Here is a 72,089-nt window from a genome sequence, read left to right as displayed (position 1 = left end):
GTGTTTGTGAGTTTGGCGGACCGACCCAACTTCCTGCAGTCGATTTGTTTCTCTTTTTGCGGTTGTTGCTCGGGAACTTTATGACTGGTCAGTCTCTAAGCATGAAAGCCATTTTTCAGATCATGTCTTGCGCGCTTCACAGCAGGCTACACAAAGCAAATGAGGGGGGATTTGTACTCAACTCATTAAAAAGAGTTGAATCTGGGCGCCCGGGTAGCGTAGCAGTCTATTCCGTTGCCTACCAACACAGGGATCTGCAGTTCGAATCCCCGTGTTCCCTCCGGCTCAGTCGGGCGTCCCTACAGACGCAGTTGGCCGTGTCTGTGGGTGGGAAGCCGGATGTGGGTGTGTGTCCTGGTCGCTGCACTAGCGCCTCCTCTGGTCGGTCAGGGCGCCTGTTCAGGAGGGAGGGGGAAATCGGGAGGGAATAGCGTGATCCTCCCACGCCTTACGTCCCCCTGGTGAAACTCCTCCCTGTCAGGTGAAAAGAAGCGGCTGGCGACTCCACATGTATCGGAGGAGGCATGTGGTAGTCTGCAGCCCTCCGCGGATCGGGGGTGGTGCAGCGACCGGGACGGCTCGGAAAAGTGGGGTAATTGGCCGGGTACAATTAGGGAGAAAAATGGGGAAAATGCAATTAATTAGCTAAATAACTAACTAATTAATTAATTACAGTTCTGTAATTCCACTATTTAGGTCAAATAATCTTGCCCACTTGTCCCAGTGTTTATTAAAAGATGAAACAATAATGTGTATGAATATAATAATGATGATAATAATAACAATAATAGTAATAACAATAATACAGGTTATTTGTGGGCGCCTTTCAGAGCACTCAAGGACACCTTACAGAAGACAGTACAAAACAAGCAGCACTGTATCAGACGGCATAAAGTCAAAACACAGCAGGGTAGACAATAAAAAGTTAACACAACAGATAAATACAAAATCATCATCTGCACAAAACTCAATGAAGCGTGGCTCAGACTGAATGTGGCAGTTTGAAAAGACGCGTTTTGAGATGGGATTCGAAGGTTGAAAGAGAGTCAGTGTTGTGAAGGTCTTGTGGGAGGGAGTTCCATAGGCGGGGTGCAGAACGACTGAAGGCTCTAGTCCCCATGGTAGTCAAGCGGGCCGATGGTGTAGTGGGTTGGAGAGCGGAAGAGGATCTGAGAGTGCGGGAGGGCGTGTGGATATGACGGAGTTCAGAAAGATACGAAGGAGCTGGGTTATTAAGGGCCTTAAAGGTGAGGAGCAGGATCTTGAAGTCAGTACGGTATTTAACGGGGAGCCAGTGGAGCTGCTGGAGAACAGGAGTGCTAGGCTCTATGGAAGGAGTTCTGGTAATGACACGGGCAGCTGAATTCTGGACCAGTTGAAGTTTATGAAGACACTTGAGGGGGAAGACCAAAGAGGATAGAATTGCAGTAGTCAATACGGGGTGTAATCAGGGTGTGAGTGAGTATGGCGGTGCTGTTGGGTGTAAGCGACGGCGAAGACAATATTTTGCGGGAGGAAGTAGGCAGACCGAGTAACATTGTTGATGTGAGCTTCAAACGATAATGTGCTGTCCCGGATGACGCCCAGACTCTGAACCTGAGGCGATGGAGGAACTATAGAATATGATAACCAAAACATAACAAATAACAGAGGGTCTAAAACGCGAGGACCAACCGGTCAAATGCCGCATCTGTGCAATTCATGGAGGTCTATATCGGTTCAATTATGCTTTCCCTCTGTTGAAGGAATCCAGGTGCAATCCCCAATGGGGGTGGAAATGAATCTGTTTCTTAATTTATTTATTTAAACTTGGCTTCCCTCCAGTTTGAGCAGATGATTTCATTTGTCTGAGCAGAGTGCCTGGTTTAATAAGATTACAATCTCCTGGCTATCGGGAGATTGTCTGTGCATCTCTGTGTCTAAAGGCTTGAGCAGGTCTTGGTGGCGTACACATTCTGTATCCATACTGGATGGAAAAAACCAAATTAGGGCCTGGTGTCTGTGAGGCTGCTTTGCTTTATTTCCAGCCAGATTGCCACCAGTACCACGGTGATTGCCAGTGTGTAGGATCCGATTAGTCAGGTAATGCAGCAGAAATCTGGTTCTTGTTTAAAAGAACATTAACACTAAGGATCACCGAAAAGGACCGCTAGGTCTCTTCATACAGGAGGAGACTAGTTGAGAAAGTAAATTTAAATTATTTGTTAAAAAAAAAAAAAAAACACCCCTGGGGGCGTCCGGGTAGCGTGGCGGTTTATTCTGTTGCCTACCAACACAGGGATCGCCGGTTCGAATCCCCGTTACCTCCGGTTTGGTCGGGCGTCCCTACAGACACAATTTGCCGTGTCTGCAGGTGGGAAGCCGGATGTGGGCGTGTGTCCTGGTCGCTGCACTAGCGCCTCCTCTGGTCGGTCGGGGTTCCTGTTCAGCGGGGAGGGGGAACCGGGGGGTAACAGCGTGATCCTCCCACGCGCTACGTCCCCCCTGGCGAAACTCCTCACTGTCAGGTGAAAAGAAGCGGCTGGTGACTCCACATGTATCGGAGGACGCATGTGGTAGTCACCAGCCCTCCCTGGATCGGCAGAGGGGGTGGAGCAGCAACTCGGAAGAGTGGGGTAATTGGACGGATACAATTGGGGGGGGGGAAATCCCCACCCCCAAAAAAAGAAAAATATACATACATACATACATACATACATACATACATACATATATACACACACTATAAATACTTTTCTTTTACAAGAAGAGGGGCCCCATGGCTCAGGAGGTGGAGCGGGTCGACTGGTAATCGGAGGGCCACTGGTTCGATCCCCGGCTCCTCCAGAGAGCGTGCCGAAGTGTCCTTGAGCAAGACACTGAACCTTTAACCGCTCCTGTTGAGCAGGTTGGCGCCTTGCGTGGCAGCCTCCGCCATCCGTGTATGGATGTGTGTGTGTGTGAATGGGGGGAGTGTGAGGCGCACACTGTGAAGTGCTTTGAGTGGTCGGTCGACTAGAAAAGTGCTTTGTAAGTGCAGTCCATTTACCATTTCTTAACAACCGTTTCTATATTACCGCCCTCGGTACAAAGGCGACGTGAAATTAAAATCTTGTAAAGGGTTCATTATCGCGGGGGAGTAAGTGCAGGTCCACGTCCCCCCCCCCCCGTGGGCACGTTCAAGTCAAGCGTTCCCGCTCCAGAGACTTTGGGCAGCTTTAGGAGGGTCTTCAAGGTGGGGTCGAGGAAAGACGTGTGTCACACCAGAAGCCACGTCCGCAGGATGGCAACGCCACACTGTGAGGATAACACAACCGCCATGAGAATCCGTTCAAATACGCCCAGTTCCTGTTGCGTACCCAGCATTGTAATAGATTACTTTCATCTGAAGGACAAATACGACGATGTGATCGCGAGCCGATGGCTGTGTCATCGCGGCCTTTGTCGCCGTTAGCAGGGATATATGAAAGCTATACACACCGCTCTGATTTGTCGATGGTTTGATGGAAAAAGCTTGCAGTTGTCCCCCAAATTGCCCGTCACATATTGTCCTATACTGCGTGTGGCGAGACACCAGGTCGTTGAGATTCCTCATGAAGGAAAACCTGCCCGTTCATCCATGCCGCAGGAAATCCCGCTCGAACCTGCGTTGCTCATCCGGCCCGGTTTCTTTTTCAGAATTGCACAAATGTTGGCCGCGTTTTACCCCTTTTGCCTCCGCGCGCCCCCCAAACGACGCAGGCTTATTAGCGTGACGGCGTGTATTTCTTAAGCGGAGCCGTAGGTGAGAGCGTATCCGGAGGGATCTCGCGTGCACCTTTTGTGTTCAAACTAAGCGCCGCTGTCATCTATACAAGCGGCTCGTTGCACGGGGCCTCGCGCGTGAACGACTGCGCCGGGTATCAAAGCAGGCAGGAATTAGCATTTTACCCCTTAAGCTAACTGCGCTGCACCGAGCGGAGATGCTGAAGCGGAGCGGCGAGGGTAAAAATATCTGGCAAGGCGGGGGAGGGGCGACACGATAGACGCGCCGAGAAGCGAAGCGAGGCGCGGATAGAAGGAAACGGCTGGCGAGCGCGCCTCTTTAAATAGACCGAGGAGCTGCTTTGCTTCCCGCGCAGCTCTGTGACCCCCCCCCCCCCCCCGCGCGCGGGAAGTCGCGCGTCGCTTCACCCCGGCCGACGGCGGTCCCCGGAATGACGTGGCGAATCCGTCCGGCGGCAACCGGCTGCAGGACGCGGGGGGGAAGCGACGGCTCGTCCTTTGACTTTAGGCCCGACCACCTACCGCCACGCGAGCTGGGTGCGGCCGCCCGGCCCGGTCTCGTGTTTCTAAAAGCCCGCTGAGGGCTCCCCCGAGCGCCACTTCATCTAGCGGGGTGTCAAACATAATGCTGACAGTTAATGTGGTCATTTAGTGCATGGCTGGCAGTGATGGCTTTTCAATTAATACAGCCCAAATGGCAAATATGCTCAATTAGCTTTAATGTATTCTACTCTCTGATGAATACCGGGCAAGTGGACGAGCGAGAGAGCGAGAGGGGAGCGAAAAAAAAGTAATTTCTTAGCTGCTTTATTCTACCTATAATAAAAATAGCTGTAAAAATTTGTGCAATATTGTGACTTACAACTGTTTTTTTTTTCTTTCTTCTTTTCTTTGTGCTAAGCTTTTCTCGTTTTGTGTAAATGTGAGCCATGGACACGCGATACAAGATACGGTAGACGGTTATCCGGGAGGCTTTCTGTTACCCCCCCCTCCCCGTCCCCCAGCCCCGGGGGAATGGGCTTTTGAAGGCCCGACAAAAGTACATGCCGGCAAAGCTAAAGCAAATGAAAAGTGGATCACGAGCCGCCGCCAAAAAAAAAGAAGTTCTAATATCCACACAGACAAGAGGAGCAGATGTGAATATACGGGTAAATATCAAACACCGACAGCCTCCAGCAGCCTTGTGAGACTCGGGGGGGGGGGTCCCCCCCGAGTGTTGACTACAATTGGATGATAGGAGCTGCTTGAGCTCGCTCGCCGTTATTTTCTCTCGTATATTTCCATGATATCGGTCCTTCGTATAAGCCCGGGGTGACTGCAAATGGATTTTGATTCGTATATTGTACCGGGCTGAGCTTTACTTTTCTGTTGCGCCGCACAAATAAAGATTTCATATTTGGTCTGCGGACGTCGGCTCCCCAGCGTCCCCCCAGTCCGAACGCGGCGAGGAGTGAAGCGAAGTGGGCTGCTGGGAAAAACGCCGTCGCTGTCTAATCTTAACGTGGCCTCCGAGAGCCATCTTGGGAGTCTGCCACTCCGAGTCGAATTAGACAGTGCTAACAGGATTGCCTCGGAAGCACAATATTAATCTCGGGGCCTCAAAAACAGGACGGCTACACTTCATGTGCTGCCGCCGCCGCTGCTCGGGGGTGATGTACTGCAGATGTCGAGCCGACTCGCCCCTCTGGAGTGTCTCCTTGATAGACTTCTTCCGGGAAGGGAGATAATTCAATGAAACCGCAAAGACTCCCCTGCATTTTTGTGACTCGTATGTTTAAATTCGAGCCGGTGGCGTGCGTGTGTGTGTGTGTGTGTGTGTGTGTGTGTGTTGGCCTGAGTAAAAGCCCAAAAGAAACGTTGAAATTATGTCCTACTCTTATTGCGAGATAAACCGGGGCGGCGCCAATTACGCCTCGCCAGATACCGAAGCTGCATTTCAGTGTTCCTATTTTAAAAGTAGCACTCTTATTTGGCGGCGCGGTGGTTAGTGCGGTCGCCCTCCTGGGTTCGAGCCCCGGGGTAGTCCAACCTTGGGAGTCGTCCCGGGTCGTCCTCTGTGTGGAGTTTGCGTGTTCTCCCCGTGTCTGGGTGGGTTTCCTCCGGGGGCTCCGGTTTCCTCCCACAGTCCAAACACATGTAGGTCAGGTGAATCGGCCGTACTAAATTGCCCCTAGGTATGAATGTGTGTGTATGACGGCCCTGTGTGATGGCCTGGCGGCCTGTCCAGGGTGTCTCCCCGCCTGCCGCCCAATGACTGCTGGGATAGGCTCCAGCATCCCCACGACCCTGAGAGCAGGATAAGCGGTTCGGATAATGGATGGATGGATGGATGGCACTCTTATGTGGAATTGGTGAATGAAACCTACCAGGCTGTCTTGTAAAGGTGCAATATTTGGCCTGACAATAGAGGTTTGTTTGCCATGTCGTTGGTTGATCAACCGGTGTGTTTGACACCTTGATTTGTTTGTAAAGAGTTTATACTTTGGGAGCTACAAGGTAGAAACGTCTGTTGTATCGAGTCTGTTATTTCTCTTAACATTTACTACCTGACACAAAACGAAACTACTACTCCTGCTTCTATTCCCAGCTGCTCCCGTTAGGGGTCGCCACGTCGGATCGTCCGTTTCCGTCTCTCCCTGTCCTCTGCGTCCTCCTCTGTCACACCAGCCACCTGCTGCATGTCCTCCCTCACCACATCCATAAACCTCCTCTTCTCCTCTTCCCTGGCAGCTCCATATTCAGCGTCCTTCTCCCAATATACCCAGCACCTCTCCTCCGAACATGTCCAAGCCGTCTCAATCTTGCCTCTCTTGTTTGTAGCCAAACCGCCCAACCTGAGCCGTCCCTCTAATATACTCGTTCCTAATCCTGTCCTCCTTCCTCACCCCCGATGAAAAACCTTAGCGTCTTCAGCTCTGCCACCTCCAAGACACGAAACGAAGCCAGAATGTTAATCAGCGCGGCTCCTTGCGGTCGGCCTTCTCTCTCTCTCTCTCTCTCTCTCTCTCGCTGGGTACGAGCAGTTGGCGCCGGCCTGGGCTCAGGATTACGCTCATTAGTTCGAGCCCATTGAGTTGATGATCTCACCTGGGAAGGACAGGTAATGGGTTCAAACCAACACAATTATGGCCACTCAGACCAACAGCTATTCGTACTTGTCACGTAAGCGCCCGCTTAATTTGCGCGACCTCACTTGGTTAGGTGGGCGGCGGTGGAGACCCGACACAGACCTGAGCTACGCCCGCTGTGGCATCGGGGCCGCCAGACCCACGAGAGAGATAAATCTCTTGCACAGGAGAGATAAATCTCGTGCACCGCTTGCAGCTTTGGGGCATGAAGTACGGCAGGGAGCGTCTCGCGCCCCGGAAGAGTTGGGAGTCTAAAAAGGATTCCAAACGGCGGTAGACGAGTCGGAAATAGCAAAGCAAATATAGGAAAAAAAGATGAGGCGTGTGAGAAATTGTTGGAAATTTATTCCGGTTTGCCGAGTACCCGGTGGGTGGGAAACCCTCCCAGTGCCACCGAGAGAAGCTCTTCTGAGTTTGATTGAACGGCTTTTTTTTCTTCTTCTTCTATTTTTTTTTTGTTGTTTTTTTTGTTTCAAAATGCAATCAGAGAGGCGCCGAAGACGCGCTTTCTGTGACATTTTCAAGAGCAACAGGCGGTCTCTTTTTTTAACTTCATCCGCAAAAAGGTCATGTTCAGTAATTTCAACCTTTTGTCAGTCAACTGGCGTGTGGGAAGTTGTCGTAATGAATAATTAAACGGGAAATGAGCTGTGATTTCTGAGTAGACGCCTCTCTCATTACGGCGGTGATGATATGGTAATTTACAAGGAGACACCCTGATGAGAAGCAAGCGGCAATAAAGGGAAAATGAATACCCGGTCGCCGTCGTGGGGTTTTTAGTATTCGCGTGGAGGGTGTGACTGATTTCGGTCTCCGGCACGTCAATGGAAACCTGTAAATTGATTATATCTCAAAAAGCCCCCCCCCCCCCCCCCAAGTCTAATGTGACACATTTTTTGCAACATTACCCAAATCTTCAGATCCTATCAGGTTCTGGCGGCCTACATTTCGGGCTTTTCAATCGTAACGTTTCAGATTGATTCCCAACTTGATCCGTCTTTGTACCTGCACCCCGACAACTTGGCAGGAACGCAACCGGAGAGAGCTATTGATTTTTTCTTCTTCTTCTTCTTTTTTTTTTTTTTACCCCTGAAATCACTTTGTAAGTGGATACACACTTTTATTCTCACCGTGCTAAAAATATTTCCCACAAAAAAAGAAAAAAAAATGGTCTCTCATATTCTCCATTGCACAAAGCCATTTAATCCAGGGGAACATTGCTGCGGTGGGGGGGGGAAATTGAATGTGGAATGACTGCCTCCAACTCAATGAAAAGCTAACACAGGTTAAACGTTTATTTGGGATATTGTCCAGCCCGCTGGGATCACTGAAACGGTGATGAATAGGCCGTATTATCTATAGGTATCCCATGAATCACGGTAAGGGACTCATAAATAAGGGATGGCTTGGTTCACATACTCTGAATGTCCCACTATTAAACGCTATTTTAGAAGTATGGAAACTCAAATGGGCTCCGTAATGGGGTCCTTTTGTAATAGCAATGGCAATATGATCTATGAATCCACCGGCCGAGCCAATCAATCATAATGGGGGGGGGGGGGGAATACATTCGGCGTGTTCCTGCTTTGCTTACGGTTTGGAATTTCACGTATTTTAGCGTGACACATGGCGGCCTGTCCAGGGTGTCTCCCCGCCTGCCGCCCAACGGCTGCTGGGATAGGATCCAGCATCCCCACGGCCCTGAAGGCAGGATAAGCGGAGTAGATAATGGATGGATGGACGTTGTGATCAAAATATCGGATGGACCCCCCCCTCCCCCCAAAAAAAAAAAAACCAGGTCCTCACATCCGATATCGCCAATAACGTTTTCAGCCCCGCGTCCATATTCTGCAGCCAAACTGGGGCGATGAGGAAATCTGCTGGAGGGTTCACGGATGCATAGCGCTCTATTATTCTGTGATGCTGCACTGAAACCAGCCACAAAAAAAAAAAACCAAAAAAAAAAACCCCCCTCTTACGTGACAGAGAGCCATCCACAGCTTTACTCCTGGTGTCAAAGTCACCTTTCATGTCACTGCTTCATGGAAAGCTGCCCAAAGATGAGCTGCCAGGTATTAAGCATTTTTAATCTCACTTAATCTCCCCCGAGCTTCATCCAACCTTCCATTTTCAAGGAGTTAAAACTTTTATGATTTGTGATTCGCGTTTACGATCGTCATCGTTCCCGCACCTTTTCTTTGCCTTCACTAAAGTTATACGAGGTGACCTGCGCACGCCCGCTTATGGAGTCCCCCCGGCAGCCCGGCCGATACGCAACCAGCCAGCGAGGAAATTCCTTATTATCGACTCTCGCGTGTTGCCCGACACCTCGGGGCCTTGCTGATAGCGTGCGCACAACTGATTAGGGGTAAATGAGATTGACGATAATCCCATTTTCTACAGTAATAATCCCATTTTTGATTTCAATTACCGGACATTTCTTGTGAAGTCTTACAGGCCCCCGAAGAGTTGCAGATGGGAGCTTGATGACTGGGGCGTTTTTTTTTTTTTTATCTAGCGACAAGGACCGGGGCATGCAATCTAGCTTCACGGAAAACCCAGAGTGATGTATTTACTGGGAAGCTGATAAAACTTGCCTAAACTTCCCCGATCCTTTTAGATTTACACACTGCGTGATGCAAGGAGGCGCTGCTTAAATTACAGCGTCATTACATCTATGTGCAGTTTATCCACACTCAAGTGTATACGTACACGCAAATAAATATGTATACATGCATCCGGGTGGCGTGCCCAGATAGCATCCGGATGTGGGCCACTTCAGGCAGTGATGTGGCACTGATGGCCTTCTTCTGGCCCTGACAAAATGGATGTGATCCTGAAGTGGCCCACATGTATAATAGCAAATATGGCCCAGATATGCCAAACCAGATGTGGGCCTTTTTCAGCAAAGATGCGGTGCTCTGGGCAACATGTAATCTGGATGTGAGCCTGAAGTGGCCCGTGTGGTAAATGGTGAATATGGCCCAGATATCACAAAACAAATATGGGCCACCTTTGGCAAATATGTGGCACATTGCTAAGGCTTGGTTCTGGCCCAGATCTGGCAAACAGGAGCGGACCACCCAAGTGCCATCATTCCATGTGGTATGTCGACCAGATGAAAGAAAGATGAAGGTCGGGTGTGGGACGGGTCCGGGCCACAGCAATTTTGCTATCTGGGTGGTGGTCTATTCTGTTGCCTACCAACACGGGGATCTCCGGTTCGAATCCCCGCATTACCTCCGGCTTGGTTGGGCATCCCTACAGACACAATTGGCCGTGTCTGCAGGTGGGAAGCCAGATGTGGGTATGTGTCCTGGTCGATGCACTAGCGCCTCCTCTGGTTGGTCAGGGGTGCCTGTTCGGGGGGGGGGGGACCGGGGGGAATAACGTGATCCTCCCACGTGCTACGTCCCCCTGGTGAAACTCCTCACTGTCAGGTGAAAAGAAGCGGCTGGCGACTCCGCATGTATGGGAGGAGGCCTGTGGTAGTCTGCAGCCCTCCCCGGATCGGCAGAGGGGGGTGGAGCAGCGGCCCGGGACGGCTCGGAAGAGTGGGGTAATTGGCCGGAAACAATTCGGAGAAAAATGGAGGAAAAAAAAATACATGCATCCGGGTGGAAATACATTTATATTTTAGTATATTATCCGCCAAATGTTTATACACACACACATATCTCCGCGCACACAAACGCACACACACACAAACACTACTTCCCCCTCCACACATACAAACAGATACAAATCTGAGGGTTCCCTTACAAATTTAAGACGGTGGCCTGCAAAGCCCATTAATCAAATCATTTGTTCATTTTCATTCCAAATTATATTACCTCGAGGGAATATAATTAAGTAAATGGATTTCGAGCAAAATGAATTTGTTGAACAAACACAGACATGTTAGCTTCAGCAGCAGCAGCTCGCACTGCGGTCAGGGCCGAACGGTTGATTCGCCCTTTTTATTCCACTGTTCTCTGCTCCCCCTCCTTTCCCCCCCCCCCCTCGTCCTCATCATAACCTATTCCTCCGGTAAAACACACCCAGAGAAGGAGGCTATACAATGCCGCGCGGCGTAGCGACTGTGATTTATATACGCTGCACAAAGGTTAACGCTAGTCTTTAATGCTATGGGGAGAGTAGACGCTGACCCTGACTGGGGAAGTAGAGCTTGAAGTCACTTTTTGGCGCGAGTGAAAAAATGTCACGAAAAAGGTTCTGCGGCCTATAAGGGTTTAAATGAATATACAGTGGAACTGTAGCCCGCACAAAATGTCAGTATAGCCAACCACTTCCTGTGTAAAACAAAACAATGCCATGTTTTAACGTGCTGTTGACGGCTGATATAGTAGAAACACAAAATTGTTTGTATTCATCTTTGATCCCAATGTGTTGTGTAGAAGAAAATTGGGAGTGTTTTTCTGCTCCATGGTATGCGTCGCTATTTAAACTCCCCCTGTGTATAATTATGATGGATGTGCATGAGTCTGGGTGGCAGTGAAGGTGATAATTGTGTATGGCCATGTGTGTGTGTGTGTGTGTGTGTGTGTGTGCCGACATACAAGTATATTGTATGTGTGTGATGTGTGTGTGTGTGGGGGGGGGGGTGGTGTAGGGCAGGCTAGTTGCCCACAGAGACACAGCACCGATGAGCTATTACCCAGACTTGACAGACATTTTACACCGTCAGACGGATCTCTGGATCTTACAGGTGTCAGAGAAGCTCGCCTATGGAATATTAGCTTGCCTAATTAATCTTAAATTAATGTTACTTATAAACCTGAAAAAGAAACAGTTGTGACTTCGTTCATTCACGAATTTTGCTAGATACTTTAATTTCATCTGCATCTAAATCCATAAATTTATAAATTTTCTAAAAGCTATATGGCGAGCTAAGACATGAAGTGAGGTAGTTCCCTTTAGTTGGCATATCATATAAAGAGGAGAATAAATGCCAAGACATTGGCATACGGGCAAACAATCTCTAAACCCCAATTGCATTTAAAGCCACCAATTAAATCCATCCTGCCTCAAGGCCCACTGCCTCCAGAGCAAAGTTAATTACCGATCCCGCCAACCTGCACTTATCCCAGGCTCACCAAAATATATGAAACCCATTCTACTTTTTAAAATGATGATGTTTAATAAATGCACAAAAATGTAATCATAGACACATGTTGTCTGCATTGTAAGAAAATCTTAAAATTATGGAAATAGACTATAGAAACAGATTCCGTAGATCCAAGGAAAAATGAGTTAATTCAACACATTAACGTGCAACTAAACCTATATCATTTTAGTGGTTTGCTGATATCTACAGGTTGAAAACCACGTATAAAGGTTAAAAACACAGCAGGCTGGTTTTGGTACTGTGCTTAGCTGCAGCTATGTTTATCCTGCTATGCTAACACCACAGAGTACCAAGACCAGTACTCTGTGCTTAGCTGCAGCTATGTTTATCCTGCTATGCTAACACCACAGAGTACCAAGACCAGTACTCTGTGCTTAGCTGCAGCTATGTTTTTCCTGCTATGCTAACATCACAGAGTGCCAAGACCAGTACTCCGCTTAGCTGCAGCTATGTTTATCCTGCTATGCTAACATCACAGAGTACCAAGACCAGTACTCTGTGCGCTTAGCTGCAGCTATGTTTATCCTGCTATGCTAACACCACAGAGTACCAAGACCAGTACTCTGTGCTTAGCTGCAGCTATGTTTTTCCTGCTATGCTAACATCACAGAGTGCCAAGACCAGTACTCTGCATAGCTGCAGCTATGTTTATCCTGCTATGCTAACATCACAGAGTACCAAGACCAGTACCCTGCTTAGCTGCAGTTATGTTTATCCTGCTATGTTTATCCTGCCATGCTAACATCACAGAGTACCAAGACCAGTACTCTGTGCTTAGCTGCAGCTATGTTTATCCTGCTATGCTAACACCACAGAGTACCAAGACCAGTACTCTGTGCTTAGCTGCAGCTATGTTTTTCCTGCTATGCTAACATCACAGAGTGCCAAGACCAGTACTCTGCTTAGCTGCAGCTATGTTTATCCTGCTATGCTAACATCACAGAGTACCAAGACCAGTACTCTGTGCTTAGCTGCAGCTATGTTTATCCTGCTATGCTAACACCACAGAGTACCAAGACCAGTACTCTGTGCTTAGCTGCAGCTATGTTTTTCCTGCTATGCTAACATCACAGAGTGCCAAGACCAGTACTCTGCATAGCTGCAGCTATGTTTATCCTGCTATGCTAACATCACAGAGTACCAAGACCAGTACTCTGCTTAGCTGCAGCTATGTTTACCCTGCTATGCTAACATCACAGAATACCAAGACCAGTACCCTGCTTAGCTGCGGTTATGTTTATCCTGCTATGTTTATCCTGCCATGCTAACATCACAGAGTACCAAGACCAGCCTGCTGTGTTTTTAACCTTTATACGTGGTTTTTAACCTGTAGATATCAGCAAGCCACTAAAATGATCTAGGGTTTAGTTACCCGGTTTATGACGGCTTCTTTTCACCTGACAGTGAGGCGTTTCGCCAGGGGGACATAGCTTGTGGGAGGAGCACGCTATTCCCCCTCCACCCCGAACAGGCACCCCGACCGCTCAGAGGAGATGCTAGTGCAGCAACCAGGACACATACCCGCATCCGGCTCCCCACCTGCAGCCAATTGTGTCTGTAGGGACACCTGACCAAGCCGGGGGTAACACAGGGATTCAAACCGGTGATCCCTGTGTTGGTAGGCAACAAAATAGACCGCTACACTACCCTCTGACTTCCCTTTTAAACAAACAGCAAGGTTTTTTTTGGGGGGGGGGGGTTGTTTTCCTTCAAACCTTTATATGGGATGGAACAGGCTGTGGCTCTAGAGATGTGGATGTTTCAAGACCCAGTAAAAACTGCATGAGACTGAATACAGGGGGAGAACAGCAAGCCGGATAAAAAACACACCACAGGTTCTTCCTATCCAACCATTAAGTGCTTTTGAGAGAAGGGTGGTATCGATGAGGGGGACATCTTACCTCACACCCTTACAAGGCTTTCCAGTGTGATGTGGAAAAGGTCAATATTCAATTTACGGCCTTGTTACTTTTTCTTTCTTTTAATGCTACCGGAAGATGTCCCCGCATCAGCCACTGGCAAAACACCCGGGTTGTGAGTGCGTGCGCTGCTGCTTGTGCACATCTGTCTGTCATGTGTGTGTATCAGGATGTGTGTTTGTGTGTCCATGTTCTGGGACTTTTGTTGGCTGTTCTTGCTGTAATTCATCATTCAGTGGCCCCGATGCACCAGTCAACAGTCTCCAAGTCCCCCATAATATGGGAGATATTTGTGGCTGCTGAGAGGCAAACAATTTAATAAATCAGTTCATTGCGGTACACACGACGCCCCTGAGTCCTACTGATAAACAACATGCCGCAGCATCCAAAGATTGCAAAGGACAGATGAGAAAACAACTTGTAATAAATACTAGTCTTTTTTTGGGGGGGGGGGCTGATTTCTTGTTCTATTTCTAGCTCACTTCTATCTACAGTACACTGTCTACAATACAGTAGCTTTATTTGGCTAGAATTAACAGCAACTAATAGAGTCAATTCAATCTACGTTTCCACATTTACAATCCATTTCACATGTTCAAGTCATCATAGATTAATTGCTACTTGCTTAAACGAAACGTAATGGCGTTACAGTAGATTAGCCGTAGATTAATTTAGTGGATAAATGTGATGACAATGCGAGAAAAAGAGCCTCACATCTCCAAATGGGAAAAGGAAAAAAATAAGGGTAACACTTTCCATGAAGCTTGCATCTATAATGCCCTATAAGCATCTATAATGCCCTATAAGCATCTATAATGCCCATACTCTCCTATAATGTGTATAACAATGACTAACAGCTATGGCTGAAGACTGTGAAATAGCACTGAAGTGTCATTATGCATCTCTAAAAAACTTAAGCAAAACAAGTTGGCTATGATGCATTATGACATTTGAGAGATAAACAGGCTAATGATGACATACTTATAATGCATAAATCCGTTTTAAATTGACAATGTATCATAAAGGTGGTTATGAGGTGTTGTGAGGGCATATACATGGTTATAATGAATCTTACACTCCTTATAGCTACACTTATAGGGCGTTATAGATGCTTATAGGGTGTTATAGATGCAAACTTCATAGAAAGTGTTTGTTTGCATTTACATAAAACACATTATGTGCAGCCATAACAGGATTTTTTGCATGATTCATGGCATCCTATAAACTAACTGTACATATTTATAAATGTTTATGACAGATTTTATTATGCATTTCTTAGTGCCCCCCCCCAATTGAACAGGGGAAGACTTAGACGTTGGTAAAAGCTACTTGAGAGGATGGCACAATGAACTGAATATGCATTTTTGATCTGTAATATCCAAATTGAACTATATCTTTGAGACAATTTCCTCTCGCGTCCTCCAGGCAGCGCTGGTGCATTTGTGCTGCGACTCCCCCCACCCTGAAGTGTCACAATGGAAGCTTTAAACGCTCTCCCACTCAGATGACCATACACCTCTGCAATGCCTTGTGCACACCAATCCTGGCCCCAGTGCTTCCCGGTTAACTGGGAAGACGCCGATTCCTGGTCGCAATGCACTCCTGACCTGACTCTGAACCCCCACTCATCCCGGCTCCCTTTTTAACATGCTCCGGACTCACTGGTACAGCAGACCTTCATCTGTAAACATAACTTATTGAAATCCTGCACATGTCCTTGTTTATAGATCAGTACATGCACCTGTCATGTTCCTGCATACAGGCAACCCTCATCTGTGATTTACTTAGTAGTCTCCATTGCTCACCCACACCTATGTCTGTGCTTGCTATACCTGCCATCTGTCCTTTTGCACGACGGTTTACTCATCCGATCGCTACGGTGTTGATAGAAATGATGCATAATTGCACATAAGTAGGCGCCATACATTTCTACACCACTGTACATACTTGATAATGTGAATACTTGCGATGCATGATTGTATGTGATTATTTGCATATATTTGCACATTCCCTCTGCCTAAATCTGACAGTGTGAATAGCCACAATGCATATGTATGAAGGAATCTTTACTCACAGTCATAGTCATGTTTGTATTTATACTAATTTTCTTGCACTGGAGAAGCTATATGCTTTTTTTGCACATATTTCCTGCACTATATCGGGGACCAGTGGCGATGCACATTGCCACTTCTGCTCCAACCTGGGATTTTGGGGAAGGTGTGTCTCAATTTGTGCTTGTCAATCTTTATTTTAGCTATAAGGGAGTGTCTTGTGATTTCTTGCATTAGTAGATCTTCGTTTGGTGTGGCCATAAGCTGTATCGTTACATTCAGCGCTCGCTTTCCGCTTTCCTTTCGGTAAATGATCTGTCACGAAGGCCCAATTTCGGGGGGGGGGTGATCGATAAATTATTGAAGACTCGTCTTATTTGACTCCGCGAAGTTACCAAATGTGTTGTGAAATTCATCATGTCCTCTATGAATGCATCATTTACGAAGGTGTGAGGGTTTCAAAGCAAGGCCACGGCCATTAAACAGAATTACCTAAAAACTGTACTGAACGAAGAGACATGAGGGGCCCGCACTCTGCCAAATCTCACTAATGGATTTCCCTTATGCCAGGTGGTTGCTGCTGACCCACGGAGAGAACAGATGAGGAAGACCTTGCCAGTTTCCGAGAGGCTGAGTCCCGGAGCATCGCTCGCTCTCGCTCTCATCAGCAGGAATCTTGCCTAACAACAGGTTTTATTGTTCCATCATATTAGGAGTCACACACCTGTGTGTGTGTGTGTGTGTGTGTGTGTGTGTGTGAGTGAGTGAGTGAGACCACGGGGTCCACATTCACATGTTAGAGGGGTAGATGTTGCATATTTTACATATCATCAAATGAAGAAGGTCAGTTGTTCCCTCTCATTCTTAATCAATTGTACTGCCATGCTGATTTAAAATGATTGCTGAAAATCCTTCCAATACCCTTTCTATCCCCCACCCCCCTCTGATTAGATCCACCATGATAGATTCCTAGCCATGTGGAAAAATAGGGGGGGGGGGGGGGACCCAGGATTTCCGCAAGTCACGAATTGCCTGCTGTCAAGGAAAATGTAAATCAATGTGGCAAGCTTAAACTGATGAAGCATCCCGTGGCTGTGCTTTGTATCTTTGGCTTCAGAGATCGCTGTTGCGCTCCAGCGAGAGCGCACAGGCCTTAAGAGGGGGATAACAAACAAGAACGAAGCGTCGAACAAACAACCCCAGTGCCAAAGCTGTAGCCGCGCAGGTCTGATAAAGCCGCCCGCTTCGTGCTCTCGGTCAGCGTCGAGCGGACGACACAGTTATCGCTCGATCGAGTCCCACGATACTGTAGCTGGGGAGAATTAGAGGCCTGTATCTGTGTTGATTCCAGATGACAGCGCTTGTGTTGGGTTAATTGAGCCCCCGTCCCGGGATGCCTGCTGTGGGGCCGGAACGTTAGCCGTTTCCTGCATACAGCTCATTGGAATGCAAAGGCGGTGCCGGGAGAGTAAACTGCGCCTTGGCAGAGATGCTGAGCGGTGGTGCTGCTGCTGCTGCTGCTGCGGGGACATGACAGCTACAGTCTTCCAGACCATAAATCCCCCCCCTCCCCCCGCCCCACAACTCCGCAGGGCACACAACTCCACCTGTGTATTAAGTTGAGAGACAACTAAATTCAATCTGCCCCGTCTCGATATGACCGTGGGTGAACTTGAACCAGTGTGAGACATTTGTGCTGTTTCATCAACGGCACATTATTTATATGGAGTGTTTTATTTGTTGTCCCCTACCCCCCCCCCCCCCCCACGACTCGTGACTCATGGGAGAAAATAGAGCTTCGGAGGTACACGAGTCTCCACAGAGGATGACGCCAGCTGGTTGCGTCACTCGAAATCGAGGCACTTGGGCTTGAAATAACAAATCTCTCAGTCAAGGTACGACAGTAATGGAAACCTGATCTTGTTTTATTGTTGAGGAGAAGTGTGTATTTAAATAGTGTGCGATAAATTGTTTAATAGCTCCCTCAGTGGCAGTAATGTAACCAGTGGGGGGGGGGCGGGGTCATTCGCAGATGTGTGAACTTTCAGAGTATAATTAATAGATCATATTTCGCTAGATTGTTGCAAAACACCTGCTGCTGCGTGGAGGGGAGGCGGGAGGGGGAGGTTCGCTCAGCGCTGTGCAACTTTTATTTTCCAAGTGATTGACAGCTCTCTCTCTTAACCTCATCTCATACAAACCTTCTCTTAGAGCTCAGTTGATTGCCTAGCAACCATTTCCTTAGCTACTAATAGAAATCTGTGCAGCGTACAGTGCATCACATCCAGTGTGTGTGTGTGTGTATATATATATATATATACATATACACACACACACATAAATATATATACATACATACATAGCAGAACAAGCTTTTTTTGTGCGTCACACACTCATCAGCTGCCAATGTGGTTAAACAACAAAGAAAAAAACATACACAACCAATAAATACTATGTTGCCCCTAGTTACAGTGTGCAGCAACCAATGAGGGGGACAGAAAACATTTGAAAAATTACAACCAGTTGTGTAGATAGTTATGATGCACAGCAACCAATGGGAGGATAGAAAACTTTTGAAAAAAAATTGAAAAATAACCTCAGAAACGTCACAGCCAATGGGGTAGGGCTCGGGGCTTGTTTTGACAAAGCAAGGGCTTAAAAGGCCGGGGCACTGTTGAAAAAGCATACATTTAAAAATATAACAAGGCAACATCCAGTGGGGTACTTTATGTATATCTTATAGTGGAATGGTGCTGGAGCACAGCTGGAAGAGCAGACAGTTAAAATATACAAATATAACATCTAATGAATATCACATGTGTATCATCTAATGAAGGGGGGGTAATAGACACTGATTTACTTGTAATTGCAAAGGAGATATTTTTTTGTGTCTTCAGCTGGTGGCCAATTCATTTCTACTGTGTGTGTGTGTGTATATATATATATACACACACACACACACACACACACACACACACACACACACACACACACACACACACACGTGAAATATATCAGGTATTACCCAGATCCAGATAATAGAAAACCATTTTATAGATAAATGAAAATTTATTACACTTATTCATGAGTCAGTATCCACCAACATAAACATATATTGTTGAATAATGGACAAGTGAACCGCTGTGTAATTTCCAGTTGATAACGCCAAAGAATACCTGCGGTTATCTTTGCTGGTGCAGCGACCACTACTAAGCAGGGTATGTATGCATAATGTGCAGCGGCAGTTCTCCGTTGGCCACGTCAGCCACTTCTGTCTTTTTACATTAGCTGCATTTTATTCTAAACTGGTTTAAACACATTTACCGTTTGGGAAATGGATTGATGTTGACTTTTTATATTGCGCAACGCAAACATTCAACAATAATCCTTAAAGGCAAGCTGTGTGAGGAACATTCATCCCATAATGTCGAGCAAAGAGCGCAGTATGGGTCTAACAAAAGAGCTGTTTGCCATACTCGAGCCGTGTTCTCAACGTTACAGTCGGTATATTGAGGGAAATTCCGAGTGCTTTTAAACACCCCCATGAACGGTGTGTTAAATCGACTTTCCAGACCGTAGCTTGGACCATTGTGGAGCTTGCCTTTGATTTTGAATGAAACATTTGACAAAGACTTTTTAAAACGCCTCTCATGGATTACCATTCACCACCGCTGCAAAGTATTATTACACGGGCTAGCTGCAAATCCAGCGATCTTGGTAGGAACATTTGCCCTGTGAGAGGACAACTTTATCTTATCCCAAATATGTCAAACTCTGGGTTTAATATCGGATTTAGATCAAATCTTCATTCAACGATTCAACGTCCTCGTTTCATGTGTTTATCGTTGCCCCGAGAGATAAAAATGCAGTTTGACCTCTTGCAGGAGTGTTGCACTTTTGCTTTATTGTCGCTTAACAGCAATGGACGAATACTGAATTTGCAGATCAAGTGTATTACTGTCATGTATAATTCCAGCATATTGTGACAAACTGGTAATTCACGTGTTTCTGCAGCTAAGCTAACAGAATCTTTCCGTTAAAGTACTCTGTGTGATAGTGTGAACTGGGCTATTGGTTGATGATTTCTTTAATTTCTATACAAATGGGATATACAGAGGAGTTAATCACCTCACAACGTTTCTGGTTTGTGATAACTTCGAATGGTCGCGACTTCTCATTCACTGGGAGCCTTCAAAAAATAATCCTCCGTATGTCCTTGACCCCGAAACGCTTAAGTTTAGGTTTGCATCACGGATAAGAGAGACGGCCTAGTAAAGAGGGGGGGATTTGAAAATATACTAGCAGCCCGGTGACGTATTGGAGCTTATAAAATGGCAAAGGTAATCTGGGACTGTCGGCGAAGCGGTGCCATAAACTCCCTGGGGAAATCAGGAGCTCTCCCCGGCTGCCCCGCTTGCCTGTTGTCGCAACACAACTCCAAAAATGACCAAGTGAACAGTGACAAAAGCTGGAAGAAACTTGGGGGCCCAGGTTATATCAAAACAGTTGTACCGCAGTATCGGATGCGGATAGGGGGCGGTCATTTGGTACCGGCTAAGTTTTGTGGCGACCTGAAGAGAAGCTGAATTTCAGGTTCTCCCTTGAAGGTTTGGTTGGCCTTTAAGTGTGAATATGTAAATATCTCCACTGATTTTGTGCAACGCCAACTACCAACTACTCTGCGTTCAGGTTAGAGGCATATAAACTAGACGTTCTCGAGAGCGAAACATACCTAGTTGTTTTGGTTTTGTTTTACCGAATTTCATCAAGCTTCATGGGCAGAAAAAGACTTGTATCGCATTTAGATGCATGCAAAACAGATGCAAGAATCGATTCGTAAATTCGAGGAGCCATCATGACTTAGAAGGAGGATAAAAAAAATTCCTTCCAGCCTCAGAAGGATAAAAAAATTTCCTTCCAGCCTCTCTTCCCTTTGTATTTTCCTAGCAGCCTTGTTAAGGAAGAGACCTGGTGGCGAAATCCAGCATCCTACCGAAGAGAAATTATTGGATAAAATCGATGGAACAGAATGAGGGATGGGAGGAGACTTAAGCCCACATGAGTTAAAGGACTGTATCGCCTGGCTTATGCTGACAGCAGCGAGGAGGAAGAAAACAAGTTGAGCCTCGGCTTTCCAAGTGCCAGCACAGTGTCAGGCCGGCCGTGCCACAGACATTCCTTATCCCATCACCTTGATGTTTCTTCATCTGCGAGGATAAGACCCGGTTTCAGTGCAGAAGTAAATAAAAGCCCAGGGAGGAGGCCGGCGCCCGGCGTAGGACGAACTGTCTCAGGTTTTGTCAGGCGGGCAGGTTAGCCGCTCAGCCCGGTGGTTTAACCTTTGTAAACTGCGACCCCCTGAAGCAAGGCGCTTCAGCGCTGGTGATGTATGACACCAATCAATGATTCCCCCTCTTTCCAGGCTATTTCACTTGACTATTCATGAGAGGAGGCCCGGCGGCCATATAATTCCATTACTTCAAATGAAGAACGCATTGATCACAAAGACCGGAGACGTAATATTTAATATATTTCTATATTAGAAAATATCTTTGTTTCTATATTCCATAAATCATCTAACAACCAATCAAAGCACATCTAGTGGACCCCCGTCCCCCCTCCCCCCAACTTTAGCCAGACTGGGAAAATGAAAAACACCTTTTTTTTTTCTTCTTCTTCCTTGATTATACAAGAGAGTTGCACGATTAACATGAAATGCACTGTGAATGACAATTATTTTCAGTCTTTTCGTAAAGGGGCTCTCAGAAGGGGAGGGGGCATCGGGGTAACACCTATGTTGTATGTGAACATGCAAAATACATGTGGGCGCGTATATCACATCTGAACACGAGCCAGTGCTCTGCTGACGCGTTTCTGTCCTGTGATTTTTTTTGTTTTTGTTTTTTTTTTCTCAGCAGATGTGTAAAAAAAGTAAAACCCGGCGAAAATCTCGAGCGAAGTTGCGGCGTGTGCAGTTTACCGGTGTCATTAAACCACACAGCCACACAAGGGTAAATGTCCTCGCGGCGCGTATCTGTTACCGCATCCACAGATATGCCTCTTGACACCTTGTACGGATGAGGACGAGGCGAAGCATTTACAAATGTCTGTTAGTCGACGAGTCGTCAGGAAAAAAACCCGGGAAGATTGATGTGGCGGGGTGCTCGCTTCTGTCTGTGACTGATATTCCAACACGGCCCGTCTGGGAATCAGACACGTCCGGATCAGAAACGAGGGACGGAACCGAGGCGGGGTTGCACACCGACAATTATGACAACTGACAGTGACGTTGACGCGTGACAGTTTCTTGTGTCCTCGCACAAACTTGTGACCAGTTAAAACCGAGGTGCGCACAAATACACAGAAAGGTCTTTCAAATGAACAATAATGCAAAAAAAACAAAAACCAAAACCCCCTAACTGAAATGTAACAGCGTTAAGATAATAATCCGGGCTAATGTTTCACGTCAGCTGTTCAAACACCTTATTAATATTACAAAAAGGGCCGGTCGGAACCACGCAAAGTCCAAAACCGCACTTGTCCCAATTACACTACATTAGGTTCCATTAGATGAGGTCCATCTTTTGTGGCACATTATATTTATTAATACCCGGGACTTCAAACGGGGGGGGGGGTGCTTTTTGCACACAGACATACGGTGCTGTGTTTTGTCCTTTTATACGAGGGAGCACAAAGAAGAGAAAAGAAAGGACAAGTGGTCCGAGAGGCTTGGGTGCTGCACTGTGCCCGGCAACAGTCATGCGAGAGGAGAAAACAGCAAGTAAAAGTACTGAGATCTCGCTGACGTCAGAGAATAGCACACAAACGTCAGGATTACACAGCATTTTTTTTTTGTGTGTCCTCAGCTCTGTGCTCCTGGCATATCAGCCACCCACCCACCCACCCACCCATACATACAGTGTGGTCCAGTTGGCGGTTGCCCGGGTTGATGTACATATTAATCACTTTAGCACGGCTTATGTATCAAAATACGAGGGCTTTCCATGAAGTGCACCAAAAGAATGCATGGGTGTGACATCAATTATCCTTACAAGAGAGCGATGTGGATCACGGAAGAGTGGAACAATATACCAAACAGAAAACAATCACTCAAGTGCGGCGAGCCATGTACGGCGTCATTATTTTTTCATCCGTTGTTTATTTCTCAGCCCCGGCTGAATTAATCACAATGCCGATCAACATCCAGAATCCTTTGGGGAAATCAATGTCTTCATCAAAAATATAGGTACAGCCGGCAAGATGGGGTTAGCCGCGCACGTTGCGTGGCGGCCCCCCTGCCCGTCGTGGTCCTCTTATAGTGGGTCGTTTAATTAAAGTGGTTCTTTTCTTAAGACGAAACCGTGACGGGAAGCCGAGGGAAGAGAAAGACCTCTGACTGGCAGCACGGTTGGAAAAAAAAACAAAAAACAGACAAATCTGCAGGAAGGAAAAAAAAACTTTAGCTCGCTTGGTCTTTAATTCAATCTGCTATTCCAGTGCTCACCCGGCTGTTTTCCTGCTCTGTTTACAGCACTTCCCGTTTAATTACTCTTCCCGGTGCGGCGGCGGCGAGGTCAGCGCGATAGTCAAGGTAGCATGTTTAATGAGAGTTACAGCTCATTACATTATTTGTCTTAAAAAACTCCTCCGGAGGCGGGAGAGGATTTCAGCGGGTCGTTTGGAAGTCATACCGTTGCTCTCTGAGCTACGCGAGGACGTCGGCGGGCCAGGCGGGGCACCGGCCCGCCGATCAATTCTGCTGCAACCCCTTCCATTTCCGCCCAGAAATTTTCATTTTCATTTTCATTAACGTGACACCGCATCCGGGCTGTCGGGCAGTGGAGGAATTAATCGGGTCCTTTACTCCTTTACCTGTTCATCCAGGCCCAGTCGCTTTCACCGCTGACCGTGTGTCTCTTTAAATGGGCCTCCGTCCTTTCGATGGCAGAGACGGGCTCGCCGGTGGAGGCACAGGTGCTTCTTTAGCTGTGTGCACAGCTCGCTGTTGGAGGGAGTTGGGGATGGGGGATGGGGGATGGGGGCGGGGGTCTGGGAGCAAGGCAGTAGAGGCTTGGATGGAAAGGCAGCCATATGTACGTAGGCCTGTGTAGTACCCGGCCGGCCCAAGACCTCCCAGGGCCTGAGTCGGGGGCGCCACGCCCATGGTGAGATGCAGTGACCGGTTGGGATGGCAGTAGTCCAGAACCGACTGCTCATATCTGCACAACGTCGAAGCACTCAGCTGCTGTGGTATCTACAAGAAACCAGGACATTAATGCATGAGAATCAATCAGAGTCAAAAAAAGCACATAACTCTTAGGTAAACAGTACGGTGCTGATGAAGCAAACAACACTGGAGGAAAAAGAGGAGCCTACATATCCTCCATCATACAGGTCAGATGACTGGAAATTCAAATCAATCCTGGTTGTGACTCGTTTATTTCTGTGCACACTGCACCACAAGCATGTATGATTTTTCTTTTTATTGGGGGGGGGATCCCCCCCCTTGTTCTCCCCAATTGTATCCGGCCAGTGACCCCACTCTTCCGAGCCGTCCCGGTTGCTGCAGTGGCGTCGCCAGCCGCTTCTTTTCACCTGACAGTGAGGAGTTTCCCCAGGGGGGACATAGTGCGTGGGAGGATCATGCTATTTCTCCCCCCAGTTCCCCTGACTGACCAGAGGAGGCGCTACTGCAGCGACCAGGACACATACCCACATCCGGCTTCCAACCCGCAGACACGGCCAATTGTGTCTGTAGGGACGGCCGACCAAGCCGGAGGTAACACGGGGATTCGAACCGGCGATCCCCTTGTTGGTAGGCAACGGAATAGACTGCCATGCCACCCAGACGCCCCAAGCATGTCTGATTTTTAATTCAAACCATCTGATTGCTTCTTGTGTTTACTTATATGAATGATTGCTGTAATTGGGTTTGTCTCGACCTGCCATGCCGTAAGGAATGCTGTGCCGTAAGGAATGCCATGCCATAAGGAATGCTGTGCCGTAAGGAATGCCATGCCGTAAGGAAGACCGGCTGGCATTTTTATTTCTATATTTATTGCTGACATGGCCCGTGAATAAAGGATTTTTATCATTAATCCTGCTCAGCCTAAGTGTGCCTGGACACAGCTGTGTTCAGCTCCTCTTTTCCTAAAAAAAAAAAACATGGATTGGGAAGAGCAGAGAAAGAGAAAACCAGGCATCCACTTGTGAGACATTTCAGCCAGTCACAGTCTTCCATGACAACATTTCATCATCTCAGGTTGTGTTCGCACCTGACGTGGCTGGTGCGGTTCAGACGAGCTACGGCGGGTTTGCCTGTTTAGTCTGGCTTGTCTGGGCTGGTATGAATGATGTCATTCGAACCCTGGTGCGGACCAAAGAAACCACACCGAGACCACCTGTTTACTTCTGGGTAAAGTGAGGTTTGTTTGTGATATAAACGTTACCAATACCAAACTCAGGAAATGATGTCATGGAATCATGCAAAATTAATCGCAGGATTTTCTGAAAATGGGTCATCTGACCTCATCCTCCGTCCACGTGCGGCCTCTTATTTGCAGTGTCTGGTCTCATGTTCAACCAGGGCTTGGGCTTCTAGTTGTGAAAGTTAATACAGTAATATTTTTTCTGTACTTGATGCACTTCTTGGCCCTGTGATGGCCTGGCAGCCTGTCCAGGGTGTCTCCCCGCCTGCCACCCAGTGACCACTGGGATAAGCTCCAGCATCCCCGCCACCCTGAGAGCAGGATAAGCGGTTCGGAAGATGGATGGATGGATGGATGTTCGTCATGGTTTTATGTCTTGACGAAGGTCCGAACGACCGAAACGTTATACGCTTTTACTCGGATAATTATGATAAATGATGTTTGTATACCGATAAGAGTCGCTTCTCCCCTCGCGGGCACGTTCGCCCTTGACTCATGTTGTATCATTACACAAAACACGAATGCTTCAGAAAATCCCAGCGGTCGTTTTACCGCCCGCCCTGGATTTCTGAAGTACTTCGCAGGACACACCATCACCAAACTAGGCCAATTAAATGATTTACTGGTTCGTCAACTTTGCTTCTTTTCCTTTGGAAAAATGCAAAATCCAACAAAGTGACATTTTTCACTGGTTGGTTTGGACCACGGCGGCAGGGTGCCCTGCGCAGTCGCCTTACAGCAAGAAGATTCGGAGTTCGAGCCCCGGGGTAGTCCAACCTTGGAGGGGAGGGGTCGTCCTCTGTGTGGAGTTTGGAGGTTCTCCCCGTGTCTGTGTGGGTTTCCTCTGGGAGCTCCGGTTTCCTCCCACAGTCCGAAGACATGCAGGTCAGGTGAATCGGCCGTACTAAATTGTCTCCAGGTATGAATGTGTGCGTGTGTGTGTGTATTGTCGGCCCTGTGTGATGGCCTGGCGGCCTGTCCAGGGTGTCTCCCCGCCCGTTTTCCGCCTAATGGCTGCTGGGATGGGCTCCAGCATCCCCGGGGGCGACCCTGAGAGCAGGATGAGTGGTTCGGATAATGGATGGATGGATGGTTTGGACCAGAGAACCAGACTACAGGTGTGAACACAACATTTTAAACACACGCAAACCTGGAAAGCTTGGCCCGTGTGACAACAGCCTAGCATAGCGCCGCTAACGGTAGGACTCCCGACACCCGGCTGGAGTGATTTATATGCAAGACGAAAGCCTTAAGCAAGAGTGCATACATATTTCTGCCCTCTTTCAAATGGAGTCAAGGCTCCATTTAGTTGAGAGTGCTTATTACATTACAAGCACTTTGCTGATTCAAAGGCCCTTCTCGGGTTTATGTGCTCCCCTGGTCTGAATTATGTCAATTAAATGGGATAAAGCCGCATCGAGGCCCGTGTGATATTGTGACATTGATGCTAAATATCTCACAGGTGCTTTTAGTGCGCTCGCGAGTCTTAAAATAGCAACTGAAAGTTGAAGGCAGCCACACACACACACACACACAGACTCGGACAGAGGCACACCTGCATGCAGAAATCACAGACCAGCGGGATGGGGCCGACAATTTTTTGCCCCACCTGTTGTCTCGGGTCGTGTTACTGGACGCCGGCTGGCGTTACTCTGAGATGGCTTCACGCAGAAAGGATTTTTATATAATATGTGTTGCCGGGATGGGGTCGGGTCAGCTTCGCATGCGAGCGCCGCCGCTGGTGTCATCTTTTAAATGGGAGACGGTAGCGTACCTTAATTCGCAACGAGTTTCCTCTTAATTAAAACAACGGGAAGGGGCAAACACACAAACAGAGGCGCTTAAATGGGTTCACGTCGTTCCCTGGTTTGTATATTCAGTGTTAATTAATATTTTGAGGCTGCTGAGACCGAGGTTAGGGGCCACCGCTGCTCAAATTTTTGGGGCCTCCGTCACGATATCGACACACGAGTCAGGCCGTTCGCCCGGACTGCACGGCGCTGTCATCACACAGGCCTAGCCACTGTAAAATACCAAGTTTCCAGTTAACAGAACCCAAGGCGGCGTGAAATAAAACACCCCGGAGTACCGGACTTGTTCTGACCGTTAAGGGGGGGGGGCTTGCCCTATAAGCTCCGCTCCTACGGCCGAAGCAGCGGTACACTTTAAGCGCAGCTTCCTGTCTTCCAAAGGACTCGAGAGCAGGAAGCTAAAGTCGTCAACACATACTAATCCCGGCAATTTCACACGAGGCCCTCCTCCGCTACGAGGCGTTGGCAGTGGCGGCACTTGTATATTTTGCAGATTGCTTTGCGCCGTAACCCTCTCTCAAACATCATATTTCCTGTAGTTAGTGCTTCCTCTGAGGTGGCATTCTGTTTGCTGATCCAGCCGTTTCTCTTAATTAATATAATACGATTAATATAAGCTATGTAGGGCCCATGCGTTTGATCATTTTTATATTTATAATTTTGAGGCGTCATGTGATGTACTTCATAAGATACATAGCTTTGCATTATTTCAGCCACAGAACACACACACATGCACAAAATGCCACTGCTATGGTTATAAAATCTGTTTAACAGCACTAACATTTTACGATTGCCTCTCTTTTTACTGCCACTTCCTTGAACACTGTCATCGGTTGCCGGGTCTGAGCACTTAGCTCTGTGAAGTTAACGTGCAGTCTCCCCCTTTTACCCGGTAAAACCTCCCACTCATATCTGCCGAGGACAAACTGGGCCCGTGTCATAAACATAGTACGTCTCTTCCTCGGGATCCATAATGTCCACTGACAGCCATCCATTCAGGTGTCTTGCACTACAGACAAAGTTTGCAAGCGGTCCGTCTCCGCCTCACACCACGACAGAAGAACGGCCCTGCAGCCCAGCTAGCAGCAACTGACTCTAAACTCATCATATCTTCAGCAATTTGCAAATTCGCAATATTTCAACCAACTACATCCTCTTGGCAATACTGAGCGGTGCAACTCAGCTTATTTTTGTTGGCTCTCATGCGGCGTGGTGGACTTTTACACTAGCGTCCCAATGCTGAGGTTTACAGTTTGAGCCCTGGTGTTACCTCCGGCTTGGCAGGGCGTCGCAATGAACATAATTGAAAGTGCTCCTTGGTGGGGTTGCCAGTAGGGTAATTCGTCCCACCGTTGCAACTAGTGACTCCTATAGGTGCTGGGCCACTTGTGCAGCTGCGGGTGCAGTGGCACATGTGGTAGTCCAACCCCCCCCCTCTTTTTTTCCCTCCCCAATTGTATCCAGCCAATTACCTCACTCCTTCGAGCCGTCCCGTTTACTGCTCCACCCCCTCTGCTGATCCGGGGAGGGCTGCAGACTACCACATGCCTCTTCGAATACATGTGGAGTCACCAGCCGCTTCTTTTCACCTGACCGTGAGGAGTTTCACCAGGGGGACATAGAAATGGTGTAGTGCATGGGAGGATCATGCTGCTCCCCCCAGTTCCTGCCCCCCTGAACAGGTGCCCCGACCGACCAGAGGGAGGCACTAGTGCAGCAACCAGGAAACATACCCGCATCCGGCTTCCCACCCGCAGACACAGCCCATTGTGTCTGTAGGGACGCCCGACCAAGCCAGAGGTAACATGGGGGATTCGAACCAGCGATCCCCGTGTCGGTAGGCAACGGAATAGACCGCCACCCTACTCGGACGCCCTGGTAGCGGGCGTAGTCCGTAACGATCACCAACCATCGTGGTGCTTGTGCAAAGGCGGAAACTTAAGAGAGCAGGGAACCGAACGTACCAGTTAGTGAGAAAAGGGGGAGAAGAAGACCTCTGTCATTCAGCGATGACGTGAATAACAACCAGGAGTCAAGCCAAGCAAGACAAACAAATCTGACAGGCAGCAGATGCACAGTACGTTGGTAGACGTCTGTCACTTTCACATATCCTCAGTATCTGATCACTGCAAGTACGGGACATGTCTTTTGGTTTGTGGGTGGGGGGGGGGGGCGTCAAACAACAAAAACAAAATAACAGACTGTATAGCCACAGGCCTACCAAGCCATGCAAAGTGTATTCAAAAACTATTTGAAAGCTCAGAGGAAAACACGTCCTATGGTTTAGTTTTGTGAGTAGACTCCCCTTTTGGTTCATAACACAGCGTCACTTCACACTCATTGTTTTATTTTTGATTTTGATATACTATATCAATCCCCGTGGGGAAAGTCCTCTCTGCATTTCACCCATCCCAGCTGTGTAGCGGGGGGTGGTGGGCAGCTGTGGTGCCGCACCCGGGGACCAACTCCAGTTCTTCTTTCCGTTGCCTCGGTCAGGGGGCACAGACAGGAGTATTAACCCTAACAAGTAGTATGTCTTTTTGATGGTGGGGGAAACCGGAGCACCCGGAGAAAACCCACGCGGACACGGGGAGAACATGCAAACTCCACACAAAGGACGACCCTGGATGACCCCCCCCCCCCCGCCCCCAAGGTTGGACCTTCTTGCTGTGAGGCCACAGCGCTAACGGCTGCACCACCGTGCCACCAGATATACTGTCATACTATTACTGACCTTGCCTGCAATTCATTTTATTACAAGATTCATTCACTATGATGTCCACAGAACATTACATACTGTACCATGCACATCATGCCAGGAAAACACATGCTGCATGTCAAATTACAACGACTCATAATATATGTTTCTATATGTTTCTTGATCAAGATATATCACATTAACTTGCAAAAGAGGATGCAAAGGGGGATGGCAGTTGTACATAGAGATGGTTTTTCCTTTATTTTTTTTAGATTTCCCCCTCCCTTTTTCTCCCCTAATGTACTTGGCCAATTACCCCACTCTACCTAGCCGTCCCGGTCGCTGCTCCACCCCCTCTGCCGATCTGGGGAGGGCTGCAGACTACCACATGCCTCCTCCGATACATGTGGAGTCGCCAGCCGCTTCTTTTCACCTGACAGTGAGGAGTTTCACCAGGGGGGACATAGCGCGTGGGAGGATCACGCTACCCCCCCCCCCCCGAACAGGTGTCCCGACCGACCAGAGGAGGCGCTAGTGCAGCAACCAGGACACATACCCACATCCAGCTTCCCACCCGCAGACACGGCCAATTGTGTCTGAAGGAACGCCCAGCTACGCCCGAGGCAATATGGGGATTCGAACCGCCAATCCCCGTGTTAGTAAGCAACGCAATAGACCGCCATGCCACCTGGACGCCCCGATAGAGGTGGTTTTTGTCAATTTGATTAACAAGGGGGATGGCATCCCCTTGTACCCCGCCTCAAATCGTCTCGTGTTCGTGTGATGTTATGATACTCAGAGGTGGAAAACCCGGCTTCAGAAGTAGAAGCACTAACCATGTATTTGCTCCACCCATGGACTAAACCAGCTGATTTCACTAATTAGTTCTCCTACCTGGCTGACGTGTTGGGCTAATTTGAATCAGCTGGTTTAGTGCATGGGTGGAGCAAATACATGGTTAGTACTTCTACTTTCCGAAACGGAGTTTTCCACCTCTGATGATACTAATACATGACCTCTACCACAGCCCCCCTTTTTTGTTATGTAACGCTCCTCTCCATTGTCCACTGTCCAAGACAGAAGATAGGGGGGGTCTAGTTGTTAGAGGGCTGTCCTCTTACAGGGAGTTTTAAAGTTCAATCCGTGACACAGTTTCAGCCAAAGTCACAGTTTTCCAGAAGTGACAGCTCAATGCGCGCGATGTTAGTGTGAGGATCGTTTGCAACTCCATGTCAGCCGTCTTCACACGAGACCGATGTGTTCACCACGCAGTAAATGTTGAGTAACCCGGCGTGAATGGAGTCGTCCTGCTGCTATCAATCAATAACGCACTACCACAGTGGAGAGCAGCATCTCAAGTTATGGTCCATTCACACGGACCAGGCAGCTCTGTTCCGCGGTATTTTCTGCTGGAGGAATAACTCCACAAAACATTCCCTCTTACGGGCCAGTTTTGAAGCCTCAATCACGAACAGGTCTTAAAAAATGAATAGAGGGATGAAAGGCTATCCGCCCAATCGAGCCCCAGTGAGGATCCAAGTTCAATCAGGCGTATTGGCGATGCTCTGGGTGTTCGGGTGGAGCTCTTAGAGAGAGAGGACTCACTGGCTAGTGTGGCTTGGATGCTTCTAACAGTAGGGTCTGCTTTGAGACAATCTCAACATTTTACCTCATCAGTCACGGCTAAGGACTCTTGACCCGAGCAACACATAACCGTGAATATGAAAAGATTCAAATCTGTTGACGATGGTAACTTACTATATGAATAGCTCTGATTTTCACTGTAGCTCATTTATTCAGAGGCTTGCTGGCTCCAAGCCAAGTTAATAAAACGGGCATCTGGCATCAAATGTTATCTTGACTTCATGTTAACTGTTCACACTTTGGCTGAACCTGTTCAACCTTCAAATAAATTCAAAGGTATAGGAAAAACAGCTTGGTCCAAACTTCGGGTCAGAGTCTCGAACACTGCTACAACATCTTTTTATATACAAGGTTATGTATCTCAATATCGTCTTTTTCTTCTTCTTGCTCTTTTGCCTGCTCCTGTTAGGGGTCACCACAGCGGATCATCGGTTTCCATCTCTGTCGGTCCTCTGCATCTTCCTCTGTTACGCCAGCCACCTGCATGTCCTCCCTCACCACATCCATAAACCTCCTCTTTGGCCTTCCTCTTCTCCTCTTCCCCGGCAGTTCCATACTCAGCATCCTTCTCCTAATGTACCCAGCATCTCTCCTCCACACATGTCCAAGCCATCTCAATCTCGCCTCTGTTGCTTAGACTCCAAACCGTCCAACATGAGCTGTCCCTCTAATATACTCGTTCCTAATCCTGTCCTTCTTCGTCACTTCCAATGAAAATCTTAGCATCTTCAACTCTGCCACCTCCAGCTCCGCCTCCTGTCTTTTCGTCAGTGCCACCGTCTCCAAACCATATAACATAGCTGGTATCACAACCGTCTTGTAAACCTTCCCCTTAACACTTGCTGGTACCTTTCTGTGACAAATCACTCCTAACACTCTTCTCCACCCTGCCTACACTCTCTTCTTCACCTCTCTTCTGCACTTTGAACAGTCGACCCCAAGTTTTTAAACTCCTCTCTGCGCCTTGCTTCCCCATCATTCTACTGTCCTCCCTCTCATTCATGCATATGTACTCCGTCTTGCTCCTACCGACTTTCATTCCTCGTCTCTCCAGTGCATTCCTCCATCTCTCCAGGCTCTCTGCCTGCATCCTACGCTCGCTACAGGTCACAATGTCCACCCATCAATCAATCAAGTTGCATTTTGCATAGCGCTTTTCTAGCTGCAACAGCCACTCAAAGGGCTTTAACATAAAGTTAATATGAAGTTAAACAAGGATGTGATTTATTTAGCAATGGGCATATATCAAATTTGATCAACTGCCATGTCATGTGTAAAGGATGGCACACAAGTCTAATCCCCTCCCTAACCATTGTAGTGATCGTGCAATGGTGGATCCAATCCATGAAGATCATAGTCCACAGAGACTCGCTGCCTGATCTTGTCCGTCAACCTGTCCATCACCACTGCAAACAAGAAAGGGCTCAGAGCCGATCTCAACACAGAGTAATATAGTTAAATCTCAGTTTTTTATATATGGCAATGCACTTTTATCACATTTCAGATTTGGGAGGTATTCACACCGTTATTTGTAACAAACTTTTTGCTCAATCAGGCATTGTCGCAATTCTTCCAAGCCCGTCCGAGATTTTTGTTCTGTCGGTAAAAGTGCTGCCAGCCCTAAAAATTCCTTAAAAATGACCCGCCCTTATTTTCTTCATTTAATCTGATAAAACACAATGATATCACGCAATGAAGAAATTGGAAAAATAAGGGTAAAAGAAAAAAAATACTGTTTTGGGCTCAGGGGGCTAAAATACCTTTGTGGACCGTGGACAGAAATCACCTGGGGGGGGGGGCAAGCAAATACGGGAAGTGATTTGGGTGACAGAAAGGAAATCACTGCAAAACATGAGGTGATAAATAGCGAAATGAAGAAAGGGCGAGATTTGGAAACGCATAAATCAAAAATCGTGCCAACGGAGGGGGAAGTCACGCCGGGACAAATGAGTGCGTCCTTCTCCCGAGACCTGTGCTGCCAAGTCAGCCATCAGCAAAAGTCAGTCTCTCGGACTAGTTTGCCTTCAGCAAGGCATGACCACTGGCCTTCTGACCCCGGGCGATGTGACCCCTTCTCCTGGCAATGGCGTCTTCCGCCCACGAGTGGAGAATCTAAAAAGCATGCTGTGTTACTATTCTGTGCATGAAGCCCGTCGGCCAATGGATCACTTCTGCGACGCCAGTATCACTACGAACCAGTAGTGGATCCAGAGAGTTTTTTCCCCGGGGTGGCAAAGGGGTGGCAAGACTGTGTCCCAGAGGTGGCAGCTGCCACCCCTTTGCCACCCTGTAGATCCGCGCCTGTCAGAGGGGGGATTCTTAAATCGGCGACTTATGTTTGAGATGAGTTTGGCGCGGGTCTCATTGACTTTCACCATGCACGTACATAAAATATACTTTTAAAAACGTATTATCTGATTTATAAATGGGGTGGCAAGACTGCGTCCCAGAGGTGGCAGCTGCCACCCCTTTGCCACCCTGTAGATCCGCCCCTGCTACAAACACACCCTTTTCTCTTTTTTTACATTACACCCAGATATCAAAACACAAGGCTGTTCTGACAGGATGTAGGAAAAAAAAACCCTATTTATCTTTTGAGTCCAGCTGAAATCGATGCGATACGGTTGCTGCACTGAAAACAAAAACAAAAAGAGCTGCAGAAAGTAGACAAAGCCCCGACATAAAAACCCCCTCTCTGTCAAACGGTGCGAAAATGGGGGGGGGGCACTTCCATCACAAGAAGGCCCGATTCTTCTTCTCCCACCCTGGCGGCGCGTCTCTGCCACGACACATCGGCGCAAATGGCGCAGAGCGCGCGGGGGGGTCTAAAACACCCGTGACGCAGCCCACAGCCGTTAATTATGATTAGCTTGTGACCGCTTATAGAAAAGCATTCACTCCGCTTGTTCCCCTCGCGCACCGCTCCCACGTGGTTTCCGGCTTAGGTGACAAACAGCTGCGCCCCCCACCCCCACCCCCCGCGCGCCGGCGCGCCTCGCTCGGACCGGCGCGAGCTCCCGCCGGCATATTAACCACGTCCTGCGCTCTCGCGGCGCTGCTGCTGCTGTTGCTGCCCCCCCCCCCCCCCCGCTCAGCTGGGCGATTCAAGTAAGTGGTCCGCGCCGCGGAGGGCGCGAGCACAGACAGGCCTCTATTATCGCGGCTGTCTGTTAAGGCCGCACAGCCACGGACGCCGGACGGCATGCTAATGGCGGCGAGGCCCCCCCCCCCTCTCTCCCGGGTCCGCCGCCAGCGAGGGTCGCCGAGGACAAACTGGGCCCGTCGCGCGTCGATCGGGCCCACGCGCGTTCGCGAGCACGCGCGCGGTTTCCGGTATAGATTGACGCACGAGGTGATTACCGCCGACGAAGCACTTTCTACGTGAAGTTTAATTTAATTAGGTAAACTACGGCGCACACGACGCTGCCCACTGTCGTGCCCACTGAGGTTTGGTTTGGTTTGTGGACGTCGCAGAGAAACACTCCCCCCCCCCCATCAAGATAAGGGGGGGGGGCACTGCATGGACTAGATAATGCAGAGAAGACGCTCCTTTTTTTTGCAGACCTTCACATCCGCCATGTAATTACATTTCTATTTGAAAAGTGTTTCACATTTGTCACAATAACCGTAATCCTTCGGATGTGGGGTGGGGTGGGGGGGGTGCTGGGATTTATCTCTTTCTAATACTGCTCATCCCATTTTCTGCTCATCAGCGTTGGCAGCGCGTGCTCAGATTTACCGTTATTTACTGGATGGACGTTTTATGAGTCGGCTCGTGTCTCCCCCCCCCCCAACCCCCCACCCCCCGATGTATGCAGATATAAGCGCCCCGGATATGCGCGGCGAGAACGATGGATGATCGATAGAACAATAGATTTACCCGGTGAGCGGTGGGAGTCATACAGTAGGTGGAAAGCTGTCTGTTATACTCGCCCTCTCTGTGAATGTCTCTTCTCCTCCTCCTCCTCCTCCTCCTCCCTTCCCTTTTTTACACCCACTCACATCCCTGAACACACACTCGCAGATGCTGCTGGTAAAAGAGCCATTAAATGCACGTGTCCTTATAATAATATAATTATTCTCACCTCTCGGGTCTTCTACTTGCAGCAGGAGCGGCAGCATATTGTAAGAATTTTTGTACATATTAATCCTATGCCTTTGTAATCGACTGACAGAAGTAACAAGACGCGCATATGTTGAAGGATAAAATGTGAGCGACGGGGCTTACAATGCTGCATGCTCAGGACTAAAACAATATGTCCTTTGATGCAATTCCAGCAATCTCCATAACAGGGAGAATAAATCTAGCCCACATCATATGCCTTTTTTTTTTTTTTTTTTGGTACATTTGGACTGCGGAGAAATGTGATTTGATGTCTGCCAGATGTCGCATTTCTCTGCTGCGCAGGGTTTAAGCGGGATTTGAAGCGGGGCAAACTTAAGAAATCTGAATGGATTGTTGGTACGAGCCAACACCTCTTACGAATCCTCATGGGCGGACTTACTTTTGACCTGAGGGTGAAATTCTCCAGCCACGACTTTTCTCTATTACTCTCACGGCCCACAGCAATTCGTCCAATATGTGTTTATCGACAATTTCACTGCAAATGTGGAAAGGGGACAAATTGAAGAGTCCGGTCTTTCACGTGGATCATCGAGTTATCTTGCCCCAGAGTAAATGAACTCTTATAATCCACGTGTTGTACAGGGCAGTGGCAAAAATAGTTTAATTTTTCTAAGTCAGGAAAAAAGGGAAGTCTTTTTGAGCAGTAAACCCCCCCCCGCCGCCCCCTCGAGTTTCTACCTTCAAGACAAGACGGCCTTTTAGGAGCTTAAGACAGGGGGGGGGGCACCAAGAGCACCAGTCTGGCTATTGATGTATAACTAAACAGCAGAGGAACGTTTTCACCCTCGGTTGTCACTTAGGTTTCCGTGCGGTGCATTATTCACCGCGTCTACCTCAGATCTAATGTAATTAATTCAGCGCGGTGCTTTTTGCAGCCCTATAGAGGATAATCCACAACAGGTCGGGGTAAAGACTAAAAGCCTATTAAAACAAAAAACAAAACAAAAAACACCTTTCCATCTATAGAAATTGATCTCACGCGTCTCTAAAATCAAATATACACATACATGTAGCTGTGTGATCTCAATAGGGGTTGGCGATTTATGTTGAAATATGGTGATGAACTGTCTCATCAAAACATTGCATTCTCAGATCGGGAGCGCTGTCATACCATCGCTCAGTTAACCGTAGGACGGGCCTTTCACTGCTGTCCAGTTTCCATGGTGACAACTCTAAAGAATACCTTGTATGTTGAACCCAAAACACTTGGGAAGATAGTACACTTATGTACATGTTTGAGTGCATGTGCATGTGCATATATCGTGCACGTCTGTGTTTGTATACGGTACATTTCATCAGTGTGCATGCACATATGTGCACATGTGTGTTTGTGAGCACATGCATGCAGATGCGTGTGCATGTGAACACAGCAACGAAGGGGTATAATCAATGTCCCTTCTTGTTTCTGTACCAAAATGAAGTCTTAAGCATACTGCACACAAAAAAAAACATTTGGATGCATAAACACCCCCCCCCCTCCCATATTAGATTTTATCCCTGTTCTTACGGTTGTGTTTGGGTTGAAGTTTAACGACAGGCTGCACGGGAGATATTCATGACAATGGACTTGCACAGGGGGGGAGAAAAAAAATCCCAAAAAGATTTGGATTATCCTTGTTCGTTTGTCGGTTTCTTTCAGAGGAGGCCGGAAGATGGCCATTTGTTAAAGTGCGACAGGAACAGCCCCTGAACTTGAACAGACTTGTCCAGTATTGATGTGGCTGAAAATGTGAGGTGGCAAGAAATGAACTGCGGCCAGCTGTTGGCCTCTTGTGATATTACCGCAGAGGAGCGGTCTTCACTCGGAGAGCACAGGTGATATACGGGGGCTGAGGCACGCTGAAGATTCATCTGCAGTAATGAGACATGAATATTGCGGCTGGATAATGGATGACTCAAGTGAAGTACTATATAGCCGGTACGGTGATACAGTAGCTCTTGTACAAAAACATGCATCATCGTCATCATCGTATCACTCCCTCCCCTCTCGTCAAACAAAGGGTTTGACACTGCTTTGACATACTTGAGAAATTGTAGACTCAAAGTGTTTTCTCCCATCAATTTAGGAGCTGCTGTGTTGCCAAACACTAACAGGATCAATTAAAATGTGCTTTATTCTAGGTCTGCAAAATGAGCAGTTCTGCCAAAGAGCATTTCTTCTCCCCTCTAACTAGCAGCTCTGAAGCCCGACCAGTTAGATGGGTCTCTTTATGAAGACGAATGAATCTCCTCCATGTGACTCCTTCCCCCACTGGAGAATATGCATGGCGCTGCCCTGGTGTGTCTCCTCAGTAACTTGGGTAACTTGACAGGATCTCCGTAGGGGGTCACCTTGAACATCCATGTGGCAGTCACATTGGAAGTCTCTTGTTTATCCTGACGAATATGCTGCAGCATGACTCAGTTACGCAGCCCTGTCTGTTCAACGAGACGTGACCCAACCACCGCGGGTGTGATAATTCCCATAAGTTAGACATGTGGAGGGAGGTAGGGGGAGCTAGAAGGGTCGGGAACCTGGAGGCGTTTCGCACACAACACGTTTCAACCCACAGAGACGATCAGAGCTTTAGCGAGCTGTGTAAGCAACAGCTTTAGGGTCTGTCTGCATACTGTGGTCAGAAAAGGTTGTCTGCCTTTTGGGTGAAAGCACTACCCTGCTGCCAGTGGTGTACTGGCCATCGGGCATACCGTGGGCTGCCGCGTCGGTAGGCCAGTGGACCGTCAAAAAATCCATTTACAGGCCCTGTGTGCCTGTCATTCGGGGTGCACATGACAGCGTGCTGCGTGCGGGTTCCAGGACTGGGCTCACTGGCCAATCACAACCAAGTTAGTCAATGTGCGTACATTCTGGACTAATGCAAAAGTAGCGCACCGCAGTGAAATGGCCAACAAAAGCCATGGACAAGAAAATGTTAAAAAGTAAAGGAGGGGCCAAAAAAATGATTGAAAAAAGGAAGCAGGCATTAGAGGCACAGGCCTCCAAATGTAAACGAGCACGAAACCGTCCAGACCCACGGTACACCTGTGCTGCGCATAAAGGTGGAGCAAGGCAGTGTTCAATGAGAAAGGCGGGGCACCAGCAAGTTAACGATTATATTCCAGGGATTATTCATATCCTAAAGTGTCATGAGTAAAACTAGGCTAACTAGTATATAGCGAGCTAGCTTTGGCGTGTCTTCGCCTCTGCAATGGCATTTGTTGTCCTCCATGTGTCCATACATTGCTTGCGAGCGCCTCCTACTAAACGTCCCTCCCAGGTCATCCTTAAGTTAGTGAGTGACCACAATTTGCAACGCGTATCCCACAGCGGCAATGGGTGTGCGCCATGGGGGGGAAAAAAATCGACAAGTGTTTCGGCATCAGCATCCTCAAGTAGCCAGCAACACTATTTAAGAGGACCAGACCGAAGCGGTAAGATGGACCTTAAATTATAGGTGAGGCTACATGTTGAGTTAAATCTGCTGTAACTTGTGGTCACAAAATGACCCCACCGACAGGCTACTACTACTACTACTTTCGGCTGCTCCCATTTGACCCCACTGTTATTATTCACGCCATAATGATGATGGCATGTTACAGTATAAGTCTGTGCCAACTGAAATATGTCCTGGAATAGACTATATCATTACCAGCAAGGACTAGGGTGCTAAATCTAGTGGGCTATATCCTGTAATTACATTAACCCCCCCCCCCCCAACCGTAACTGGCTGTCGTATATACTGTACATATCAATCCCCCCCAGGCTGGTCCCAGCTGATAAGTCCAGGGCTGAATTTCTTTCCCAGTACACCCGTGCCTGTCGCTGTTCTTTGAGCCATGTGGGATCGGGAGCAGTAAATATAATTGATTATGTGCCGCAATAGTCAAATTTGGCCTCCCGTTTGATTATTTTTGCTGCACTTTAGACACGGAGTAGACAACAACGGAAGATTAATCTGCTATGTTCGGCAGTCACAGTAACACAGAGACTTCCACGGACAAAAAGCTCCACTGGTTCAAATTGTTATACTCATTTTTTTGACTTGGCCAAAAATCGTCATTCTGATGTAACAGTGAGACAGATTCATTGCGCAAACAGCATTCCTGTCTTGTTAACAACCACTTTACCTTTTTTCCAGTCTGTTCTATTACAAACTGAACAGACTTAAATAGAAGAGTTTCATCTAAATCTCAATGCTGCCAAACATAAGACGTCGATATTCATCTCTTAAAAATACAGGACGACTAGAACAAAATATTTCCTCTCACAATCATAAGAAAAAACCCAGAGCTAAGGATTCTGGATTGAGATGAAGAACTCAAGCCGATATATGTGGCCTGTTTACCCATTGCAGTTGACAATTTTTCAGGCATTCTGATGTCCCCAGTGTCCGACACAGCTGACGTTAGTATTCTGATGCCGCCCGCTTCAAGAAGCGTTCGGTGCCAGCCACTTAATTTGTCATTTATTGCTCCTTGTCAACTGAAGTAATTGAACGTCTTGCCCATGGAAGCTCTCTGCCAGCATTGTGGCCTTTTCCCCTCACAGAGGGAAAGACAGAACCACACAACCTTGGTGCAAATAAGGGCAGTTTTTCAGGGCAATGAGATGATTAGTGGTATATAACCTGCACAAAAGGGCCTCAGAGTTGGTTTATTGTGTGCCCTCTGAACCCCAGTGAAGGTTAACTTGACTTGACATAATAAGAACTAGAAGAGTACACTCGACTGCAGATCCCTGCCAGGCGTATCTCTCCTTCTCCGGTGCTCAGATTTGGCAGCTAACCTGCTGAGGAGGTAGCAATCAGTTGTGGTATAAAGCAGGTTTTTCAAAGGGTTTCAATCACCGCAACCATGAGAGGTCCTGGATCATACAGTCATAACTGTGCACAAACATTATTAGGCTGACAAGTCCAGTAGTACGCGAGATTAGCAGCGGACAGATCCGCACACACATGGACAGGAAAAACCAGTGTTTTTCCTGCCATTATAAGACTTTTGCATAATGCCCAAGTTGAGTGATGGTTTTTTCCCACCTTTTTCTCCCCAATTGTACCCGGCCAATTACCCCACTCTTCCGAGCTGTCCTGGTCTCTGCTCCACCCCCTCTGCCAATCCGGGGAGGGCTGCAGACTACCACACGCCTCCTCCTATACATGTGGAGTCGCCAGCTGCTTCTTTTGACCTGACAGGAGTTTCGCCAGGGGGACATAGCACATGGGAGGATCATGCTACCCCCCCCCCAGTCCCCCTTCCCCCTGAACAGGTGCCCTGACCAACCAGAGGAGGCGCTAGTGCAGCGACCAGGACATACCCACATCCGGCTTCCTGCCCGCAGACACGGCCAATTGTGTCTGTAGGGACGCCCGACCAAGCCCAAGCCGGAGGTAACACGGGGATTCGAACTGGCGATCCCCATGTTGGTAGGCAACGGAATAGACCGCCATGCTACCCGGACACCCTGATGAAAAAGCTTTTAATGTGCAGCGCTCAAGCGTGAGCGTTAACGGTTTACCCCTAAACACAGGTCATTATTTTTTGGTTCACCCAGTGCTCCTCCCGTTCTCCTGTGCTGAGATCAGCAGCCAATGATTTGCTGGCTCGTGAAATACGATCAACTTCTCGTTTACTTTCAAGACTCGTACCTGAACACAATGTTTTGCGCACGGTTGACTCAGGTCGGGCAGGGAGCGGCGTTGGTCGAGCGAGCTAGAGACTGAATGAAGGGAGGGAGTGGCAGTAGCGAGGACAAACGTTTTTCAAAGGTTTTGAATCACCACGAGCACGAGAGGTTCTTGAGCAACTGTGCAAAACAAATGTCAGGCCGATAGGTCCAGTAGTATGCGAGATTAGCCGCGGACAGACACACACACACACACACACACACTCTCTCACACGTGTGTGTGCATTACCAAATGCATAATCCCCTCCCAGGCTACCTGGGGTGGGGTGAGGGTGGAGGGGTAATAATTTTAAGTGGAGAAAAAAACGCTATAATCTGTTCAGAGATGTCTCTGAAAATCTGTGTAATGGAAAATAAGGATTCCAGGTGAGGTTTAAATCTGTTCACTGGACATTAGTTTTCAGTTTTAAAGATGTTTCGCCATTCTTCCGCAAGGCAGTTCTGACACTGAGAGGAGAAACATTATTTTTATCCCCATGTTAATGCCATGTCTCTTTTGGAAAGAGGACCCGAGTGGAGACAGCCATTCAGAGCACAGAGAACTGGAACAACCCTGTCTAAACAGGGGGGTGGGGTGGGGTGGGGTGGGGGTCGTGCAACATCATTTGTCTGTCGCTTTATAAGACCGCCATAACATCAGTGCCTCGGCGGTTCCCTGGACACGCCACCCTGGCCCAGTCCCTGGGAAAGTGGGGCGGACAAAACCTGGGTCACCTCTCTGACCCAGTTCAGGGAAAGTAGAGTTGGCCAGGGTGAGTGATGTCATGCTCAGAGCGCATCGAAAAAATGCTCTGAATGGCTGTCTCCACTTCTAATCAAGGAATTTCCACTTATCGTCAAGTAATTTCCACCTATCGTCAAGTAATTTCCACTTATCATCAAGTAATTTCCACTTATCGTCAAGTAATTTCCACTTATCATCAAGTAATTTCCACCTATTGTCAAGTAATTTCCACTTATCATCAAGTAATTTCTAATTATCATCAAGTAATTTCCACTTATCAAGTAATTTCCACTTATCAAGTAATTTTGATAGCATTCCCTTGAAGAAAATGGCAATAATTACACTGTTAATTTAATGCCACACACACACACACATATATATATATTTATTTTATTTTTTATTTTTTATATATATTTATATACACATCCATTAGCCGAACCACCTATCCTGCTCTCAGGGTCGCAGGGATGCTGGAGCCTATCCCAGCAGTCATTGGGGGGCAGGCAGGGAGACACCCTTGACAGGCCGCCAGACCATCACACAGGGCTGACACACACACACACACACACACACACACACACACACACACACACACACACACACACACACACTCTCATACCTAGGGACAATTTCGTATGGCTGATTCACCTGACCTACATGTCTTTGGACTGCGGGAGGAAACTGGAGCACCTGGAGGAAACCCACGCAGACACGGGGAGAACACGCAAACTCCACACAGAGGACGACCCAGGACGACCTCCAAGGTTGTACTACCCTGGCGCTCGAACCCAGGACCTTCTTACTGTGAGGGGACCGTGCTAACCACTGTGCCACCGTGCCACCCATATACGTATATATATATGTATATACACTCACTGGCCACTTTATTAGGTACACCTTGCTAGTACCGGGTTGGACCCCCTTTTGCCTTCAGAACTGCCTTAATCCTTCGTGGCATAGATTCAACAAGGTACTGGAAACATTCCTCAGAGAGTTTGGTCCATATTGACATGATAGCATCACGCAGTTGCTGCAGATTTGTCGGCTGCACATCCATGATGCGAATCTCCCGGTCCACCACATCCCAAAGGTGCTCTATTGGACTGAGATCTGGTGACTGTGGAGGCCATTTGAGTACAGTGAACTCATTGTCATGTTCAAGAAACCAGTCTGAGATGATTCGAGCTTTATGACATGGCGCGTTATCCTGCTGGAAGTAGCCATCAGAAGATGGGAACACTGTGGTCATAAAGGGATGGACATGGTCAGCAACAATACTCAGGTAGGCTGTGGCGTTGACACGATGCTCAATTGGTACTAAGGGGCCCAAAATGTGCCAAGAAAATATCCCCCACACCATTACACCACCACCACCAGCCTGAACCGTTGATACAAGGCAGGATGGATCCATGCTTTCATGTTGTTGATGCCAAATTCTGACCCTACCATCCGAATGTCGCAGCAGAAATCGAGACTCATCAGACCAGGCAACGTTTTTCCAATCTTCTATTGTCCAATTTTGGTGAGCCTGTGTGAATTGTAGCCTCAGTTTCCTGTTCTTAGCTGACAGGAGTGGCACCCGGTGTGGTCTTCTGCTGCTGTAGCCCATCTGCCTCAAGGTTCGACGTGTTGTGCGTTCAGAGATGCTCTTCTGCATACCTCGGTTGTAATGAGTGGTTATTGTAGTTACTGTTGCCTTTCTATCAGCTCGAACCAGTCTGGCCATTCTCCTCTGACCTCTGGCATCAACAAGGCATTTTCGCCCACAGAACTGCCGCTCACTGGATATTTTCTCTTTTTCAGACCATTCTCTTTAAACCCTAGAGATGGTTGTGCGTGAAAATCCCAGTAGATCAGCAGTTTCTGAAATACTCAGACCAGCCCGTCTGGCACCAACAACCATGCCACGTTCAAAGTCACTTAAATCACCTTTCTTCCCCATTCTGATGCTCGGTTTGAACTGCAGCAGATCGTCTTGACCATGTCTACATGCCTAAATGTATAGAGTTGCTGCCATGTGATTGGCTGATTAGAAATTTGCGTTAACGAGCAGTTGGACGGGTGTGCCTAATAAAGTGGCCGGTGAGTGTATATGTGTGTGTGTGTCTGTGTGTCTGTGTGTGAGATCTGATCAGGATATGGGTGACCTTCATTTGGAAACGGTATCATAAGTAGAGCTAATTGAGGAATACAAGTCTGGTAGAACAGGATCAATACAAAGAAATATGTTCCCCACAGCAGATCACCAAGCTCTGTCCCATAAAGGCTCTGCCCCTGCATGGATTGTAAGGCCTCCGAGGCATTTGGCGACATCAAATGTGATGCCATCTAACACTGAAATATGGACAATATAGGATTTGCAATTCTCATTTTGCACTGTGCATTATTTTTGTACTGCACAGATGAGATAGATTGAAATTACTTGTTTATATCATATGGTGTAGTATCGTGTTCAAAACCAGTGTTAAGAAAAAAACACCCCCTCGGGTAATCCCCGATTGTCAATTTTGGTATATTGTGGCGGACACAAGGGGCTGTGCCTCTCACCCAGCAGGGCTGTGAGCCGGGGGCGTGGTTAATGTTCCCGGGCTCTCTGGTGCAGGGTTGTTCCTGTTTCAGTTTGGTTCTGGAGCCGAGGAATAAAGTTCAAACTCGCCTTCGTCTCCTGTGTTTTTCCTCATCCTGCCACAATATCAGTGTTAATGCATTTTCGCATCAGGGCAATATTTTCAACATTGGTGCAATAAGTGTGAGAATTGTACAGTGGTGACCTGAGATAGCTGTCATTCTCTTATTGCTCAGCTTACTTGCCAATTTAGATATGCTGAGATATTCTCCTACAGATATCCATAGATGCTCTTTACTAAAAGTGCACTTTTTTTTAAAGTATGAGAAAAATGCTTCACTCTGCAAAAACGGTGTATGTGTACAGGTCTGATGGTCTTTAAATCCCGCAGAAATATCTTTCCTTGTTTCCGGAATAATTTAATCATTGAGAAATGACTGTAAGAGTATCACGATTTAAGAGTATTTATCTTGTGTTGAGTGAAATTAAAGTCTTTTTTTTTGTGTGGAAAACGGCTTCAGTATGTCGGTCTAATAGTTGCATGATTAAACATAAATTGTTCTTTAGAGGAAGATAGGCTATCTTAAAATCAGTGCAGTTTAATCACAGAAAGCTGAATCGGTTCATCTGGACACGTTGGGACTGAAGAAGTTGCTTAGAAGAGTGATGAAACGTGCCCAGATGAACTGATCCACCTTGCTGTGTTTTCCTTACCTGGATTATTGAGCGTGCATAAAGATGGTGCAATTTAAGTTGTTTCAAGATTTCTGGTCTTTCAGCTAAACAAGCGATACCTTGTTTCAAGAAATCTTACCTAGAAGTAGTAGTAGTAGTAGTTACCTAGTTGAGATATCCTACTGTAGTAGTAGATTATTTTACTAGCTGGGGGCCTAAATAGCATCCGGATGTGGGCCACTTCGGGCAGTGATGCGGCATTGATGGTCTTCTTCTGGCCCTGACAAAATGGATGTGAGCCTGAAGTGGCCCACATGTATCATAGCAAATATGGCCCAAATATGCCAAATCAGATGTGGGCCTTTTTAGGCAAAGATGCGGTGCTCCGGGCAACATGTGATCTGGATGTGACCCTGAAGTGGCCCGTGTGGTAAATGGTGAATATGGCCCAAATATCACAAAACAAATATGGACCACCTTTGGCAAATATGTGGCACATGCGGCATTGCTATGGCTTGGTTCTGGCCCAGATCTGGCAAACAGGAGCGGACAGCCCAGGTGCCATCATTCCATGCGGTATGTGGGCCGGATGAAAGTGTTGGCCGTGGGACGGGTCCGGGCCACAGGAGTTTTGCCATCTGGGGGGGGGGGGGGGGGGTATTAATTGAATGTGCAAAATTTTATCTTGAATTTAACATGGCATTTTTTGCCAAGCCAAACTCCTCATATCCCTGTATGCTTGTGTCGGAGTCTGGACGGTTTCCTTTTATGACCATTAGTGCGTAGTGGCAGGTAGCTGTGTAACATCTTAAACCAACAGTATACCTTACTTTTCCTAACGTAGAGATGCAAAAAAAACAAAAACATACCTTTATTTTTAAACAGTGGGCTCGGGCTGCGTGGAATATACATTTTTAATAAACAAAGTGAGTTAACACTCCATTCCTAATCTGCTACACACGCACCTCACAAACAAAACAATGATGTCATTCCCAGGGGAGGCGCGGTCGCTCTGACTGTCGGCGGTTCTGTGCTGGGCGGGGGGGGGGCGCAATGGCTGATGGGACTGTTAATGTTAGATTTAAAATTGTGTTTTAATGATGTGGCGTTCATGTTGTGGTTACTCCTGTGTTGTTGTTTCGGGGGTTCGACTCAGACTAAGTAGGAGACCGTTTACTGACTAACTGACTGTAGGACCGTGACTGGGACTGATGTCGCCACTTGGGACATGGTGGGGGGGGGGGCTCATTACATTGTTGTCAGTTCTGGTCCGTTCTGGCCGGTGTGAGTAAAAGAGCACTTCTGGGGTCGTGCACGGAAGCTACGATTAAAGAGAGACTTCTGCCTCTCGACTCGCCCTTCCACGCCGGCTCGCCACAATACTTTTCGTTTTCCTTAGCAGCCCCCCCGACTTAAGACATCTCCCCGCGCGCCTGTTTATGACTGTCACTCTCCACATACGACCAAGTTGGCACTTTTCTCACTCGGGACTAATAAGATTGGTCCTGTCATTACAACACGAGATTTAATACTGTACTTAAATGTGGCGCTCAGTGCACACGTGCAAGCTCCTAAATGAATAATTCAGCAGATACATCTTTTATGGCATAACCATGAAGCTTATACCTTTATTCTTTTTTTCCAAACCTTTTAACCACGGAGGAGTTTCAGGGGAATTTAGGTTCATCTTCAATTGAAACAAATACGTAGAATAAATAGTAAATAAATACAATTACCTCGACAATATCTTCAGACATTGCCTTCTGACACAATGCGTTTTCTCTGAATTAACTGGAGACAAATGCAGGCAACTGGAAGGGAGAGTCTAAAAAAAAAATTGCTTTTCACTGTTTTTTGACAAACAACAACTGTTGAGTTTTTCTGCATGAGCAGAGACGGATGATCATTAGAGTTTCAGCTGTGCTGAAACGAACAGCTGGACGTAGCATACTACAACAGGGACCACTTAGTTTTCCATAATGATAATGTTTGCTGTTGCTGCTGTTTATTTAAAACAATTACATTAAAGATACTAACTTGTTTGACAAGACTATTGACCTTCGCCTTGGCTTAAGTGACAAAATCGACCTCATCTGTCAACAACGACACTAAATCCTAAAGCCAAATATGCCTGCCAAACAATACCAGAGAGCCTGACACTTTCCCTTGACTTATCTTGTGTGTGTATGTGTGTGTGTGTGTATATATATATATATATATATATATATATCCTCATTTGTTGAGCACTTTTATCAACACCATTGATGGTTTCCGAAAAAAAACCCCGATATATATACACAGTGCATCCGGAAAGTATTCACACCCCTTCACTTTCCCCACATTTTGTTATGTTACAGCCTTATTCCAAAATGGATTAAATTCCTTTTTTTCTCTCATCAATCTACACACAATACCCCATAATGACAAAGTGGAAAAGGTTTTGTAGAAATTTTTGCAAATTTGTTAAAAATAAAAAACTGAAATATTGCATGTACATAAGAATTCACACCCTTTGCTATGACACTCAAAATTGAGCTCAGGTTCATCCTGTTTCCACTGATCATCCTTGAGATGTTTCTACATCTTGATTGTAGTCCGCCTGTAGTAAATTAAATTGATCGGACATGATTTGGAAAGGCACACACCTGTCTGTATAAGGTCCCACTGTTGACAGTGCATGTCAGAGCAGAAACCAAGCCATGAAGTCAAAGGAATTGTCTGTGGACCTCCGAGACAGGATTGTATCGAGGCACAGATCTGGGGAAGGGTACAAACAAAATTCTACAGCTTTGAAGGTCCCGAAGAGCACAGTGGTCTCCATCATTCGTAAATGGAAGAAGTTTGGATCCACCAGGACTCTTCCTAGAGCTGGCCGCCCAGCCAAACTGAGCAATCGGGGGAGAAGGGCCCTGGTCAGGGAGGTGACCAAGAACCCGATGGTCACTCTGACAGAGCTCCAGCGTTCCTCTGTGGAGATGGGAGAACCTTCCAGAAGGACAACCATCTCTGCAGCGCTCCACCAATCAGGCCTTTATGGTAGAGTGGCCAGACGGAAGCCTCTGTTCAGTAAAAGGCACATGACAGCCCGCTTGGAGTTTGCCAGAAAGCACCTAAAGGACTCTCAGACCATGAGAAACAAGATTTTCTGGTCTGATGAAACCAAGATTGAACTCTTTGGCCTGAATGCCAAACGTCACATCTGGAGGAAACCAGGTACTCTCATCACCTTGCTAATACCATCCCTACAGTGAAGCATGGTGGTGGCAGCGTCATGCTGTGGGGATGTTTTTCAGCGGCAGGAACAGGGAGACTAGTCAGGATCGAGGGAAAGATGGATGGAACAAAGTACAGAGATCCTTGATGAAAACCTGCTCCAGAGCACTCAGGACCTCAGACTGGGGCGAAGGTTTAACTTTCAACACGACAACGACCCTAAGCACACAGCCAAGACAACGAAGGAGTGGCTTCAGGACAAGTCTGTGAATGTCCTTGAGTGGCCCAGCCAGAGCCCAGACTTGAACCCCATTGAACATCTCTGGAAAGACCTGAAAATAGCTGTGCAGCGACGCTCCCCATCTAACCTTACAGAGCTCGAGAGGATCTGCAGAGAAGAATGGGAGAAATACCCCAAATATAGGTGTGCCAAGCTTGTGGCTTCATACCCAAGAAGACTTGAGGCTGTAATCACTGCCAAGGGTGCTTCAACCAAGTACTGAGTAAAGGGTGTGAATACTTATGTACATGCTATATTTCAGTTTTTTATTTTTAATAAATTTGCAAAAATTTCCACAAAACCTTTTTCACTTTGTCATTATGGGGTATTGTATGTAGATTGATGAGAAAAAAAATGAATTTAATCCATTTTGGAATAAGGCTGTAACATAACAAAATGTGGGGAAAGTGAAGGGGTGTGAATACTTTCCGGATGCACTGTATATATATATATACTATATACCATAACTGCTACAGAAAAACTGCTTTTTGGGGGAAAAATACATATATAAGCAGTTTTTCTGTAGCATCTATGGTGTGTGTGTGTGTATATATATGTATATACGTATATAGTATATATGTAAAACTTTGTTACAAGGAACACACAACGGTAGGGAAAGTGCTCAACAAAGGAGCAAAATAATCCAGTGAGTCAAGTAAATTTACTTGACTCACTGGATTTATATATATATATATATATATATATATATGTATATATATGAAAGCAGTTTTTCTGTAGCATCCATGGTTTCTATCTTGACGGCTCACTCCTTCCATGTGAATCATTGCGAATCCCTTCTAGTCTCAGGTTTTGCTGATGTCACATGTATTCGCGCATGTGTGTGTGTGTGTGTGTGTGTGTGTGTGTGTGTGTGTGTGTGTGTGTGTGTGTGTGTGTGTGTGCTCCTGCACGGGCCCATATGCCTGTGATTGCACAGTGTGACAGTGATCTGCAAATGGCAAGCAAGAGTATAATGTAATGCAGGCATCTCGACCTGTTTTGAGAAAAACGTGATAGATTAAAGCACAAGTATAGTAAATCGAGGTTATAGCCGTGCTATGGAGGTACAGGGTATAAAGCACCACAGGGGAGGTTTGTTGTCTACAAAACAGGTCCGTGTCGATCAGTTAGCTCAGAAACTACACCGCGAAGAAAAAAAAAAGTGCTTTGGGTCATAACGAAGCCTTTGAAAAAAAAAAACAGCTGAACAAAGGTCTTTGCAACCTGTCTGAGGACCCCGACTGTGTGAAATGGTTAGAACTTACCCCAGAAAGAAGGGTGTTTCCATGAAAGGAAAAGAAATCCCATAGCTTCACACAGCTCTAATACCTCAGCAGGCTACTCGCTGCTCCATGCCCCCACTTTGATGGAAACTTACTGAGATACCACCACCCCACCCCAAAAAAAAAAAAACAGAAACCCAAAACCAGGCCGGCTTCAGGACTTGCATGGGTTGGGTGATCAATAGCGAGTCCTGATCATCATTTGATGAAATGCCTCTCTTGTTGACTCCGAGGATAATCCGGCCCACTGATTTATCTGTGAACAGAATGCTTTGCGGGGCACGTCATATTGATCCCCCTTTCACTTCCTCCCAGTTTTCCTCCGTCTCTTTGTGCGTTTGCCACTCAAAGCGTTATCTCTTGGCGGGTCGAGAAATCAAGAACACGGTGAAAGCACATCATTGCGGCGAGGGGGCGCGTTTGTATCGCTTGGCGGTAGCCTCGGGGACGTCTGCGGCGCTCTAACTCGCTACAAACCCCTCGCCGCAGGTGCACGCCGCGTCAAACCGCGCCGCAATTAGAGGAACGTTGACGGGTGGGTGATACTACTTTGTTTTAACTCAACAGCCAGGAAGTAAGGAGCATGGCGTGATAACAGCTCTCAGCTGATGAACACGAGGCCTGCCTAACTGACGGCGTTGCTATGGCTGCGTCGTCAGTGGCAACACTTAACGGTCGGATGTTAGAAGTCGACCTCCTCTTAATTGGTTAGGTCCGGATGTCAACACACACTGGCGGTTTGCTTCGACTGACAGGAGTAGTCATGGTCACAGGCCACAGACATTTCCGCTTATTTACGTGTTTGTATTCAACAACACATATAATATATATATATACATGTTATATGTGCGTATGATACGTACGCCGATCAGCCAAAACATTAAAACCACCTGCCTAACATTGTGTAGGTCCCCCTCGTGCCACCGAAACAGCTCTGATCCATCGAGGCGTGGACTCCACAACACCTCTGAAGGTGTCCTCTGGCACCAAGACGTTAGCAGCAGATCCTTTAAGTCCTGTAGGTTGCGAGGTGGGGCCTCCATGGATCACAATAGCTTTTCCGGCACATCCCACGGACGCCTGATTGAATTGAGATCTGGGGAATTTGGGAGGACAAGGCAAGACCTTGGACTCTTTGTCGTGCTCCTCAAACGGTTCCCGAGCAATTTTTTTTTGCAGTGCGGCAGGGCGCATTATCCCGCTGAAAGAGGCCGCGGCCATCAGGGGGGTACCGTTGGTGGGCGGCACGCGTCACAGTAACATCCACATGAATGCCGGGACCCAAGGTTGCCCGGCAGGACATTGCACACAGCGTCACACTGCCGCCGCCGTCTTGTCGTCTCCCCACGGTGCGTCCCGGTGCCATTTCTTCCCCCGGTAAACTACGCACAGGTGCACCACCGTCCACGTGGTGTAAAAGAAAACGTGATTTATTAGACCAGGCCACCTTCTTCCATCGCTCCGTGGTCCAGTTCTGAGGCTTGTGTGCCCATTCTGGGTGCTTCCACAGGGGTCATGGGCACTCCGGCCGGTCTGCGGCTATGCAGCCTCATACACAGCGAGCTGTGATGCACTGTGTTGACACCTGTCCATCATAGCCAGCATTGACTTCTGCAGCAATTTGAGCTACAGTGGCTCTTCTATGGGATGGGGGTGGGGGGGGTACACAATATTAGGCAGGTGGTTTTAATGTTTTGGCTGATCGCCGTACATGCACACATGATATGTACATATACATGTATGCACATATGTCAAGGTGAACTAGGAGGACAGAGTAATATGCAGGCTTTTTTGGCACTGATGTTGGGCTGCCAAATTCTAGAACCAAATTTGGGTTTCTAAAACAGCAAATCTATCAGCGCGTATTATGCGCCAATTAGACGGGCTAAATAAAAATATTCTGGGGGGAAATAAGTAGGACCCATTTGTCTAATCAGAAAAGGGCACGGCGACAGGCAACCCAGCTGAACGACGGACGCAAACAGGGGTGATTGCTTCTCTATCCACCATCTGCGCACGCCACGTCAAATCAAATTAGACACCGACCAGCATCCAGCGAGACGGTCTGTGCGGCACACATGGCCGTGTTTACACAGAAGCGCTGTGCGACAGTGACAACAGTCCATTCCCCGGGTGTGGAATGACTCGATTTTATTTAACGTTTTGATTTACAATTCAAAAACGGAAATCGGCACGCGGGGGAGTGGCACTGCGTCCTGAAATTTCTGCCTTTCCCTTTTACTCTGAGGGCTCTGTCTGTAGACTCCCGTCTACAGGATCACAGTCGCAGGCCCGGCGAAGCCTCCGAGCATCTCGCTCGCTCGCTCGCCCGCCCATGAGTGACACACAACTCCGTCAGATAGCAGCAAAGAAAATCAGCAACTGTTCCCGAGTTACCGCAGCACGATCATTCAGCCAAATTACAATAATTAATTAAAACTATTTATACTACAAATGAAAAAAAAGGGGGGGGGTGCTCAATTTAGTCACGGGCAACTCGGTCCTTGCTACGGAGGATTGGTGGCGTTGCTAATTTCCCTCAAATAAGCCGTTTCGATATTTCATACTGGCAGATATAATTAGAGTCCTGACGGCAATTTTGTCATGTACAATTGCTGTGCGCCAAGTCAACTTTTTTTTTTTTGTTGTTGCTTACAACGTCTTTACCAGTGAATGAGTGCAACACAGCCGGGCCCGCCACGGCATCTCCGTCGAATCAACTTGATAGCCGTAATTAGATGAATCATAATGCAATGAATGACTAAGTAGGCAGTAATTGCTGTGAGCTGATACATTAACGAGGCTGCCGCAAACATAAAGGCGGAGTAAAATGCCTTGACAAATATTTTTACAAGTTACATTATTGCCTCGGTCTGTGCTTTCTGATTTTTCCTAAATTAATGGATAAGGTTTGGTGGGAATCGGGGGAATAGTGGAATTAGGGGGATGTGTCTGCTAGACTTTGGGGATTACTTATTGATGCTATGTGCCTCTTATTGTAATTTCCTTGTAGGGAAATTCTTCTCTGCATGTAACCCATCCTAGCTGTGTAGCTAGGAGCAGTGGGCAGCCGCTGTGCAGCACCCGGGGACCCACTCCAGTTTTTCTTTCCATTGCCTCAGTCAGGGGCACAGACGGGAGTATTAACCCTAACATGCATGTCTTTTTTCATGGTGGGGGAACCGGAGCGCCCGGAGAAAACCCACTGCAGACACAGGGGGAGAACATGCAAACTCCACAGTCCACACAGAGGACGACCTGGGATGACCCCCAAGGTTGGACAACCCCAGGGTTCAAACCCAGGACCTTCTTGCCGTGAGGCGATAGCGCTAACCGCTGCGCCACCGTGCCGCCTGGAATGATGGATTAGTCGATAAATGAGCACAATTTTTCAACAGTTTTTAGAAACAATCGTTAGAAGTGTTCTCCAAATCCCTCCTTCTGGTGAAACAATTCCGTAAAACAATTCCTTCACATTGCCATTAGTAAGAATTTGTGCCTGCCGTGCAAAACACAATTTCCTCCACCTCCACAAATGCATCAGACAGTGTAGCAGATGTATGAGATCTGTATTTGTATTCAGACCCTAAGTTGGAGTTTAGAGAAGTGCTTAAATCAAACGTTTGGTGCTACATCCAAAACACTCAAAAGAGACATTTGCGATATCTCCCCACTTCAAATGTAAAGTTTTTTTTCTTGCTTTTTGCTCCCAGTCAGTGATTAGTGAAGGTGGTTTTTAAATGCATCCCATGCGTTCCTTTTAAAAAGGCACTCGCCATCCAAGAAACTGCTTTCAGTCAATAAACCACTCCTTGAAAATTAGCCTAGAGTATAAATAGAGAAGACTGGCTTTCAAAATATACTTAAGGCAATATAAATTGGTTATCAAAGCTATATTTCCCAATTTGTGATTTCAGTGCTGGAGCATTGAGCGCCATTAACGTGTGAGATGTGGTTTATGGCCACATTGCTTTTCATCTTTGCTGGAATTGGACCGTGTTTATTTTCTAGATCGTCGCTACGCTATCATGAAATATACTACATTGCAAAACGGGCTACGGGCGTTTATTAAATGCTGTGGACTTACGTTATTCCCCCAAGTGGCCTAGTTAATTTTTCTTTAATAAAAAGCCAACTAAATTGATTTGGGCTTTAAGGGAATACTGAGGTCAATGTTTAACTTAAACCGCATATGAGGGAAACACGGTAGAGCATGTGAACCGAGAGAGACAAATATAAAGTGGATATGGAGGTTGAAATCCCAATCGCTTTCATTTATGTATTTATCACCGACAGCCTTATCACACTCCTCAGCGATCTATCACTCCTCGTTTGGTACGCCCTCGGCTACAATGCGGCTGTTTTTAACAAATTTTCAAATGGAAAAATTAGTTTTGCCTTTGAAAAAGCCACCAAGTTGACTTATCACATCCACGAGCTAATGAGGGCAAACATCTACGGTGTAATTTTAGCATACCTTTCATTTAACAGATTTACTCCATCTGCTCTGGGCAGCGAGTATGGCACATAAAAAGGAGAGGTTCTAGGTCTGTTGCAGGTCTGAATCATGGACATCTTGGGTCATAGCTATTTAGGGAAACCCAATTCCCATGCATGAAAAACGTCAAATCAAAGACCTGAGCACCTCTGCGTGCAGCTCTGGTATTACTGTAAATCCCTTTCGTGCAAACATAACGTGGCTCAGAGTCATGGCCCTGGCAGGAACGATGGCCAATGTGTAAATTCAGTAAGGAATTCTTCACAGAGCTATTTTTCCATGTATGTCTTTACATGTACAACCTAATGTTGTGCAAGAAGTGTGAAGGTCACCAGGTTTAGAGATAAAAGCTGTGTGCAAGTTAGCATCCGAGTCATCACAACAATAATTCCTTATTCATGTCCTTGTGTTTGCGTTGCATGGAGCCATCAGAACTTCTTCTGCTCTGTCTTATTTATATAGGTGACCGCTCTGAGTTGTTGATTCAGTTAACAAAACAAGACAGGAGGCAAACAGGAAATGCACGTTCAGATAAATTAGCCCATATTTGCTCACTGAATTACAAACGTTGCTCCATTCCTTCATTTTGATTTTTTTGTGTGTTAATTTTGTGTAATTGCAGTATATTGCAATTCATTTGAATGCAATCAAAAGTCAGAATAATATCTTAACATCAAAAACACATATATAAAAACCAGTACTCTTTACCTTTTATCGGTACTCTTGTAATACTGACTGTGTAATTTCTTGAAAACTGCTGTGAACCAAATTATATTACATACCTATATATAGCTCTATATAACTCTCTCTCTCTCTCTCTCTCTCTCTCTCTCTCTCTCTCTCTCTCTCTCTCTCTCTCTCTCTCTCTCTCTCAATATATATATATATATATATATATATATATATATATATATGTATGTCTGGCAGCTTTTTTCCCCTTTTTTGCTTTTTGTTGTTGTTTTTGTTTTTTGTGTTAATTTTTGCTTTATTTTGTTTTATCTTGTTTGCGTGTGTCTTGAGTATAAAACAGAAAAATTGAAAATAAGATATAAAAAAAAACACACATATTCGTATAACTTCATGTATTAGTTACCTCGGGGCACGTCCCCAGGGCAGTAGAGTACCTTGACTTAGTGTGGTGTGGTAAGCAGTACACACAAGTACGCATAAATTTCCCACCTCTGACGGACGGTATTTTGTAATTCACAAATCACATAAAAAGGCAAAAATTATGCATTACAAGATAATGCATTAGAATTACTATGGGAGGGGGGGGTGATTATTACCCCACGAGCGTCTGCATTTTTATCCCACCCTAAACAAACATGTCAAGGATTTTCCTGATTTATCTCTGTAACAAAAAGAAAAATCTGGCTGAAAGTAGCCAGTGTACTTTGAGTTAACAATGAAATTCCTTAGTTATTTTTCTATCCTATCCAGCTGGTGTTTACTACTGACGTACTGACACACCCACCTGGCCTTTACAGGGTTAATTAACCAGTAGAGTAACAGCCTTTGTTTTTTGTTTTGTTTTTACAAACAAACGGAAGAATGTCTTGCCTGCTTAGCTGGCACATGTGTTACAGTTTTGTAGTCTTGTGCCTAAACTACCAATGCATGTGACACCTGAATTTTGAAAGGGAAAAAAAACACAGTGTTTACCTAGGCTTCTCTCCCGATTGCTGTGGTCCCCCAATAAATTGTTTTACCATCTGCATGGCTGACTCAAATGACCAATTTCACGAGCAAAACTTAATTACTAACCTACACAGAGATCTCTGGTTCTGTTATAGGCACTTTTAAAACAGTGCTCATACTTAAGCACCTCGGAGCAACACAAATGTTGGATGAAAACGAATGTGCCTAATGTTGTTAAACTCGCTGTAGGCGAAAATTTTAAAGGACCATTAATTTTTTAACACAGAATGGATGCCTAGGGGAACATCGGCTGTGACACAGTAAGTACAAATGTACCAATATGAACAAGTAAGAACAACTTAGGTACATGAGTTGGGTCGCACTGACCTTAATTGGCTATAAATGTTTGGCTATTACTCAGCTGAATCTTAAGCGCAAACTGTTATGCTTTCATTATAGTGAAGAAAATAGTTGAAATAACATCCTCCTCACATCCTATACAGTACACATAAGGTCTGCTCAGACCCTAGACACTTTTAAATCTTTGTTAAAGACCTACATCTTCTCGCTGGCATTCAATTCAAGTTGAGCTTGACACCATGATTTTATTATGCAAATATACTTTTCCTCTTGTTTTATTGTTTATATCTTATATTGTTTATTTTATTATGTTTTCTTTACATATATTTTTATATTCATATGTGTCAGTTGTTTTATATTGTATTTTAAGCTTGTGCAGCACTTTGGTTCAACTGTGGTTGTTTTAAATGCGCTATATAAATAAACTTGACTTGACTATAAAAGAGTAGGAACCAGAGGTATTAACAGCAGGGAATGATGTTTTGTGTCCTTGTACAGCCCATTTTATCTCACTATGGTTTGGGTGATCTCACCTTGTTAATGTTAGTAAATGTGGGCCTAGCACAAGAACTGCCTTTGGCTGTGATGGTGTGATTTTAATCTTGTATTATTTTTTTCCTTTTTTTCTAACTTTCTAGTTGCTGTACTTTTGGTAGACAACAACCACTGCAGCTGTTCTATGGGAAGAAGTCGATGGTGCATTTTGCAGGGAAATCATTTGTTTTCAGCACAATATGCCACAGATGAAGCCCGTGGAAAACCATGGAATTGCACAGTGTATGGTGATCATCAAACGGAAATTACGAAGGTAACTATGGTTCTGTGAATTCCTGGATGACTGCCAGTGACAGTTCACAAAGTGGATATGTCTCTTCGCACTCCACACAGGTCGAGATCTTATATAAACAAAGTCATGTGTGTGACGTGTAGGCTACCTGTGTGCCCCAGCTATAAATACTATGTGGTAGCCTATATCTGGCCTCTCGGAATTTTCTCACCCTGAAAGGTTCTGAGTGACCAGCACTCAGAACCTAGAACTTAGGTACATGAGTTGGGTCGCACTGACCTTAATTGGCTAAGGTTCTGAGTGACCAGCACTCAGAACCTTTCAGTCATCCAGAAATTCACAGAACCATAGTTACCTTCATAACTTCCATTCTGTTACATTCCTTCTTGACTGCCAGTGGCAGTAAACAAAGTGGATGAGTCATACCAGCAGTGTCACCAGGAACAATACCCACCTACTTGTCTGTTGTGGACACCAATGGCAGAATAGCTGATGCTAGCATCGATCCAGAGGCCACATTAAGGCGATAGAACCTCGAGAATGTGCAAGGCGCTGTCCAGGACGCCACCGCACAGATCTCCGATAGTGACACCCCCCTTATTGCTGCCCAGAATGTGGCGACACCCCAGGTAGAATGACATCTGAGGGGGCAGGTTTACCTGCTACTTCATAAGCCTATTTAATTGTCTTAACAATCCAGTGGTAGAGCCTTTGTTTAGACAATGTCTGTCCCTTGTTCTTTCTGCAGTAGCAAACAAACAGCTGTTCTGAGCACCTAAAGTGCTGTGTTACCTCAAAGTACAGCCACAATACTCAGACTGGACACAACAAATTGGCCCTCATTCTCCAGGTTGGGTTTAAACGGGGGAGGATCGCATGCCTCCAGTTCTATATTGCCTGATTAATATGGCTGGGGGATAAAACCTTTGGCAGGGAAGTGATATTCGGCTACACTGTCAATCCAGAGCAGTCTGCCTTTCATCAAAGGCACGTAGGACTGATAGAAAGTGCGTGGAGTTCACTCACACTTTTGGCTGTCATAATTGCCAGAAGGAAAGCTGTTTTCATTGAATTATTTCTCAAGGTCACCCCTGCCATAGGCTCAAAAGCTGACTTGCTTAAGGTCTGCAGGACCAGTGGCAGGTCCCACGCTGCAGCACACTTTATCCTGGGGAGTGTCACCTCCTGACACCATGCAGAAACTGCGCCATCCAGCAATGTGCACCATCTGGCCTGCCATCAGTGAGGCCATGGTTTAAAGATATAGCTACCATGTACACCTTCAAGGTTGAGGCAGCCCGGCCAGCATCAAAAAGGTACTGCAAGTTATGCAGTATATCCTGTAAAAGGCAGGAGATTGGGTCTAATCCCCCGTCCCTGCACCATGAAGAAAATGCAGCCCAACAGTTTCCATATACCATCCTTGGGGAAGGAGCTTGTGCACTGCACAGGGGCTCACAAATTGAGGGCTCAAGATCAGTCCAGAGTAACTGATCCCTCTCAATGGCCATAACCAGAGCTGAAGGAGGCTCGGAGATGGATGCCAGACCTTCCCATCCTGGGATAAGAGGTCCATCCTCACTGGGACACAACCAACCAACAGACAGGAGAACCATATCCTCGATAGCCACTTGGGGACCACTAGGAGGACCCTGTGATCCGATAGTCTCACCCTCTGTAGTGTGGGCATTATCAGGGGGATCGGAAGGAATGCATAAAGGAGACCCCTCAGCCAGGTGTTGGCGAGAGCATCTATCTGAAGTGGGGCCCTGGTCTCCATCAACGAAAATTACAAAGGATGATGAGTTGTACACGCCGAGGTGAATAGATCTGCCTGGGCTTCCGCATACCCATCCCACATCATCTGCACTACCTGAGGGTGCAACCTCCATTCCCCAAGGGTCAGCCTCTGGCATGAGGTAATCTGCCAGAGTTCACTCTGCCTGGGAGGTGCATCGCCCTCAAGGAGGCCAGCTGAGGATGAGCCCATTTCCACAGTCTCTGGGCTTCTCTCAGGGACTCCAATGACCTGGTTCCCCCTTGATGGTTGATATAAATTGCCGCTGAGGTGTTGTCTATTTGAATGAGCACGTGTTTGCTATCAAGAAAGGGCAAGAAGTGCTTCAGCGTCAAGTAGACAGTCCAGAGTTCTAGGATATTGATGTGCTACCCTCTCCACCAAGGGCTCCAAACTCCCTGGACTGACCTCCTCTCTCACACCATCCCCCAACCATGAGGTTAGGCATCTCTCGTTACCATCTCCTGCCTCGCTGGGACTGAGCCAAGAGGAACACCGTGCAGCAGAAATGCCCTGTCCCTCTACTTGCTCAAGGACACTATGACACGCTCTCTGGAGGAGCCGGGGATCGAACCAGGAACCTTCCAATACTAGACAACTCACTCTTCCTCCTGAGAGATGCCATCCCCAGGTCTATGGAGTTGAACCACTCTCCTGGAGTGATAGTCTAAAGAACTTTAATTGTACAAAGCATCTGAAATGGGAGGACTTTTAAATGCATGTTCAAGCTCCTCAGTTCCAGTGTATGTCTTTTTTTTTTGGTATTAGGAAATATGTTGAGTAAAACCCGTCACTTTGTGTACATGGGTGTAATACTGTGATGGCCTATTTTTTCAGGAGTGTGGCTAACTCCTGTGATAAATATAGGCCTTCACAGGTTCTGTGACCAAGGTCACCTTGACCCCTGAGGGTGGTGGGGGCCAGCGGTGGAACTGCAACCTGTAACCCTGGGACATTGTTTTCAAAACCCATGCATCTTGAGAATGGGCTGCCCAGTAGTCCAGGTGCTGCTGTGAAAATCTGCCCACTTCTGGACAAAGGCGCTGGCTGTGCCCTTGTACCCAATGGGGCTGGCGAGGTGGAGTCACCTCTGGGATGATGCCAACTGTCTACAGCAACCTGCCTGTTTTGTTGCCAGGGCTGCGGTGGTAGGTCTAGGTCAGAGGTGGGCAATCTTATCCAGAAGGGGCCAGTGGATGTCAAAGGTTTTGTTCCAACCAAGCAGTTACACACCTGATCCCACTAATCAACCAGTAGAGTCTTTGCTGAGGAACTTGATTAGGAGACACAGATGTGTAATTGCTTGGTTGGAACAAAAACCTTCACCCACACTGGCCCTTTCTGGATAAGATTGTCCACCCCTGGCCTAGGTGATGTACACATTGTAGGTCCTATGTGCCACGTTTCCTGGAGCGCCGAGTTGGGGGTCCCATGCCCCCTACCCCGATGACCCCAGGCCTCTGAAGCCCAACTTGACTGCGTCCTGCGCGCCAATGATCTTTTTGCCTGAACAACTGGCCAGGCACAACAGGAAACTTTGGCAGTGTTTTCCTACAATCCTGAGACTTAGGTACCTGTGCAAGCAACACTTGATGTGTCACAACAAGGGTGGACATCAAGCGGCCAATTTCTCTGGACATCAAACCAAAGGCCTGAAGTGTTGCGTCATTTTTGTCACCCAACTCTCTCCTTTAATGTTCTGGCTGTAACATTTATATGGATCTGCCCAGCGGTGCTTTGGCTCTTCACAAAAAGGTAGGTGGGGGTAGAACTTCAGAGGACGGGAATGCAGGAGCCCGTTGAAAGAACCAGTTGCCCACAAGTTGATTCGCCGGTGCGTCATCCAGTCTAACATTAGCCAAGGCTGCACGCAGTGTTGCTTGCAGTGGACAGGGCCCCTCCTCCCCCTCAGTGCTCCTTGAGATCCTGAGGGAAGTCTCTGAGCCATCTTTAGCCTCTACACTTGCAGGCTCAGCTCCCCGAAATGACAGTTCAGGGGAAGGATCCTCCCTGGGGCTAAATGCACCTCCACGGGCCTGAAACAGAGTTTGAAATGTTTGTTGACCCCATCCCCTCCTGAATCCCAGGCAACCACCTGAGGGGTGGGTGGGGAAGGCAGAGCCCACACCAACGCTTAGAGCTGTCCTATTTCTGCTTGTAAAGCCTCCATCACCTGGTGAAGGGGAGCTTATTCCTTCACCTTTTAACATCCTGGGCCACTGCACTCTTCATGTGGCCTGCCTCTGCACTTCTCCCACTGACTGTGGGAACCAGAACTTCTATGAGTGAGCCCAGAGGGTGGAAGGTCATCTCCAAACAGGAGGTCTTCCACCCGATGCAGCCTTTCCTTTCTCACCAAGAGTGGCAAAATGCTGCAGTTAATGCATGGGTCAGACAGAGCTTCCCTAAAATGACCGACACCCAAACACTTGGCACACAACTCATTGCCATCCTCAACCTGAAGCTGAGCTCCACAAGGGGCACATGCCAGCATTGTATAAATTCAAATACGGGTCAGGCTAGGATATCTGAGCGAGAACTGTGATTAGGGCACAGGATGCAAATCAGAATCTCTTGCAGACTTACACTCACCGGCCACTTTATTAGGCACACCTGTCCAACTGCTCGTTAACGCAAATTTCTAATCAGCCAATCACATGGCAGCAACTCAATGCATTTAGGCATGTAGACATGGTCAAGACGATCTGCTGCAGTTCAAACCGAGCATCAGAATGGGGAAGAAAGGTGATTTAAGTGACTTTGAACGTGGCATGGTTGTTGGTGCCAGACGGGCTGGTCTGAGTATTTCAGAAACTGCTGATCTACTGGGATTTTCACGCACAACCATCTCTAGGGTTTACAGAGAATGGTCCGAAAAAGAGAAAATATCCAGTGAGCGGCAGTTCTGTGGGCGAAAATGCCTTGTTGATGCCAGAGGTCAGAGGAGAATGGCCAGACTGGTTCGAGCTGATAGAAAGGCAACAGTAACTCAAATAACCACTCATTACAACCGAGGTATGCAGAAGAGCATCTCTGAACGCACAACACGTCGAACCTTGAGGCAGATGGGCTACAGCAGCAGAAGACCACACCGGGTGCCACTCCTGTCAGCTAAGAACAGGAAACTGAGGCTACAATTCGCACAGGCTCACCAAAATTGGACAATAGAAGATTGGAAAAACGTTGCCTGATCTGATGAGTCTCGATTTCTGCTGCGACATTCGGATGGTAGGGTCAGAATTTGGCGTCAACAACATGAAAGCATGGATCCATCCTGCCTTGTATCAACGGTTCAGGCTGGTGGTGGTGGTGTAATGGTGTGGGGGATATTTTCTTGGCACACTTTGGGCCCCTTAGTACCAATTGAGCATCGTGTCAACACCACAGCTTACCTGAGTATTGTTGCTGACCATGTCCATCCCTTTATGACCACAGTGTTCCCATCTTCTGATGGCTACTTCCAGCAGGATAACGCGCCATGTCATAAAGCTCGAATCATCTCAGACTGGTTTCTTGAACATGACAATGAGTTCACTGTACTCAAATGGCCTCCACAGTCACCAGATCTCAATCCAATAGAGCACCTTTGGGATGTGGTGGACCGGGAGATTCGCATCATAGATGTGCAGCCGACAAATCTGCAGCAACTGCGTGATGCTATCATGTCAATATGGACCAAACTCTCTGAGGAATTTTTCCAGTACCTTGTTGAATCTATGCCACGAAGGATTAAGGCAGTTCTGAAGGCAAAAGGGGGTCCAACCCGGTACTGGCAAGGTGTACCTAATAAAGTGGCCAGTGAGTGTATATCACAACTGCAACCAGACAAACAAGTGGCTAGCCAGTTAGGCTAATCCGGCCTGGGGAGCGTGTCTTTGTTCCCTCAGCGCTATGTTCCCTCAACCCTATTTCACTGAACTTGCCTAAACTTAACCTAACCTACCTTAACTTGACTTAACCTCAACCTCTCCCTAACCCTAACCTTAACTCAATGCTTACCTTAACCTAACAATAACCAATAGCGAACCTATTCGATAGTTAATCCACAGGGCTGAGGGAACATAGGACTGACCCCCTCAGCCTGCTGTTAGCCTGTTCATTTGAATTGCGTGTGTGGCCAGGTAATCCAGCACAGAACTGTGGCTGGCCACAGAACGTGATTGGAACCTCCAACAATATCTCAGCAGCTCGCTAAAGACCAATTGTAGACTCCAAGCTAGGCTAGGAAAACCAGAGAGCTGTGGGATAACCGCTGCACGCGACTGGAACATCTAGCATTTGGAGGAATCAACTAGCACAACAAATGTTTAAGACAGTTAGTGTAGCTGGTGAGAGAACCAGCAAAAGACAAGGACACTCGAAAACCTCCAGATGGAAAAGAATGAGAGGTAGGATAGCTTGCCAACCACAGGACATAAAATTGCACTCTGAAAAAGAGTCACAGGCAGGATGTCAAACACCAAATAACACAGAATGTGCTCACCTCCCTTGGACCTGTAAGTAAAATACATCACTGAAACACAGATCTACGGGGCAATTAACCCGTGAAGAAGGTCAGGCTAACAGCGAGATGATCAAAGATGCCGGATGTAGTAGGCTACCACGCGATATTTATAGCTGAGACATGCAGATAGCCTACATGTCACACATGTGACTGTTTATACAAGACCTCAACCTGTGTGGAGCGCGAGGAGACACATTCACTTTGTTTACTGCCACTGGCAATCAGGAAGGAATAGAACAACTTTATACTCAAGGGACTTAGCTTGCAGGTTCATAGCCAACCATCTGAAGTTTGAAGAAAATCTAAAAATAAGTATTTTACTACAGTTCAACTGGTCTAGGCATGGGTTAAAGATTACAGGTTGCGTGGCAAATTGTTTTAAGTAGTTGCTTTCTTGTATAAATAAAATAATGAGCTCTCTCTCTTCATTTTTTCCTAGATTCCCCACTGAGTGCTTTTCAGTTTAGCAAAAATGCTCGCACATGTATCAAAGGATGTGCTACCCAGTCTATATTATGATGCAAATAGCCTTTGACAATACAAATCATAGGCTTTTTGTACTGCAATATAGTGAATATTGAACCCTGTAGTTACATGTCTGGTAAACAGAGTACTCTATTTGATCAAAACTGTTTTGATTTTGCCAAATAATATTGCATTTCATAGCATCCTGAAAGAGTGATTTTAATCTAAATGCACCTGAATTTGCTAAAGGTTTGGGAAGTTGTTATTCCTTACTCTTGGAAGATATCTCCTACCGTACTATGTGCTCTACTTGGCATAATGCTGTTTTACCAAATGTAACACACAAAAAAACTATGACAAATTTAACAGTTCAGGATGCTCCTTTTAGCTGCAAGGAGGTGAGGAATAGCTGTGCTGAGAAAAGCCTCGGCTCCCTACTTCTGGAGGGCTATTAGTTATTCTTGCTAGAAGCCCCATTAGGTCTGCCCTTTAATGCTCCATGCCACATTTCCACATGAAAGCTACAGACTGCCTTACCCCAAACTGCCCCTGTATTTTCCCAAGTCTTATAAAGTGCTGATTTTGCTACCTGTACACTTAATATTGTGCGTGTCTTCCCCCGCCATTGGCTTCTAAATTACATCCATGTTACATGCAGAGAACATCACAAGGATAGAAATGGTGCTACAGTGTTTTATGGCACAGGGGTTGCCAGTTTCTGAAAACAAATTCTAGACTCTGGAAAATGATTTGCATGGGATCGATCTTGCTATGTAGGATATGGGAAATGAGTGTGAGTCAGCATGAGATAAAACTTGTCTGAACTGTACTGACGGATGCAGTGGAGGATTGAGATGTCTGATGTACTCCACGGTGAGGATGTGTTTAATCCACGAAAAAGCGCACAACGACAGGGGGGACATAAAATTCGATGACACTACATGCTTCCCACCATCGTATGTCCTGTTAATCACACTCTACCACACTGCCTAATTAAAAGCGAGACCACACAGGCAAAGCATTAGGGGGAAAAGAGTGCACAGGCAAAGAAAGTCCTAATTAAGCGTCAGCAAATTGATTAAACTTTCACTCAGACTTTCCGTCTCACTGTCTTGATGCCGTATAGTAGTTCAGAGTCAGCCACTGAAATGACTCCATCTTAGCGATGAGAATTTTATATGCACACTTTTGGATGAGAATTCGAATCTAGATAACAGTTGCTTTATCTTTCTAGGGTCAAAATTATTATTAAATTATTGCAGCCTTTTCAAAAACCATGACAGGAATCTCGGCCAAATGCATAGTTTATCTTGTTTGGCCCCCAGGCCTTTGTGATGGTCTTCAAAATGTGCTTGGGCATTCGTACCTTGTTGGTTGACCCAGCGAAGAAAAAAACAGAATAAAACAAATTTAAAAATGATTTGCTTGGTGGTAGAAAGAGAGACCAGCATTTAGAATAAGCTAGTATCATTAGAAACAACAATATGTGTAATACAGCAGCAAAGTAAGTGCCAACTTGACTCATGTATTTATCATTAATAAAGCACTAGACGTTGCCTGCTGTTGTAGCAAACGTGGGAAAGGAGAGGACCTCCTGCATAGTGGCTTGATCCAATTATTTTTCATCATTCTACTGGACTGCAAGCGATTTATGAATAAATAATTGAAAATGCCTGAAAATGCATCAATCCCTTTATGAGCAGTCCTTCCGAGGGACCAAGAAATGGGGTAGCATTTAATATTAGTTTTGCACTGTAGTCCTTTGCTTGCATCCCAGAAAGTAAAAAATCTATGATTCAACAAACAAGCCACGTTGCAGTGTCCTTCATTTCCCAAAACAAAAACAAACCAGAAAAGAGAAAATTTGAATTTTTCTCAACATACTTTTAGAAAATTTACCTCTCGTGCCTCGCAGTGGAAATGGGTTTTTGGAGGGCAACGGTCATACCTCGCATTCTCTGGAGCCTGAGATAGTGTATGTGTAAGGTCCTGTCCCATTAACCAGCACATCCATAGTCTCTGAGTGTGTAGGCTTGTAGTCCACATAATATTCTTGCAGTGGTGAATTAAAAGAGCGCTCAGTTTCTCGCGCCTTTTTCTGCCGCTTTTTAACCATCGAGCGCTGCTGAAGCTGCTTGATGCTGCTGGGGTAGCGTTTCCATGATACGTAGATAACCAGCAAAATAATGGCTACAGATAATAGGAGAGCCACACTACCGGCTATTATCTTATGAAATGACACATACTCGGTGTCTGGCAAAGGGATTGTGGGGGAGACTTCTGAAAGAGTTGGGGAAGCTGTCCGGTTCCAGATCTGCTTTTTATCTACCATGGGCTGTGTGGGCAGAGGTGGCAGCTCAGGTGGTGATGGAGTAGCAGCGGTGGGTCTAGTTGAGGCTGTCAGGGCTTTAGTTGATGTGGGTGTTGCTATACATATATTAGAAGTCTCAACCACGTCAATTACTTTCTCTCCCTGTGCCTCCTTGGGGCCTGAGCATATCATCGTAGACTCCTTGTTGCCCTTGAAGGCCCTCAGCCAGTCTACCAGGGGACATATGCTCGGGTTACAGTACCACACATTACCGGCCAGACTGATGGTTGTGAGGGAGATCCATGCTGCCACCGTCTGCTGAGACACATTGCTGAGTTTATTGGAGTCCAAGTTGAGTGTCTGCAGATTAGGAAGGCATTGGAATGTACTAGCATCCAAGACTTGGAGTTCATTTCCTGAGAGGTCCAGCTTTTGCAAGGAGGTCCACATCCACGGCAAGCCCTGGGTTATAGATTTGATACGGTTCCATTGCAAGTAGAGTGCCCTCAGGTTCATCAGGCGGGGAAAGTGAGCAAAATTTATCTTTGAAAACTGGTTGTGCTCCAAATGAAGCTCCACGAGCTTTAAGAGTCCAGCAAAGGCATTACGTGTAAGGCTACGTAGCCTGTTGTAGCCAATATCAAGGAACTCCAGATTGCGACAATCCAGGAAAACTCGCATTGGTACAGTTTTCAAGGAATTGGACCTCAAATGAAGACTGAGTAATTTTCGTAGTCCCTGGAACTGATTAACCTGTAGGGCCTGCAATTTATTGTAGGAGAGGTCGAGATTACGCAAATTCGGGACATCGTGGAAAGTGTTGTTCTTTAGCTGTGTAATCTTGTTAGAGCTGAGAATCAATTCTTTGAGCCTCCGTATCCCATGGAACGCTTGGCCATCCACAGAATTAATGTAATTATGGTCAAGATACAACCAAACCAGTTGACTGAGGCCTGAAAACTGTCGGGCTCTGAGGTTGACCAGGCTGTTGTAACGCAGGGAGAGGCCCTGTGTTCCCACGGAAACATTATTTGGCACATCACGAAAGGCATTGGACTCGCAGTATATAATTTTCCCATCACATCTACAGCTCTGAGGGCAGGGACGTTCGCGGACGCCACTTGGAGCAGCCACCAGCCAGGCTGGCACCAATACTGTGATAACAAGCCATTTGAAAAGCGAGGAGAGTCCTGCAGACACAGAAGAAAAAAAGAAGTGAAAGACTCGTCAAAGAGGGAAAACAGCATCGTGTCAATCACACACGCCTGTGGCGTGTATGGGGAGAACAGAACAGAGTAGAAATCATCACTGGGGCAGAATTAACCTTACGGTGTTCTAAGGTTGCTGCATACGTTGAGAGAGTTCAGTATTAGCAGAGTAGGCGTCCCTATTCGTTTAGACCGCATGCAAGTTTACAGCTACACTTCAGCAGCACCAGACAGCACCGCTGCTGGATAACCAGAATCCATCGAACGAGATCTGCTGAACAGTTGACAAAAGACAAACCCCTGTCGGACCCTCTCGTCCACTATCGTCGGCCACTAGCCGCTTATGGGGGGTGGGGGGGTCAAAAGAACCAGCAACGTTTGCTTTTAAAGTGAATGCCCGTTCATCACCCCCCCCCCCGTTTCACTAGACGTGATCCGACGAGATGGGCTCGGTACCGGCGCCAAGACTTTCCAGTAACTGACGACAACATGTGCGAGCGTTTAGAAGGTTGAAAGTGCCCCCCCACCCCACCCCCGAGGGAATGACGCGTGTGGAAAAGCCTACCCATGTTTGCTGCGCGTCGACTCCTCCACATGTTCAGACGTGTCCGTTGTCCGCGTCCCGAGTCCACATGGTGAGATGCGCCCTGCGTGAAGTCCAGACCAGCCGGGGAAGGTGGCGTACCCAGGCCGCGAGGACTGACGCGGAGGGAAAAGAGAAGCACGCGCGCGAAGAAAAAAAAACACGCGCACGCGCGCGCCTCTTCCCGCTTTGCGCACACCTGTCGGGAGAATTTGAGCGGCGCGAGCGGCGGCGTGTGAATCTTAACGATAGTTTTTGTCCTAAACCGTCAACCAACCAACCAGCAGCCGCCGCCGACGGACGCGCTCAGACCGGCGAGGCTCCTCTTGGCTTGAACTGCGCGGAGAAATCCACATTCACCAATTGTTGAATTACATTAAAAAAAAAACAAAAAAAAAAACAACAACAATAATAATAATAATAAAAAACGACGCTCGTGATCGGATTATTAATAGTGAAATAAAAAGCCGGGAATAACGGTGTCCTGAAGTGATGACGGCTGTATTCCGCTTCAGATGTGTGTAAAGAGGGAGAGAGGGAGAGAGGGGGGAGAGAGAGGGGGGGAGAGAGACAGAGAGAGAGAGGGGGGGAGACAGAGAGGGGGGGAGAGGGGGGGGGAGACAGAGAGAGAGAGAGAGGGGGGGGGGAGACAGAGAGGGGGGGAGACAGAGAGAGAGAGAGAGAGAGAGAGAGAGAGAGAGAGAGAGAGAGAGAGAGAGAGAGAGAGGGGGGGGGGGGGAGAGAGAGATAGCGAGAGAGAGAGAGAGGGGGGAGAGAGAGAGAGAGAGAGAGAGCCGTCTGTTGTGAATTAGACCATCAGCATCAAGAATAAGTCGGTTGTCTTTTGGCAGCAGGGACGACGTTGGCTGGCGTAGGACTGCACAGAAAGTGGTTCTAGGACTTGAGATGCCCCCTCCTGGTCAAGCTCTGCCTGGCTTCTACCGTCGCCGCCATTCCTCGTCCTCGCGGACAGCTGACATATTAACTGAACTGATTTGTATGTTTGATGTATATTTGCTCAATTGGATAATTAGGTTATTCAGTCTGTCCTTCATTCTTTCTTTTTCCGTCTGTCTGTCTGTCTTGCTTGCTTTATTTCTTCCCCCGAAATTAACACAAGTTAATTTCACTTAATGAACAATACAAATGTCCAGTATTGATGTTAATGATAATAATAATAATATATTTTATTTATACAGCGCTTTCTCATACTATTCAAAGATGCTTTACATGTGATGAAATAAACACAAAGGCAACACACCAAAAGCACAAAACACACGTGTTGCTATTTAAATCACATGTCAGACGTAACACAGCATCAAAACAAGACAGGGACGCTAACAAAAGAACACTGCAGGCACACGGACGCACACATATTCACGCATGCACACACATGCGCGCGCACGCACTCCGTCACGCACGTGCGCGCTCACACGCATGCACACATGCTCACACGTGCACACCGTCACGCACGAGCGCAATCACACGCGCACATACACAGACACATGCACACATACGAACACACACACTCACGCTTACACATACACACACACTCATGAATGCATGCACGCACGCGCGCATATGCACACGCACGCACGTGCACACACTCACGCACATATGCGCATACAAAAACACGCACGCACGCGCGCAACAGGACATGCACACACACACAAACACACACACACAGAGCTGACCTTCAGCATCTTTCAATGAAATGAACAAACTTGTGTAGAAGAAACAACATAAATTCCAGCTAAGTGACCCGGTGTCGAGTTCCAGACCCACACAAAAAACAAAACAGAACAAAACAAAACAGGGATTTAATCCGGTAGTTATAAAAAAAGAGCAGATCCCGGGCCTGCACGATGAAAAGTCCCCATCTCTTACTGAAATTCTGCGGGTAATTCTGACTGCTTCTTATCTGACATAAGGAAATATACCGCTGTGATGCCGGACAGGTGGGACGCTGGGCCGGGTGACTTCCATTTGGAGCAAAATAAGATGCTGAGCGGGAAGAGCGGGAAGGGCACGAGGCCCAGTTTACAGACTTGAGAAAGGGAAACGCCGGCTTTGGGCTCAAACGGAAGCCCGTAGGTACTTCAGATGTGGTCTCAGACCGTCGAGACTTAACATACGCAGATGTACACGACAAAAACATGTGCGTCAGCCTCGCGGAAGAGCTCTCCTCGCCGCCATTCGTGTTCGCGGCAACACTCGGGACGTAAGAAGTGGGGAACGGAAACGGGTTAGCGTGCTCGGATCGCGACCTTATCACATATTTAGTTGCACGCGTTTGTTAAAGCTGAATCAACATTAATTTTAAAAAGGACTCGGCTCTCGTGCCCTCGCTACCCTGCACACTCTCGCCGGTTTGTGTCATCAGTAAGCAAAGGCAGGTTGTCGGAGTCGCGATTCGTGGTTTTCGCTCGTAATGGGCCCTTTCAGCCTGTGCACTCGCAGAGCCCCGCTACTGCTCGCCGTGGACCTTTGCTACCATTCGAGCTGAAATCGCAGTGGGTCTGTTAGAAAGGAGCGGCCGAGTGCAGAGGGGGAAATAGTGCAACACCATTAACTTGTTAAGTCCCATTATGAGACTCGGGGCAACTTAACTCGTAACTGCCTCGCCTGAAACTCCTGCCCCCGAGTAATTTTCACAACACGGCTGCAAATACGAGGCTTTTGAAGCCACGTCGCTCGTGTTATTATGACTTCCACACTCAAATACAGTGTGCATTAAGGGACAGGCTGTTTTGACATTGTAGTTCATCCTTATCTGACAAAGCATAAATGTACCGCATATGGACCTGTTTCATTAATGTGTGTTGATGCTCGCCCAATGTTGTCTATGCTTTTAAAACATCCATCCATCCATTCTCCGAACCACTTATCCTACTCAGGGTCATGGGGTTGCTGGAGCCAGGCCATCACACACAAACATTCACACCGAGGGACAATTCAGTACGGCCGACTCACCTGACCTGCATGTCTCTGGACTGTGGGAGGAAACCGGAGCCCCCGGAGGAAACCCACGCAGACACGGGGAGAACAGGCAAACTCCACACAGAGGACGACCCGGGACGACCCCCCTCCCCAAGGTAGGACCGGCCCGGGGCTCGAACCCAGGACCTTCTTGCTGTGAGGCGACCGCGCTAACCACTGGGCCACCGTGCCGCCCCTTTAAAGCGTCCTTTACCTGCAAAGGGGAAAACAAAAAGTGTCCAGCATCAACAGCACAACTGGGCAGCGGCTCACAGACAGGTGAACCAGTTCATCCGGACACAACGATGAGTGAGAGAAACGTTTCATCACTCAGCTAATGCCCCCTTTTCCACTGCATGGTGCCGGCTCGACTCAACCCAGCTCTACTCGCTGTTCCTGGTTTTCCATTGGGCAAAAGTTAGGGACGGTACCTGGTGCCAGGTGCTTTATTTGGCACCTCCTCGGTCACGGCTCCCAGTGAGCAGAGCCGATGCCAAAAGGTGACACGAAAATACCACTATAAATAAATAAATTAAAATATATGTTATTTATTTTAATATAAATAAAATCTTTAAAAAAAACGAGTCAACACGCCCACAAATGACCAGCGGGGCTTCGCCGTGGGGGGGGGGGGGGCACTATCTGCAGTGGAAAACGAAATCCCAAAAAGTAAAGCGAGTAGAGTCGAATAGAGTCGAGTCGAGCCGAGCCATGCAGTGGAAAAGGGGCACATGTGACCTCTTCAGTCTCAACTGACTGCAGGTACCCCCTCCCCCCTTATGAACAACACAGTGGCATAACGACCAAACCCCAACGACCGGTGTCATATGCAAACTGCTGCGACCATTAACCAGAGTTACAGTGGCCACAGAGGAGTG

At 47.1% G+C, this 72,089-nt stretch overlaps 1 protein-coding gene across 1 annotated transcript; it reads right to left on the bottom strand.

Moving 5' to 3' along the window:
* Positions 1-23,866: 23,866 nt before the first annotated feature.
* On the bottom strand, positions 23,867-68,245 carry LOC130112637 (leucine-rich repeat transmembrane neuronal protein 4-like). The gene is given in 4 exon segments (XM_056280091.1): positions 23,867-24,067; positions 24,069-24,224; positions 66,079-67,631; positions 68,215-68,245. Coding segments are annotated over 4 exon segments (1,941 nt in total).
* Between the last annotated feature and the right edge of the window lie 3,844 nt (positions 68,246-72,089).

The sequence above is a fragment of the Lampris incognitus genome, chromosome 1 (assembly GCF_029633865.1).
Source record: "Lampris incognitus isolate fLamInc1 chromosome 1, fLamInc1.hap2, whole genome shotgun sequence".
Classification (NCBI taxonomy): domain Eukaryota; kingdom Metazoa; phylum Chordata; class Actinopteri; order Lampriformes; family Lampridae; genus Lampris; species Lampris incognitus.
Note: the sequence above shows the minus strand (reverse complement) of the source record. Positions and strands in the feature narration are given on the sequence as shown.